Source organism: Homo sapiens, chromosome 7, assembly GCF_000001405.40.
Source record: "Homo sapiens chromosome 7, GRCh38.p14 Primary Assembly".
Lineage (NCBI taxonomy): Eukaryota > Metazoa > Chordata > Mammalia > Primates > Hominidae > Homo > Homo sapiens.
Window position 1 is genome coordinate 63095886 of NC_000007.14, and position 72089 is coordinate 63167974.

At 41.1% G+C, this 72089-nt stretch overlaps 2 pseudogenes; both read right to left on the bottom strand.

Annotated features, from left to right (window-relative positions):
• SAPCD2P4 (suppressor APC domain containing 2 pseudogene 4) lies at positions 17555-18997 on the bottom strand (annotated as a pseudogene).
• SEPTIN14P1 (septin 14 pseudogene 1) lies at positions 29819-59051 on the bottom strand (annotated as a pseudogene).

Genomic DNA, 72089 nt, shown 5'->3' on the forward strand with positions numbered 1-72089 from the left:
CCAGAATCTCTGATTCAGCCATCCAGAGTGGGGCCTCACATCACATTTCTCAGGAATTCTGAGGTGAGGCTGGTGCTCCTAGTTGGGGGACTAGCTTCAAGAAACACTGCTTTTTTTCTTTTTTTTAAGATGAAGTCTTGCTCTGTCACACAAGCTGGAGTGCAACGGCGCAATCTCTGCTCACCGTAATCTCCATCTCCCGGGTTCAAGCGATCCTCCCACCTCAGCCTCCCAAAGTGCTAGGATTACAGGCATGAGCCACCATGCCTGGCCCATGTCCTGAGGTCTTGCCTGCTGTCTGCCAATGGCAAAATAAACAGCATGATGCTGCTAATGCTCAAAGTGGCCCTGGGCAAGGTGGAGAGGGGAGGCCAGGAAAGCGGTGGGGCTCCAGGGGTCGTACTTTCAGGCAGCACTCATTGGCTGTGTGGATGCCCTCATCATTGGAGTTGAGTTTGAAGGCACCCTGGGCCCATTCCTCAGCCACCTGTATCAGGTAGCAGCAATGCCAGGGGTCAGGTGAGCAGGCATCAGCAGCCAAGGGAGCCCCTGCCCACCCTATCCCTGATGACTGACTGTCCCTGTCCAGGAGCTGAGTCCCGGAAGCACACCTTGGGAGGGGGCATCTGGGGCCCAGCACACCTTCACCCATGAGCCATGTGGGCCACAGGAGTCATTAAAGGATGGAGAGAGGCGGTCATCAAGGCACACAGTTAAACAGCACATGAGAATATACTTAGTTTAACGTGAACTAAGGGGTTCACATTGAACCTATTATGATTCTTAGTCACCAACCAATTCATACTCACCTGTTTTCCCAAGCCGATTCTCTTTTTTTTTTTGAGGGGTTACAGGTGTGGGCCACCACACCCCGGCCGCAGCCAGTCTGTTTTCAGAGATGGTCTTTGGGTTAATGAGAATTCTCCCCCTGCTTACTCGCCAGGCAGTGTGGCGTTCTCAATCCAAGGGGGCTGCGCATAGGGAGATGGGATTTGTTTGCTCAGTTTGGACTCAGCGTTTTTTGCACTTCGATTTAATAGACTTATAAAATGTCAAAGGTTTAAGGGAGCTTAGAGTTCTTCTGGCCCACACCTGGCTGATGAGAATTTCTAGGGGAAGTTTTTTTGAAATGCCAGATCTCTGCATTTTGAGATCCTGATTTAGTAACTCCAGGGTTGGAACCTGAGTTTTCTTTTTCTTTTGTAGAGGCAAGGTCTTCCTCTGTTGCCCTGGCTGGAGTGCAGTGGTGCGATCACAGCTCATTGCAGCCTTGAATTCCTAGGCCCAAGCGATCCTCCTGCCGCAGCCTCCCAAGTAGCAGGTACTCCAGGTGTGCACCACTGTGCCTGGCTAATTTTAAATTTTTTTGTGAGTGAAGCTTCCCTTAATCAATGATGGCACCAAACGGAAAGCAGGAGAGACGGAAGCACAGCTCCTAGACACTTAGAAAATTGCATCCGCCTGAGCGGTATCAGCCCTACAAATCAGTGTTAATTTATCTTCTTCTGTAGAGCTTGGCACAGTGGCCTGGATCACCCAGTGATTCATCTAATATCCCTGTGAGTTTGCCCAGCTTGCAGCTTCACAAATTACACTTGCAGCCTCCTTATCAGGCAAGCTAGGAAATTAAATGTAAATGGCTATGGTGTTGCTAAGAAACATGGCTGCATACACAGACACCTGAAGCTGAGACCATCACACGCCCATTAAAGCATCATTTCCCACTGTGGCTAATGAGGTTTGAATCCTTCAAAGGAAACCTGCTGTTCTTTTTTAAGGTCAGAAAGTGGGGTAACTCGGTTATAAGCAAGAGATAGAATTTCCCTTCCTGGATGCTAGGGGAGTGTGTGTTTATGGGTATATATTGGAGCTCTGTGGTCTCATGGCTAAGTGGTGGGGGTGGGGACTCATGGGCTGGCCACTGGTCTGACTGTATTTCCTACACCCCCACACACCATCCTCACAGGGAGGATGACACATGTCATGCCATGAAACACCTGACCAAGCACAGGTCAAAGCTACCAACACATCCCATTTTGTAGTACCTTGCAAATCTTGTATAGCTGTGAGCTATGATTTATTTCATGTAGGTGTATTGTGGTACTTGGGTCCTAGTGGTTACTTTTCATATCATTATTTTTACCAAGCGTTTTCTCTCCTAAATTCAATCAAAAGCTGCACAATTTCTATCCCCTCTACCACTATTTCCATTCAAGGAAGGAAATGCTGGCCAGATTTAGAGAGTGCCCGTTTCATTTCTTTGGAGGGCCATCATTTGCTTGGTTGCATATGTACTTTTCCTTGGTTGGTTCTTTTTAAATTTTTTTTTTTTTTAGCAATCTTCCTGCCTCAGCCTCCCCAGTAACTGAGACTACAGTCACATGCCACCACACCTGGCTAATTTTTAAAATTTTTTGTAGAGACAAGGTCTCTCATTATGTCGCCCAGGCCAGTCTCCAACTCCTGGGCATAAGTTGTCCTCCTGCCTTGGCTTCCCAAAGCATTGGATTACGGGTGTGAACCACCATGCCTGGCTTAAAATTTTTTGTTAAAAACAAACACACACACTGGCCCAGGCCTACACAGGGTCAGGATCATCCGTATCACTGTCTTCCATCGCCACATCTTGCTCTGCTGGAAAGTCTTCATGGGCAATAAAACTCATGGAGCTGTCATCTCCTATGACAATAATTCTGTAATGGACCCTGATGGACCAGCCTGAGGCTGTTTTACAGTTAACTTTTATTTTAAGTAGAGGTACACTCTACAATAATGATAAAAAGGATAGTATAGTATATATATATATATATATATAATATATGTAAACTAGCAACATAGTCATTTATTATCAAGTATTCTGTACTGTACATGCTATACTTTTATACAACTGTGAACATAGGCTTTTTCTTTTTTAACAACAGCATCACCACAAACACACTAGTCATCCATTGCATTGCCACATTATGGTGGCTCCAGCATCACTAGGTGACAGGAATTTTTCAGCTCCATTATAATCTTATAGGACCACCATTCTATGTACATAAATACGTATTGTATGATCCCAATTTTTAAAAATAGGATCATACAATTTTGTACCCTGTTTTTCCATTTAACATTATATTACAAACATTTCCCCATGTCATTATTCTACATCATCACTTTTATTGCTTATAATTCATAATATGGACACATTCTAATTTATTTAACCAATCCTCTGTTATGTGACAATTAGGTTAATTCCATTTTTTTTGCCATTATAGTCATTGCTGTAATGAACATCCTTGAGGTTTCCTCTTTGCAGCAACATTTTTGAAGCACATTTTTAAGTCTTTGATATTGCTACATTCCTTCTGAAAGGCTGTACATATTTCTAACCAGCTGTGATGGATTCTTCTGATTACAATTTAAAATATATTTGTCAGTTTGATATGCAAAGAATGGGCATCTTTATGTTAATTTTAATATCTTGGATCATGGGAGGTTAAACATTCTCCTTGGGGGTAACTGCTAGAAGGGATATCTTGTGCTCTCCTGCTTCCAGATGGGGGAGGTTAAATGTTGTTAGTTATCACTTAGGAAGATGAAATTGAAGCATGCTGCCAGGAAGCTGAGGGCAGTTAAAGTAGTGGCTATTAGCCTTCAGAGCCCAAAGCCAATCTTCCTGAGCATCAGTTTTCAATCTCCGTGAGTGGGCCTCCTAATCTGGGGGTATCTGGCTTGTGCAGGCCTACAGCAGTGCAGACCTGGGAGGAGTATGCAGTGGGACCCAGGAGGCTTGGGGTGTCATCAGGAGGCATGAGGGGCCTGGCTACCTCAAAGATTGACTTTCTACACCTCCAGGCCTTCCCCTTTCCCTTCTCCTCCATCACGAAGATAATCAGGTATCAGCAGCTTCCACTGGGTTCTGTTGCATCTGCTACCTTCCATTAAGGCACAACTAGAGCACTTGGTGCAGGTGGGAGATTTTGAGTGTGAAGTTTGTGGTGAATCTGTTGAGTGGATGGTTTAGTACTGTCAGTGCTGCTGGGCTGCTCTCATTTCTAGGTGGGGAGAGAGGTCAGAGCAGGGACCTTCCAGTGAGAAGGTCCAGGGACGGATCTGATCACAGGAGGACAATATCACAAAGTGTTTTGCCAGTTTCAATAACTCGGTTTATGAGGAGAAAACGGCGTGAGGATGGTCTGGGAAGCAGTGATGTCAGAAGTCAGGGAGGCAACAGGCAGCGTGTGCTCCTCCCTGGACGGCCCCTTCATCATCCAAACTGGCAGGTGCTCTGGGAAGAGTGGCCTCATTCCCTGGAATGTGGGAAAGAGAGTGGAGGTTTAATGTGTAATTTGCAGTCCTTAGAATCCATTATGGGCATGAATAAGCCCAGAGAGGCTGCGGGCAGGAGAATTAAACACGAATGCTCATCGAGACCGAGGCACTGGAGACTGAGAAGAAGTTCAGTTGCCAACATCTTTCACTTTGGGTATTGACTCTGAAGTCACTTGGCCAAAGCCAAATGAAGTCAGTCAATAAAAAGGGCCCTGGAAGGTAATATAATGCCACAAAGATTTCTCACAATGGAAAAAGCAGGTTTGGCACCCGTGAGCTCTAAATTCGTCTGAGTTGGTAAACCTGGACTCTCCACAGCTCTTTGAGAGCTGGAGGCTAAGAAAATCCGAGAATGGGGTTTATGTCAGCCCTCCTTGCTGTGAAGGAACTTGGGTCTTTTGGTGTTGAGTGCACAGTGGAGTCAGAGGGGAGGATGTGGTGGCGGCAGCGGCACACACAATTGACTGCCGTGGAGAGGAGAACTGCTTTTGGAAGAATCTGCAGGCATTTGGTTGAATTTAGCGGTGTGCCTACATTTATTATTAATCATGGTGACTCTGCTTTGTGTTTTTCACAGTGCATTCTTGTAGATCTAACTTGAATTTCATAATATAACATATTTTCCACAAGTTTATTGAATTTTAATTTTTGCCAGTCAGTGTTTGAACAACTGCTCAGCCTCATGGGAGGGGTGGTTTTATAAGCGTGTGGAGGAAGCTAAGTATGTTTACAAGCTGTGGTAGCAAATTTGAGGGGTCAGGCATGGACTCCCCCAGTCCTGACAGGGGCGCTGGGGGGCAATGGTGGGCTGAATATGGCCCAGTGAAAGTCTCACGTGAGACCACAGTAGATGCCATTGTGGAAGCTTAGCTCCCACTCCACCTTGGAGGTGTCAAGGCCTTGTTTTCTATCCCAGGATCTGTGTGTAGTTAGAGCAGGAGACCCTTTTACCTGAGAACTGTTTTCTTTGCTGTGTGATCTTTGGCAGGTTATTTAAGCTCTCCAGCCTTCAGTTCTCACTTGTAAGATGAGATAATAATAATAGCATCAATCTCAAGGAATTGTGTGAAGGTTAATTGAGTTAATAGATTTTTAAAAAGAGAGAACACTCAGTGGGTATTAACTATTATGATGACAAGAGTAGTAATGACCACGCATTTTGGACTTCATAGATGGAGGAAGCCCAGGCTGGTTGGAGAGCTTCCCTGTCTCCCAGCAAGGTTTTAACAAATCTAACAAATCTCCATTCTCTACCTGGGTGGCCTTGCCAGGGACGTGGTGACAAGCATAAAGGGGAGGAGCTATGGTTCTTCAGGAAGGTACTGATGGAAGGATAACCAGTCCTGTGCTTTTATGAAATAGAAAACCAAAATGGGGAACTTGACCTAGAGAATTTCATTAACCTCTTTAACTACATCAAAGGCAGCAGTGAAGCAACTTCTCTTGCGTGATGCCAAGAACTGAAAGAGTGCATGCTGTCCTCCAACTCTTGGCCCTGCCACTTACCAGCTGTATAACCAGGGCCAGTTACTTAACCTCTCTGAGCCTTAGTTTCCTCATCTGTCAATGGGAATGATAGTATTTTATAGGGTTGTTGTGGTTATTAATCAAGTGACATCTGTAGAATGGCTAGCAAGTTATTAAGTTCTTGGAACCATGTGAAGACTCAGTAAAAGCCAATCATTATGCTCATTATTATGTTTATTATAAATGCTCATTTTTTTTGGAGATGAAGTCTTGCTCTTGTCCCCCAGGCTGAAGTGTGATGGTGCAATCTCGGCTCACTGCAACGTCTGCCTCCTGGGTTCAAGCGATTCTCCTGCCTCAGCCTCCTGAGTAGCTGGGATTACAGGCACCTGCCACCATGCACAGCTAATTTTTGTATTTTTAGTAGAGACGGGGTTTCCCTATGTTGGTCAGGCTGGTCTCAAACTCCTGACCTCAGATGATCCGCCTGCCTCAGCCTCCCAAAGTGCTGGGATTACAGGCATGAGGCACTGCACCCAGCCTATAAATGCTCTTATTACGAGTTACCTTACGGCTTATGATTTACAACCGAGGAAGCAGGTTATTTCATGGCAGGACTTGTACTGTGATAGTTCTCTTCCTCGTCATGAAAGATGTCAACAGCACTCATCGGGATTCCCCCACCTTGGCTGGACCTATCCTCTGGCCTTGGTAGTTGCCCATGTGAAAATTGGGAGAAGGTGATGCCCACCTGCTTGCACAAGGGCTGGGTCTAAATCATCCAGTCTCTGTGTGTATCTACAGCCCTAGGAATGGGGACTGGCTCATGGCTCTTATTGCATGATCAGGGATTTTGAGGATATTTGAGGTGCCCAGACTCAAACCTTCCTTGTCATTACCTCCTTCCTAGCTTTTTCCCTCTACCTAACAATTTTTTCTCAGCTTCTCTTGAATGTGTCCCCCTTTTCCATGGCCTCAGTTGCCTCTCGCTCCCTCCCCTGGCTTTGTCCTCTTCTGCACCCTCCCTGCAATTGTTTTTGTCTCTCCAGCCCCAGCTCCTCATTCCTCGGATGACAGGACCCAGACTTTCATATGGGGATGGATAAGTTAGGAATGCATTCAGCTGTAAATAAGTAAGCTGATGCAGAGTGGCTGCAACATAAGGATTTATTTCATTCACATAGCACTAAGTCTGAAGATAGGTGGTTGCCTGCTTTGATTCAGCGTTTCTATCGTCATGCTCACAGCTCCAGGAATCACATCTACACTCAAGGCAGGATGAAGGAAGGGAGGAAGAAACCACAATTTGCATTTGTTTTTTTTTTTAATGAGAAAAGCCAAAGTTTTTCCAGTTGTCCCCAGCATACTTCCTTTGTATCTCATTAGCGAGAGCTGTGTTAAGATTCCATGCCTGCCTTGTAAATCCAGGCTCTGTCATCTGGCACCCAAGGACTTCGTCATCCGGCCTCAATAATGTCTCCCAATTATTCCCCTTGATGAAAACCACTGCTGCAGGATTTACCTTTTTTTTTTTAAACAGTGGCCTTTCACCATCTGTACATCTCTTCATGCTAACCTCTCCGCCTCAAACACTGCTTGGTCCATCTTCACCTTTCAAAACTCTATATATTCAAGACATAACTCAAATGTTGCTTCTTCCAGGAAGCCTTCTTTGATCACCTCAAGTCATAACCCCTGCAGCTCTTGCTGATATTCATGAGACACCGGTCACATTGCCCTGTGGCAGTTGATGTGTCTCTTATCTTTCCAATTAAACCATTAGCTTTGTGCCTTTTCTAGCACCTAGCAGGGTGCCATTCACATTGTGGGGCTCAGGAGACATAGATCGCTGGAAAAATCTGGTTTGGGATGAATTTCTGTCTCAGCCCCTGGAGAGGGTTTTTCTTTTCCTGACCACATTTTATTAAAGCTATTTTTCCTATTAAAATTTTCCCCACAAATGTGTTGAGGTATAATTGATGTAAACTGCACATATTTAAGGTGTCAGTTGGGTGAACTGTGAGATATGTGTACACCCATAAAGCACCCCCACAATCAAGAGTGAACATGTTCTTCACCCTAAGCAGTGCCCATGCCCCTTTGTCATCTCTACCTCCCTTTCCCCAATAAACTCCAAAACAGACCTTCTTGACAGTTGAGTGTGCATTTTCTAAAATCATATGTTGATGGAATTGTATGGTTTGTATTTTTTTGTCTGACTTCTTTCACTCAAGAGAATTACTTTGAGATTCATCTGTTGTTCTGTATATCAAGTTTGTTCTGTTTCACTGCTGAATACTGTTCCCTTGCATGAATATGCCACTATCTATCAGTTCATCTGTGGAGATTTGGGTTGTTTGGGTCCAGTTTTGGGGTTTTACAAATAAAGTTGCTATGAACATTTGTGTATAAGTCATTGTATGAACATATGCTTTCGTTTATCCTGAAAATATCTAGGAGTGGAATGGCTGGATCAAAGGGTAGGCATATATTGAGTTTTTAAACTCTTTTATGTAGTGGTACCATTTTACATTCCCACTGGTTCTAGTTGTACATACTCTCTTGCCACATTTTCATTTCTTCCCCATATATCAAAGTTAATGCTTTTCAAACTCTAAAAAATTTGGGTTTGTTTTTGAGACAGGGTCTTGCTCTATCATCCAGGCTGGAATGCAGTGGCATGATCTCAGTTCACTGCAGCCTCCAACTTCCAGGCTCAAGCGATTCTCCCACCTCAGTCTCCTGAGTAGCTGGGTATACAGGTGTGTGCACCACCATGCCTGTCTAACTTTTGTATTTTTTGGTAGAGATGGGGTTTTGTCATGTTGCCCAGCCTGGTCTCAAACTCCTGGCCTCAAGGGATTTGTCTGCCTTGGCCTCCCAATGTCCTAGGATTACAGGCACGAGCCACCATGCCCCGTCTGTTTCATTTGTTTTGTTTTGTTTTTTAAAGAAGCAGAAACCTTTAAGCATAATAATAATAATAATAAAAGGCCATCCCTAGACCCCTAGTGAGGAAAGTGCATAAGGAGATAGATGCTTTGGCTGAAGGGTTGTAGGAGGCATGTGGCGCCTGAGGCCCTGGGCCACCTCTTCCAACTCTGGAGCCCCAGGAACACATATATGTAGACACCCACTCTAGGTGACAAGCATGAGTCAGATTTGACTTTCACTTAAGTTCTGGGCCACAGCACCTGCCAGCCACGCTGAGAACCTCACCATGACCTCCAAACTGACAAGGCTTGGAGGTGGCCCAGACGCAGCAGGCTGGACTATGAGGTGATATCTGTCGCTGGATAGAATAGGTTTTTCAGGATATAAATACTACCTGTCCACCACCATGACATGTCAGTCAAACTTCCTCCATCTCCAAGACAAATATCAGAAACTGCATGACTCCTGACACCAGGAACAAAGAAACAAATTGGGAACATCATGTGCAAAAAAAGATTTTAATAAAGATTCAGCGGCTCCGTGCATAGATCCTGCCATACTGCTTATTGTGATCTTGACAGTGATGTTGGGCGAGAATGAATAGACTGTGAGGCCATTCATATTCCAGGCACTGATGAGCCCAATGCAGCCTAAATGATGGCTGACTATAGACAGGGACCCTTTCAGGGGCTGCTTTGGGGGACCTCTGGCCTCAGCCTCTTGGCCTCTGCAGGCTCTGCGACCCTGAAGCTGAGGTTTCTCACTGGCCTGCAGGGAGCCTGAAAAAGGCAGATTCCTGGGCCCTCAACCTTCATTTGCCCTCCTGAGCCAGGACCCTGAAGAGCTGCATTTTTACCATGCTCTCTGTGTGTTTCTTCCTCCTCCTCATTCTGCTTTTTTATTATAGAAAACTTTAAACATACACAAAAGTAGACAGGAAAGTAAAATGAACCCTATGCACCCACAGCCGGGCTTCAACAGTTACCCATAGATGGCCAGTCTTGTTGCATCTCTACTCCTACTCACTGTCCCCAGTATTATTTTGAATCAAATCCCAGACATCAAATTATTTCATCCAGAGACAGGTCCCCCTATCTAAAACATAAGGGGATCTTTTTAAAGACATAACCATAATACTATTATCCCCACCTAAAAATGAGCACTGATTTCTTTCTGGTGCATAGTGGAGTGTGAGGACCATGGCCTAAGCTCTCTCAGCCAATGGGGAGGTCACTTCCTCTGGTAGTGGCAGCCGTGCCTGACACGTGTTGCAAGAGGGTGGCATTTTTAAAGGAAGCCGGCAGGAGCTCTACTTCTGGAAATCCAAGCTCATAAGTGAAAAACAGCACCAAGTTGAGCTGACCCCTTGTGTTGCAAAGGGGGCCTTGGGTCCTAGGCAGGACTATTATCTAGAATCTTGCCATCCACACCTTCTATTTGTTTTTAAAGCCAACTTTGCATTTTAACCTAAGGGGTGCAGAGAAGCCACTGTCAAGTTCCCTATGGAGTAGTTCCTGGGGGCTTACCAGTATGACGTCACTCTGGGCAGTCTTTGAATATCCAGTCAGACCCCCTGGATTTGATGTGTGGCTCTGCAGTTTACGCACTGTGCATTAGGAAGCTGGCGCTTGCTGTAATCAGCTGGCAGGGGTGTTTTTTGAGATAGTGACAGTAGACGACATGCTGATAAACAGGCTGGATGCTGGGAGTGTCTGGTGATGCAGGTCACCCATCTTCCCCTGCTTGCCTGTGCCCACTGCCTACCCAGGGGTCCATGCAGATGGTTTTCCAAGCCCTACCTTCATCCCAAGAGCTGGATTCATGGTTTCTTGCAGATGCCAAATAGGAACCAGCTGGGATTCCCAGCACTCAGACCCCCCGAGGCTGGTGGGCAGAGACAGGCCCTGTTGGGGCTCTTGCTCCAGCTGTCCCCCTTGGAGAACCCTCTGCAGTGTGCAGCGAGGCACTCCTGGGCTGACTGTCTTCCAGCCCTTGCTCCTGAAGGCACCATTTCACACACATCCCAGGCCCCTTGGAACTGAGATGGCCGTGGCCGCGGCCTTGGCCGACCAGGTGTCCCTTGATTCCAGTGAGGAGCAGGGACATAGGAAAAGGAGCTTTGCTGGTGGAGGAGGCTGCACAAAGGAGCAGTGGGATGCCAAGGTCTCCTATTGCTGTCCATCCTCAGGGCTGAAGGCTGCTCAGTAGGAAGCAGCCAGGAAGGTGGGCTCATAGGAGCTGCACCCAGTACAGTGGGGCCAAAGTCTTAAAGGCTCCCCAATAACAGGGCCTCTTCCTCTAGCAGGGGCCACAGTGCGTGCGGATTGCTAGACAGTGGACAAAGGATGGGTTGTATCTTTGAAGGCCTAGGAGTCAAAGCTACTCTGCCTCCTTCAGCTGCTGGGGGTTGGGGGGCTGAGGAGTGTTCCACAAGGGCCCACTCTCTCCAGGAGCTGCTGCCTACTGGCTGGATAGACACAGCTTGGCTCGCTCATGCCCAGCGAGACAGAAAGAGTTAAGCTGCTGAACCTGAAGGCAAGGGAATGCTGGTTGTGCTGCTGCGTGTGGGAACCAAACTAAGCAGCCGAGACAGGGCAGACAGTGTAAGAAAGCTGGTGATGAGAGCTGCTGCTGAATAAAATCATCTTTTACCTTCCTACAGCCCCCTAAGTGTTCTTTCTGCTCATCCACCCACTGCCTTCAGACCTCAACATGACATTTGGCATAGTCATGAACCTGACAGGGGGAAACAGTCTTGGCTTTGGAGTCAGGAGGTCCTGGGTTCTACTCCCTGCAACGGGGAATCAGTTGGTACAACCATAATAGGGGGAAGTTTGATGGCATTTTTTAAAATCATAAACACATCAGTGTATCCTTTGACCTAGCAATTCCACCTGTGCAAAAGGGCAGGTGTACAAGGAAGTTCATTGCAGTGTATTTGTAACCACAGAAGACTGGCAACATCTCAATGCCTATCTATAGTGGGCAAGTTTAATAACCTGTGGTTATTTCATACAATAACCTCTTAAAAAGAATGAGGCAGTTCCATGCATTCATTGCTACAAAACAATTGTCAGTGATATTAGAGGGAAGATCTACTTCTGGAAATCCATGCTCATAAGAGAAAAATAGCACTAAGTTGGGCTGACCATTTGTGTTGCAAAAGGGGACTTGGGTCCTAAGTAGGGCCATTATCTAGAATCTTGTCATCCAGGCCATTTATTTGTTTACTTATTTAGCGATGGAGTCTCCCTCTGTGGCCCAGATTGGAGTGCAGTGGCACCATTTCTGCTCACTGCAACCTCCGTCTCCCAGGTTCAAGCGATTCTCCTGTCTCAGTCTCCCTAGTAGTGGGGATTATAGGCACCACCATGATTGGCTAATTTTTGTATTTTTAGTAGAGACTATGTTTCACCATGTTAGCCAGGCTGGTCTCGAACTCCTGACCTCAAGTGATCCACTCACCTCGACCTCTCAAAAGTGCTGGGATTACAGGTGTGAGCCACCATGCCTGGCCAATATTTTTTTTAAGTGCTCTCCTCAAGCTAATGTCTAGATTCAATAGAATGTCAATCAAAATTCCCAATTTTGGGGGAACTTGACAAGCTGATTATAATTTATATGAAAATGTAAAGGCCCAAGAATAGCAAAGACTTTCCTAAGAATACATTCTTTCTTACCAGATATCAGAACTTATAACAAAAATTATAGTAATTAATCTAATGTAGTGCTGGTGAAAGCATAAACAAGTAGACACAGGGCATAGAATAGAGTTTGGAAACAGACTCTCATGCATATGTGGACACTTTAAGACAAAAGGAGCAGAGCACAACACTGGGGAGAGGAGTTCTTTTCGAGAAATTGGTGCTGAATCAATTGGATGCTCATTTGAAAAAAAAAATTAAGCTAGACTCCTACGTCACACCACATGCAAATCAACTGCAGGCTGGGCACAGTGGCTCACACCCGTAATCCCAGCACCTTGGGAGGCCAAGGCAGGTGGATCACTTGAGGTCACGAGTTCAAGACCAGCCTGGCAAACATGGTAACCCTGTGTCTACCAAAAAATATAAAAATTAGCCGGGTGTGGTGGTGCTCGCCTGTAATCCCAGCTATTCGGCAGGCTCAGGTGGGAGAATAGCTTGAACCAGGGAGGCAGAGGTTGCAGTGAGCTAAGATCGTGCCACTGTACTCTAGCCTGGGTGACAGAGTGAGACTCTGCTTCAAAAATAATAATAATAATAATAATAATAATAATAATAATAATAATAACTGCAAATAGACCATAGTCCTGAATATGAAAAGGTAATAACAATAAATCTTTTAGAATTGCTCTGTTCATGTATGACTATTGAGCACTTGAGATGTGCTATTAAGTGTAAAATTTGCACTGGATTTTAAGCACTTAGTAGAAAAAAACTTAAAATATCTGTATTTTAACATTAAAATTTTGAAATAATAATTTGGATACACTGAGTTAAACATTACTAAAATTAGTTTTATCTAATTATTTTTGTTCTGTTAATGTGGATACTAGATAATTTTAAATTGCATGTGTGGCTTCCTATTTTTATTGAAAAGCACTAATCTAGAAGGTAATAGAGACATATACCTTCAGGACATCAAATTAGGAAGAGGTCTGTTAAATTGTATTTCAAAAGTTTGAATCAGGCAGGGCGAGGTGGCTCATGCCTGTAATTCCAGCACTTTGGGAGGCTAAGGCAGGCAGATCACCTGAGGTCGGGAGTTCAAGATCAGCCTGACCAACACAGAGAAACCCTGTCTCTACCAAAAATACAAAATTAGCCAGATGTGGTGGTGCATGCCTGTAATCCCAGCTACTTGGGAGGCTGAGGCAGGAGAATCGCTTGAACCCAGGAGGCGGAGGTTGCAGTGAGCCAAGATCGTGCCATTGCACTCCAGCCTGGGCAACTAGAGCAAAACTCCATCTCAAAAAAAAAAAAAAAAAAAAAAAGGCATGAATCAAAACGGAAAAGACTAAGAGATTAATATTTGACCACACTGATATTTTGCTGTCAAAAAGACATAATTAAAAGACTAAAAAGCCACAGAGAAGAAAATACATTTGCAGCACCTACAACTCTCAAAGGACTTATGTCAATAATATATAAACTCCAGCAAATTGATAAAGAAAAGACAACCCAGTAGAAACAAAGGAAAACATTTGGAATGGATGCTTCACAAAAGAGAATTGTTAAATGACCAGTAAACATAAAAAAGTGTTCAGCTTCATTAATAAGTCAGAAAATATATATTAAAACCATAATGAAATACCCCTACAAACCCACCAGAATTACTATAATTAAAACAGTCAACAAGATTGTGGAGCAACAAGAATATATATTTATTCTTGTTTTTAGATGTCTCTCTCTATATATAAATGTGCACCCAGAGACATCTAAAAACAATGGTCATGAGAGCATTATTTGGAATAGCCCAGGTTGAAACCACCCAATGTCCATTAGCAGTTGAAGGGCTAAATAAATGGTGGTATATCACAGAAGGGCACAGTACATAGTAATGAAAAAAAAAGAAACCACAGCTATATATGACAGCATAAATGAATTTCACAAGCAAAGTGTTGAGCAAAAGAAGCTGAATAAAAAAGCATGCAAACTACATAATTCCGTTTATATAGGGTAAAAACAAAAACAAACACAAACTCAGCTAAGGGGATCTACAGTGTTAGGAGTCAGGATGAGGGTTCCCTTTGAGGAGGAAAGAGAAGACAGTGTTTGGGAAGGGCCATGGGCGGATTCTGGGGTGCTGTCAATGTTCTGTTTCTTGACTTGTGTGTTACAAATGTATATTTTGGGCTGGGTGCAGTGGCTGACGCCTGTGATCTCAGCACTTTGGGAGGCCGAGGCAGGTGGATCACCTCAGGTTAGGAGTTTGAAACCAGCCTGGCCAGCATGGTGAAACCCAGTCTCTACTAAAAATACAAAAAAATTAGCCAGGCATGGTCGCAGGCACCTGTAATCCCAGCTACTCGGGAGGCTGAGGCAGGAGAATCGCTTGAACCCCAGGGGGCAGAGGTTACAGTGAGCCAAGATCACACCACTGCACTCCAGCCTGGGCAACAAGAGCAAAACTCTATCTCAAAAAAAAAAAAGTGTATTTTGTGATGAATTCGTGTGATATATATATTTTTGAGGAGAGCGTCGTTCTGTGATGAACAATAAAAAGGTTTTGTTTTGTTTTTATTTTGTATTATTTCAAAATATTTTTTAAAATTTAATATCTAAATATGCTATTTAAATATTCAAAATTTCTGATGATGGTTTCACTTTTCCATCATGACATTTTTGCGGTTAAATCAGTTAATTTCTTTGGGAGGCCAAGGCCGGCAGATCATCTGAGGTCAGGAGTTCGAGACCAGCCTGACCAATATGGTGAAACCCTGACTCTACTAAAAAGACTAAATAGGCCAGGTGCGGTGGCTCACGCCTGTAATCCCAGCACTCTGGGAGGCCGAGGCGGGCGAATCACGAGGTCAGGAGTTCCAGACCATCCTGGCTGACATGGTGAAACCCCATCTCTACTAAAAATACAAAAAAGTTAGCCAGGTGTGGTGGTGGGCACCTGTAGTCCCAGCTACTCCGGAGGCTGAGGCAGGAGAATGGTGTGAACCCAGACGCGGAGCTTGCAGTGAGCCGAGATCGCGCCACTGCACTCAAGCCTGGGAGACAGAGCGAGACTCAGTCTCAAAAAATAAAAATAAAAATAAAGACAAAATATTAGCCAGGCATAGTGGCGCATGCCTGTAATCCCAGCTACTTGGGAGGCTTGAGACAGGAGAATCACTTGAACTCAGGAAGCGGAGGTTGCAGTAAGCCGACATAGAGCCATTGCACTCCAGCCTGGGCAACAAGAGTGAAACTCCATCTCAAAAAAAAAATTCAATTAATGTGATTAAATCAATCAATTTTTGTGGTTGGGTCGGTTCTGTGATTGAGTCATTTTGTGCTTAGATCAAGCCCAGCCCTGACAGCCTTTAAGAGTGCCAATAAGTATATACACATGTAATTTTTGTTTTTTTGAGACAGAGTCTTGCTCCATCACCCAGGCTGGAGTGCAGTTGCGCAATCTCGGCTCACTGCAAGCTCCATCTCCTGGGTTCACGCCATTCTCCCGCCTCAGCCTCCTGAGTAGCTGGGACTACAGGTTCCCACCACCACACCCAGCTATTTTTTTTTTTTTTTTTTGTATTTTTTAGTAGACACAGGGTTTCACCGTGTTAACCAGGAAGGTCTTGATCTCCTGACCTCGTGATCTGCCCACCTCAGCCTCCCAAAGTGCTGGGATTACAGGTGGGACCCACCACGCCCAGCCATATACGTGTAATTTCTTTTATATAATTTCAACTTTTATTTTAGATTCAGACAGTACATGTGCAGGTTTCTTACATATCATGTGATGCTGAGGTTTGGGGTACAAATGATCCCATCACCCAGATCATGAGCATAGTACCCAATCGTTAGTTTTTCTGCCCTTGCCTTCCCTCTCTCTTCCCTCTGCCCCATCTAGTAGCATCTTGTGTCTGCTATTCCCATCTTTATGTCCATATGTACCCAATGTATGTCCATATATCCCACTTGTAAGTAAGAACATGCAACATTTGGTTTTCTGTTTCTATGTTAATTCTGTTAGGATGATGGCCTCTAGCTGCATCCATGTTGCTGCAAAAGACATGTTCTTTTTTATGGCTGTGTAGTATTTTACAGTATATATGTACCACATTTTCTTTATCCAGTCTACCATTGATGGGTATCTAACTTGACTCCATGTCAAGATCACACCACTGCACTCCAGCCTGGGCAACAAGAGGTCCCTGCGCCCCACACACAATGACCCCGCATCAGGGTCCCTGCGCCCCACACACACTGACCCTGGATCGGGGACCCTGGGCTGCAGAACCCATCCATGATGTTTCTGTGCCCCTGGCTCTGGTGGCATTGGGACCCTCCAGGCTGGGCTGAGCAGGGCCCCCCCACCAGTGTGTTCCAGCGGGAGTGGACCTGGATTGGGGGGCAGGGATTGACACCCAAGGGGACCTGCCCCAGCCTCCTCCTGTACTGTAGGGGTTCTCGTTTTCCTTGGCTGAGGGAAGTGGCCTCTCCCTGCTGAAACTTGGGGTCGGGCTGGGTGTGAGAGGAAACGGGGGTGAGCAGGACCCCAAACCTTGGGAATCCTGAGTGTGTGTTTGGGGGGGTTGGGGGGCAGGCCTATGATGTGCCTGGGAGCTGTCTGGGGGCCCTCCTGGGGAGCCAGGCTCACACACTGTTGTGTGGGACTCAACGTGGGGCAGTGTCCTGGCCAGGATGAGGAAAGCCATCACCCCGGGGTTTGCGGGAGATACATGCAGGCTAAGATCTCGCCCACCCGGCTCCCCGATCCACTGCAGCCAGAGTCCCTCAGCCTTGGCCAGGACCTGAAGTCCGAGCGCCATCCCTGGGTCTACCCGGCCAGGCGGGCACCCCCCGCTTACAGGTCATCCCCACCCCCTCCATCTGCTTCCGTTAGAGTGACAGCTACCTTGTCCTGGTGCCCTGGTTGAGGGGGGAAGCTGCCCTTGGACCCGCATCGGAGCCGCGCAGCGCCTTCTGTTGGCAGTTGTTGGAAGTGCAGCCTGGCGTGAGCAGTGCCTTTCCCTGTAGATGGGACCCAGGGCAGCACAGCTGGAAATGGGGGATGGTAACTTGTGGAGGTGATCCCCACTGTCCACTGACAGCGGCAGTAGTAGCTGCGGACTATGCAGACTCAAGACAGCCCCAGCCCATGTCAGCACCAGGAGCTAAAACGGAGTCAAGGGTTTGGTGTGGGGACCAGCCGGGGGCAGGCCTGGGGAGCCCATTTGGCAATGCGGGCAGGAAGGCGCCCACTCTGGGACTGTCTGGGCCTGCCGGGGGTCTCCAGCCAGAGAAGGTGGGTGTGATGGGGCGCCCAACCTCGAAGGGCTGAGTGCCAGGCCGGCCCTGGGGGCCCGCGCTGCCCACACGGACTAGATGAAGTCCAGAGGCGCCCACGTCCCACTGGCTCAGGGCGCGGGCCTCAAACAGCTGCTTAATGAGTGCTGACTTCTCCTGCTCCAGCTGCGTGATGCGCTCACTCTTCTCTGTCACCTCCTGGGTGAGGAGTCGGTTCTGCTCATTCAGCATGAGGATGGTCTGCTGCTGCCGGCCCAGGGACGAAGTGGACGTGCGGGCAGGACCGGGTGGGGGGCGGAGGAGGACTTGGACAGGGCCTGGCTGGCACAGGCCGCAGCCAGCAGCTCCCTCAGGCACCAGGCCACCTCCTGTACCTTGGGCAGTAGCCGCCCCAGTGGGCGGGGGCTCCCGCAGCCCCATAGTCGGTGCTGGTGCTCCTGCACTCATTGCAGCTGCTGCTGGTACCAGCCGCGGCCCCGCGCCGTCATCTCCAAAGCCTGCAACTGCACAGCCTTCTCTGCTCCAGCTTCTTTATCTGCTTCAGCAGGCCGCAGTCCATACCGCTGGTGATGGTGTGACTCCGACGTTCCCCTGGGGCACTGGAGGCCCGCCAGGCATCCCCTGAGTCCGCCTCCCTGGCCCTGGGCCCTGCAGGCCACTGCACCTGCGTCTGCACTCCGGCTCGGTTCCAGCGCGGTGCTCTGGGACAGCTCCGGCTCCACGGGGCAGGGCGCCGCCTCGGCCCGGGAGCACAGCTGCTCCGGGCTGCGGGCCGCGCCGCTGGGACGGCCAGATGGCCGCGCACGCCCAGGGGCTGGGGCTTCCTCTCCAGGACCGTCCGCGGCTCTTCAGCGGGCGCTAACACCAGGCGCTGCCGCGGCGGCGGCGGCGGCGGCGGCGGCGGCTGGTCCCTGGTCCCGGCCAGGGCGCATGTGGGGTCCCAGGGGCCGCCATCGGGCTCAGCAGCGTGGTGCGCAAGCCGGCCACGAAGCGCTCGAAGGTCAAGTAGCCGCTGGCCTGGGCCACCTGGCACAAGCCCTCCAGCACCCCGCGTGGCTGCTCCCACGTGTTGGCGCCCTGCCAGCGAGACTGGATCTCGTGCAGGTGCCTGCAGCCGCACCGCCTGTTGTCCAGATGTGGAACAGGGTGTGCAGGCTCTGCAGCAAGGCGCGCGGCAGCCCCTCAGTGCTGGGCGCGGGCGCAGGCACGGGGGTAGGCACGCGGCCCCGCTCGGCCACGGCGGCCATGGCCACAGGTGCCCGGGCTCGGTCCCCTCCTCCACCCGCGTGTGTTCCCGGGCGGCCCCATGGAGGGGCCGGCCCAGAGCGCTCCCAGATTTTTTAAAGCTGAAAAAAATTCATTTATCTCTAAATTTGCCATACAAGTAGTGTTAAAGTCCTTCAGGTTGAAATAAATGAACTTTAGGCAGTAACTATATAAGTAAATAAGCAAGCTATATGAATATATAAAGCTCTTTGGTAAAGGTGAATACTTAAACATAAAAACAGTATTATTATAATTTTGGTTTGTAACTCCGCTTTTTATTTTCTACAGAATTTAAAAGACAAATGCATAAAATATAATTATAAATCTGGTAGGTGGTATACAATGAATAAAGATAATTTGTTAGGTGGTATACAATGAATAAAGATATAATTTGTTACATCAATAACGTAAAAAGAGTAGAGCTATATAGCAGTAGAATTTTGGTATGTGATAAGCTGATATAAATTCAAATTAGAATGTTATAACTCTGGGATGTTGTATGTAATTCTCATAGTGACCAAAAACGAAATATACATCGAATATAAACAAAAGAAAATGAGAATAAAAACAAAACGTGTCACTACAAAAAAAAAACCTAAAGATAAAAGAAGTAAATAATTGAGAAAATTGACTGTCAAAAATCAGTAACTTTGACTTATTAAAACTTTCCATGCTACATAAATCTGAAAACTCTATTTCACATAAAACTGGAGCTGAAAGAGACAAATATTTACTTATACAGTTAAAAGTTACATAGGAAACAAACACTAATTTTTTTTAGAAAAAAATGTGAAAAGAGTAAAAGTATGCCTTATACTATCATATAATTTCATGTTTTATAGCTCTGGGAAAATAGAAAATAAAATGTTCTCTTAGCATGAATCCTTCTGTGCCCCAAAAAAGCCCTATGGATTATACCATTATTACCTAAGAAGTCTATTCTCAAATGCAGCAGAGTGATAATTTTTACAAGGTAGATATTATTTTTAGATATGGAATAATATTGGTGATTTCAATTTTAATAACACTGGATTAAGATGAAATAATGAGAAGATAAAGGTCCCTCAGCAACATGACTCACAAACATTTTCAAAAGCAGTAAGAATTTACATTAATTATCTTTTTAAAGTCAATAATCTACATTTTTAATGTATGCATATAGCATAGCTAATGTACTATTGCTGGGTCCATTTATTCAATGAATAATTGCCGCTATGTATCAGACATTGTTCTAGGCCTAGGAATGGATACATAAGTGAACAAAGCAAAGATTCTGGTTCTTGTAGAGTTTCCATTAAAAGACCATTTAGTAAAATTTTCTTTCCCCCAAGTTTTAAAATCCGTAAGATCAGTTAACAACACGTATAAAAGTCATTGTGGGCCGGGCACGGTGGCTCACTCATACCAGGTGTGGTGACTCATAGTGCTCTGTCACTCAGGCTGGAGTGCAGTGGCACAATCTCTGCTCACTGCAACCTTTGCCTTCTGGGTACAAGTGATTCTCCTGCGTCAGCTTTCCAAGTAGCAGTGACTACAGATGCACACCACCACACCCAGCTAATTTTTGTATTCTTAGTACAGATGGGGTTTTGCCATGTTGTCCAGGCTGGTCTGGAACTCCTGACCTCAAGTGATCCCCCCACCTCAGCTCCCAAAGTGCTGGGATTACAGATGTGAGCCACCACACCCAGCCTTATTTTCTACAACTTTGATAACTTTAGCATATACCCCAAATCTGTAAGACATAATATTATCATTCAAATGCAACTCATGGCTTCTCATTGTACTCTGACTTTCTCTAGCTTTTGAATTCTTGATTCTAATACCAGTTTTAAATCTGACACAAAAGCATGGGAGTTCTAATCAAAATCCAACCTTTTATCATAATAAAAACTATCAAGAAATTATTAGTAGAATTTAAGAAGGAAAATAAGCCTATTAACGTAATATTTTATGCCTATGGTTCCCCAACAAAGCCTCCAGCTTCTATTTAAATACGAAATGTAAAAGTCACTACTGGATCCACAAACAGGTCTATGGTAAAGAAATTTCTCCACCTAAACAGCTCCTTTTACATGATGTTACATGTTTCTATTGTTTTTTTCATTTTGGCAAATATTGATTGAATGTCATCTTTGTGTTTGTCTATGTCCTAAGTGCTGGGATACAGAATCTGAAAAGATGGACACAGCACCTGCGTTCAGGGAGTTCACACTTTTTTTTTTTTTTGAGACAGAGTCTTGCTCTGTCAACCAGGCTGGAGTGCAGTGGCGTGATCTCTGCTCACTGCAAGCTCCACCTCCTGGGTTCACGTCATTCTCCTGCCTCAGCCTCTCAAGTAGCTGGGATTACAGCTGCCAGCCACCGTGCCTGGCTAATTTTTGTATTTTTAGTAGAGACAGGGTTTCACCATGTTGGTCAGGCTGATCTTGAACTCCTGACCTCAGGTGGTCCACCTGCCTCAGCCTCCTAAAGTGCTGGGATTACAGGCATGAGCCATCACACCCCACTAGGTGTTCATGCTTTAATTGGGGAAAATATACAATAAGCAAGTGAATTTTTAAAATGAGAACCACAATCAGAGTTAAATGCTACAAAGACAATCTCACAGGAAGATGGGATGTAGAATATAAGGCTCTCAAACAGAATAATAAGAGAAACTAATATTTCTTATGATCTTTGTCTTTGTATTAGTGCTCAACTGAGTCTGCCGTGCTTCAGAAGCAGCCTTCATTTTATAAAATCTATTATTTCTCCTTCCAGTTTTTTCTCTTCCTCAAGCTTCCTTATCTCCTGCTGTTGAATCATTTTGAGATGCTCGAACTTGTCCTGCAGCTGTGAAACCAATGTGCAGTTGTGACACCAAAGCACGATGTGGCTGAACACCCAAAAGAATAGGCTTTTTTCTGATTATCGAACACACCCAAATCATCACAGTAGAGCATGATCTTAATAACAATCTGAAAAACTCAGGAGTTAAACACTCAGATATGGAATTTTTCTTTTCTTTCGTTTTTCCTTTTTTAAGATGAAGTCTCACTCTGTTGCCCAGGCTGGAGTGCAATGGCATGATCTCAGCTCACTGCAACCTCTATCTCCTGGTTCAAGTGATTCTCCTGCCTCAGCCTCCTGAGTAGCTGGGACTACAGGCATGCACCACCACGCCCAGCTAATTTTTGTATTTTTAGTAGAGACAGGGTTTCACCATGTTGGCCAGTCTGATCTCGAACTCCTGATCTCAGGTGATCCTTCCACTGTGGCCTCCCAAAAACTCTTTTTTTTTTTTAATATAGAGACAAGGTCTCACTATGTTGCCCAGGCCAGTCTCAAACTCCCAAGCTCAAGTGATCCTCCCACCTCAGCTTTCCGAAGTGCTGGGACTAACTGGATGCAGTGGCTCATGCTTGTAATCTCAGCACTTTGGGAGACCAAGGCGGGAGGATACAGATACAAAATTAGCCAGGCGTGGTGATGCATGCCTGTAATCCCAGCTACTTGGGAGGCTGAGGCAGGAGAATCACTTGAACCCAGGAGGCAGAGGTTCTGGTGAGCCAAGATTGCACCACTGCACTACAGCCTGGGCAACAAGAGCGAAACTCTATCTCAAAAAAAAATTGCATATCTTGACACAAATGAAGATAAAAAACAACATATCAATAGTTACGAGATACAGCAAAAGCAGTTTAAGTTCACTCTCAATAAATGCCTACATTAAGAAAAAAGAAAAAGATCAAATAATGTAATTTCACACCTCAAGGAAAGAGAAAAAGAAAAACCAAGTGCAAAGTCAGTAAAAGCAAGAAAATAGTAAAAATTGGGCTAGGCGCGGTGGCTCACACCTGTAATCCCAGCACTTTGGGAGGCCAAGGTGGGCGGATCACCTAAGGTCAGGAGTTCGAGACCAGACTGACCAACATGGAGAAACCCTGTCTCTACTAAAAACACAAAATAAGCCGGGCGTGGTGGTGCATGCCTGTAATCTCAGCTACTTGAGAGGCTGAGGCACGAGAATTGCTTGAACCCGTGAGGCAGAGTTTGTGGTGAGCAGAGATCGTGCCATTGCATTCCAGCCTGGGCAACAAGAGTGAAACGCTGTCTCAAAAAAAAAAGCAAAAATCATAGCAGAAATAAGTAAGCTATACAACAAAAATAAGAGAAACAACAGCAAAAAAATTAGTGAACTAAATCTGTTTTTAAAAGATAAACAACCCTTAGAAAAACTAAGAAAAAAGAGAAAACTCAAACAAATAAAATCAGAAATGAAAGGTGATACATTACTGCTGATACCAAAGAAATACAAATGATGAGACTACTATGAAAAATTATAAGCCAATAAAATTTGATAACCTAACAAAGAAATTGGATAAACTTTGTTAATAAACTCCTATAACCACATAATCTACAAAGATTGCATCATGAAGAAACTGAAAATCTGAAAAGACTACTAATAGGTAAGGAGATTTAATCAGTAACAAAAAATGCTACCAAAGAAAAGGTAGTACTAGGTGACTTTTCTGGGGAAGGCTACAAAACATTTAAAATTGAAATAGTAGGCCAGGTGCAGTGGCTCATGCTTGTAATCCCAGCAGTTTAGGAGGCTGAAGCAGGCAGATCACTTGAGCTCAGGAGTTCAAGACCAGCCTGGACAACATAGTGAGACCCCATCTCTACTAAAAGTACAAAAAAAATCCAGGCAGGGTGGTGCATGCCTGTGGTCCCAGCTACTCAAGAAGCTGAAGTGGGAGGATCACTTGGGCCTGAGAAATGGAGGTTGCAACAAGCTGAGATAGCACCACTTCACTCCAGCCTGGGTGACAGAGTGAAATCTTGTCTTAAATAAATAAATAATATGGAAATAGTACAAAAATACATCCCAAACTCTTCCAAAGAATTGGAGAGTACGCTTCTTCTTTTTCTTCTTATTTTTGTTTTTTTTGAGATGAAATCTCGCTCTGTTTCTAAGGCTGGAGTGCAGTGCAGTGGTGTGATCTCGGCTCACTGCAACTTTCACCTCCTGGGTTCAAGTGATTCTCCTGTCTCAGCCTCCTGAGTAGCTAGGATGACAAGTGTGCACCACCACGCCTGGCTAACTTTTGTATTTTTAGTAGAGATGGGGTTTCATCATGTTGGCCAGGCTGGTCTTGAACTCCTGACCTGAGGTGATCTGCCTGCCTTGGCCTCCCAAAGTGCTGGGATTACAGGCATGAGCCACCATGTCCGGCCAGGATAATACACTTCTAAATGCATTTGAAGAAGACATTATTACTCTGATACTACAGCCAGAAGAGGACACTATGAGAAAAAAAAAATATAGGCCAACATTTGTGATAAGCAAACTAGCAAATCCTCAGCAAAATACTAGCAAACTGAATTAGATCGCACATTAAATACCAGATAGTCCAAGTGGAATTTATTCTTGTAATGCAAGGATGATTCAACTACACAAATCAATAAATGTGACCACATGCAGAAAAACAAAATTAGATCTTTATCTCAAACCATATGCAAATCTCAACTCAAAATGGATGAAAGACTTAACTGCTGTAAGATCTAAAGCTGTACAACTACTTTAAAAACTTAGGGATAAGTTCCTTAACTTGGTCCGAGCAATGATTTTTTGGATACAAACTCCAAAGCATAGACAACATAAGCAAAAACGGACAAATAAAATTATATCAAACTAAAAAGCTCCTGCACAGCCAAAAAAAAAATCAACAGAGTAAAGAAAAGAACCATGAAATGTGAGAAAATATTTGCGAACCATACATCTGATAAGGGGTTAATGCCCAAAATATACAAGAACTCAAACAATTCAATAGTATGAAAACAACCTCATTCCAAAAATGGGCAATGACCCTGTAATTTTTTTTTACTTTTTTTTCTTTTTTTTGAGATGGAGTCTCACTCTGTCACCCAAGCTGGAGTGCAGTGGTGTGATCTGGGCTCACCGTAACTTCCACCTCCCCGGTTCAAGCGATTCTCCTGCCTCAGCCTCCTGAATAGCTGGGACTACAGGTTTGTGCCACCACATCTGGCTAATTTTTGTATGTTTAATAGAGACAGGGTTTCACCATGTTGGTCAGGCTGGTCTTGAACTCCTGACCTCAAATGATCTGCCCACCTCCTGACCTCAAATGATCCGCCCACCTCAGCCTCCCAAAGTGTTGGAATTACAGGCATGAGCCACTGCGCCTGGCTGAATCTGAACATTTTTTAAAAGAAGACATAAAGTCCTTGCCCATGCCTATGTCCTGAATGGTAATGCCTAGGTTTTCTTCAAGGGTTTTTATGGTTTTTGGTCTAACGTTTAAGTCATTAATCCATCTTGAATTGATTTTTGTATAAGGTGTAAGGAAGGGATCCAGTTTCAGCTTTCTACATATGGCTAGCCAGTTTTCCCAGCACCATTTATTAAATAGGGAATCCTTTCCCCATTGCTTGTTTTTCTCAGGTTTGTCAAAGATCAGATAGTTGTAGATATGCGGCATTATTTCTGAGGGCTCTGTTCTGTTCCATTGATCTATATCTCTGTAGTGTGATGCCTCCAGCTTTGTTCTTTTGGCTTAGGATTGACTTGGCAATGCGGGCTCTTTTTTGTTTCCATATGAACTTTAAAGTACTATTTTCCAATTCTGTGAAGAAAGTCATTGTTAGCTTGGTGGGGATGGCATTGAATCTGTAAATTACCTTGGGCAGTATGGCCATCTTCACGATATTGATTCTTCCTACCGATGAGCGTGGAATGTTCTTCCATTTGTTTGTATCCTCTTTTATTTCATTGAGCAGCAGTTTGTAGTTCTCCTTGAAGAGGTCCTTCACATCCCTTGTAAGTTGGATTCCTAGGTATTTTATTCTCTTTGAAGCAATTGTGCATGGGAGTTCACTCATGATTTGGCTCTCTTTTTGTCTGTTGTTGGTGTATAAGAATGCTTGTGATTTTTGTACATTGATTTTGTATCCTGAGACTTTGCTGAAGTTGCTTATCAGCTTAAGGAGATTTTGGGCTGAGACAATGGGGTTTTCTAGATATACGATCATGTCATCTGCAAACACCAAAAGCAATGGCAACAAAAGCCAAATTGACAAATGGGATCTAATTAAACTAAAGAGCTTCTGCACAGCAAAAGAAACTACCATCAGAATGAACAGGCAACCTACAAAATGGGAGAAAATTTTTGCAACCTACTCATCTAACAAAGGGCTAATATCCAGAATCTACAATGAACTCAAACAAATTTACAAGAAAAAAACAAACAACCCCATCAAAAAGTGGGCGAAGGACATGAACAGACACTTCTCAAAAGAAGACATTTATGCAGCCAAAAAACACATGAAAAAATGCTCATCATCACTGGCCATCAGAGAAATGCAAATCAAAACCACAATGAGATACCATCTCACACCAGTTAGAATGGCAATCATTAAAAAGTCAGGAAACAACAGGTGCTGGAGAGGATGTGGAGAAATAGGAACACTTTTACACTGTTGGTGGGACTGTAAACTAGTTCAACCATTGTGGAAGTCAGTGTGGCGATTCCTCAGGGATCTAGAACTAGAAATACCATTTGACCCAGCCATCCCATTACTGGGTATATACCCAAAGGACTATAAATCATGCTGCTATAAAGACACATGCACACGTATGTTTATTGCGGCACTATTCACAATAGCAAAGACTTGGAACCAACCCAAATGTCCAACAATGATAGACTGGATTAAGAAAATGTGGCACATATACACCATGGAATACTACGCAGCCATAAAAAATGATGAGTTCATGTCTTTGTAGGGACATGGATGAAATTGGAAATCATCATTCTCAGTAAACTATCGCAAGAACAAAAAACCAAACACCGCATATTCTCACTCATAGGTGGGAATTGAATAATGAGAACACATGGACACGGGAAGGGGAACATCACACTCTGGGGACTGTTGTGGGGTGTGGGGGGGAGGGATGGCGATGGGAGATATACCTAATGCTAGACGACGAGTTGGTGGGGGCAGCGCACCAGCATGGCACATGTGTACATATGTAACTAACCTGCACATTGTGCACATGTACCCTAAAAAAGTATAATAATAATAAATAAATAAATAAGACATAAAAGGCAAATAGGGACATGAAAAAATATTCAACCTCATTAATCATCAGAGAGATGCTAATTTAAACCACAATTAGATGGCACTTCATATCTGTTAGAATGGCTATTACCAAAAAAAAGAAAGATAAGTGTTTACAATAATGATTTTATAAAATGTTGATGAAAATGTAAATCAGTACAGCTATTATGAAAAACAATATGGGAGTTCATTAAACAATTGAAAATAGAATAACCATATGGTTCAGCAACCCCACTAATAGTTACATATTCAAAGGAAATAAAATCAGTATGTCAAAGAGATATCCACACTTTCATGTTTATTGCAGCATTAATTAACAGTAATCAAGATATGTAATCAATCCTAAGGGACCACATAGTTGAGATATCAAAAAGAAACTAATCCCCAGAAAGAAAGAAAAAAAAGAAGCAGACGTACAGGAATAAGGTTCATAACTAAGGGAAGTGAGGTGGGAGAGAAAGAGAAAATTTAAATGGTTGCTTTGGTTTCTGCTCACTTTCTAGTTTCAGTTTAAGTCTTCATGAGATTCAGCTATGCCTCTTGTTCTTGGATGCCATGACATACCCCTGTATACATCCAGACTTTTCCTTTGTACCTAAGCTAATGGATTTTTTTTTTTTTTTTGAGAAGGAGTCTCACTCTTGCCCAGGCTGGAGTGCAGTGGCACGATCTTGGCTCACTGCAACCTCCACCTCCCAGTTTCAAGCAATTCTCCTGCCTCAGCCTCCCAAGTAGCTGGAATTAAAAGCATGCACCACGAGGCCTGGCTAATTTATGTATTTTTAGTTGAGGCGAGGTTTCATCATGTTGGCCAGGCTGGTCTCAAACTCCTGACCTTAGGTGATCTGCCTGCCTCCGTCTCCCAAAGTGCCGGAATTATAGGTTTGAGCCAGCACACCCGGCCAAAACTTTTATTACTTATAATTCAACTGTCTTTGAGTGAGACATCTGGCCTATAGCGCCTAATTACCAATTTATTTTTATGAAAAAGGAAGTTCATGTTCCAATTTACCTAACAACACTAAATGTTCTTAAACTAAAGCCACCTACACTTGAGAGAAAGAAATTATGGTTTCAAAAATGTCTTCACCAAAAATGTATTTGTGGCAATTAAAACTATATTAATAGCCTTCTTTTCCATTTTATTAGAAATGGCATGGAATAAAATAATTTACCAACTTAAAATTTTCTCATTAATCAAGGCCAGCATTAGTCAACATTTGCTTATTTATAAAAGTGAAGACAATTTTCTAGTGCATTAATAGCATTAGACAGTACAAGACTCTTCTCAAAAGTAAATAGCTTGGGTTTGTCACAAATTAAACTTTGTGCATGAAAATTTAAATTATAAATAAAATAAATAAATTTTTATAAAATGATCTTAAGGGTTATTTAAATGGAAAATTATCTAAGTTCTCTTGAAAAAACACTACAGACTATACTTTTGTAAAGGCTATATTCCAATCTACATGGTAAAAAGTTACTTTTTGAAAAACAGCAAGTATCCTCCAAAAACTAAACTCTTGAGATTAAACCCCCAAATTAATTGGGCACCTAAAAATTAGTGCAAATTATATCCAACTTCAGTACTGACTTCTTTTTTGGCTTCTTTAAATGTTGCTTCTTTCTCCTTGACTCGCTGCATAAATCTCTGTTTCAACTCTTCTTCTTGCCTCTGACATTGATCATAGAACTCTTGTCTTTTGGCTTCAGAGATTTCTTGAAAACTAAAGAGAAATGTTTTCTTAGTCTTATATTAAAATGAGGTAGGAGAATCGCTTGAACCTGGGATGAGGAGGTTGCAGTGAGCCAAAATTGTGCCACTGCACTCCAGCCTGGGAGACTGAGCAAGACTCCATCTCAAAAAAAAAATAATGCTAGTATAAACATGTAAAAAATATGTATTGTATGTAACGTCCTATATAAGGAAATCTGCCAACATTCTCTCATGTTTAGCAGCACAAAATGGAAATTTCCATATCATAAGATGTAAAAACCAAGGCATAATACTTAAGATCAGAGTATATAGAGAGTATATGTAAAGAATACTAGAATTTTCCAACACTTGTATGAGTGAATTCTTATCCCCACCACTTTCCAGCATATCATACTTCTTCACATCTTTTGACAATAAAATTCAGGGAAACCTCTAATGTATGGGACAATTTTCAAAAATAGTCTAAAATAAAGCAAAGAGTCTTTCAAAATATTATTCATTTAAGATAGTCAAATTTTTAGTGTCTGCAGAGAACAACAAATGATATAACTGGATTATATACACTACAGTGCCATATTTTTGCAGCACGAGTCCTACTTGTGTTTTTTTTTTTTTGAGGCAGAGTCTTGCTTTGTTGCCCAGGCTGGAGTGCAGTGGCATGATCTTGGCTCACTGCAACCTCCGCTGACCAGGTTCAAGTGATTCTCCTGCCTCAGCCTCCAAAGTAACTGGGATTACAGGCGCCCGCCACCATGCCCGGATAATTTTTTTTGTATTTTTAGTAGGGACAGGGTTTTACCATGTTGGCCAGGCTGATCTTAAACTCCTGACCTCAGGTGATCTGCCTGCCTCGGCCTCCCAAAGTGCTGGGATTACAGGCAGGAGCCACCGCACCCAGCTGTATTCTTCTTCAAGTTAGAGAAGTACACCTGCTCTCAAACTTTTCTCATTTAACTTCCAGGACACTGCACTACAGCTTTTCAGCTGGTTCCTCCATCAAACTCTTCTTAATATCTTTTGTCAAACTTTACTAATATTTTTCTACCTTTTTCTTTATCTTTTTTTTATTTTGAGATGAAGTCTAGCTCTGTCACCCAAGCTGGAGTGCAGTGATGCAATCTCGGCTCACTGCAAACTCCACCTCCTGGGTTCAAGTGATTCTCCAGCCTCAGACTCCCGAGTAGCTGGGATTACAGGCGCACACCACCATGCCCAGCTAATTTTTGTATTTTTAGTAGAGACGGGGTTTCACCATGTTAGCTAAGCTGGTCTTGAACTCCTGACCTCAGATGATCCGCACGCCTCGGCCTCCCAAATTGTTGGGGTTACAGGCATGAGCCACTGTGCCCAGCCTATCCTGTCTTTCATATAATAAATATACCTTTCATATAAATACAAAAAATAGAATACTAGGTTTTTTCTTTGATACACATTTCAGCTTATATACATATTGTATACACATATTTCAGCATAAAAATGAGATCTCACATTGTGTTTTTCCTACTAACTATCTCTATCTTCATCAAAAGATGATAAAAACACCTAACATTCAAGATGTTTTCTTTAGGATGGTTCAAGATGGGAGAAGTATAATTATTCTCATGCCCAAATTATTGTACCTTGTGTTTGTAGGGGACTCCTAAATTATCCATTTGGTTGTGTTAGCAATATTTTACTCACCTAACTGGCTGGTTCCCACATCTGCAAAGCCCATTTTCTGCAGTTTTTGGTACCTATAACATTCATAGTGCTGAGTGTGGGTTTTTTCTTTTAGATTTTCCATATTGGTACAAAGAAGCGTATCTCAGAGCTTAATGAAGTCACAGTGATTTTCATTTTCCACTAGTAAAAAAATAATAATGAATCAACCACACTCATTATCAATCCCTGACAATCATGAATGAATGAAATCATGAAATAATGAATGAATACATGAGTAAAAAACACATTTAAAACAACACACAACTGAACAATTTGATTAATAGCTATAATTCTTTAAACCATGTAAGTGTGGTTGTACTACACATACCAACTATAGGCAGAGATTATTTATAGGTTAGCAAATTTGCTTTAAAGTTATTACCTGAAGAATAAGCAGGAAAGAGTGAAATATTTTATATGTATATATGCTACAGGTTTTGGTTAACAATTGTGTTGTATGTTATAAACTACCTCTGGGTATTTTGGAGTGCTAACAGAATATGTAATATAACATCACTAGTGTAAATAATTTTATCAAAGTAAATTCTGCTAGCAAAAAGGCCTTACAATTATACATACTTTAGTTGGAAAGATATTCCATGCAATTAGAAACTAAAAGAGGGAGCACAGAGAGCTATATTCCCATCACAGAAGATAGACTTTAAGTCGAAAACTGTAAAGTGATATGAAGAAGGTCATATAATGATGAAGAGGTCAGTTCATTAAAAAAAATTGTAAATATATATGGACCCAATATCAGAGCTTCTAAATATATAAGGCAAATATTAACAGACCTGAGGGGGAGATAGACTATATTACAATAATAGTAAGAAACTTACATACCCTACTTTCAGAACTGGATAGATTATCCAGCCAGAAAATCAGTAAAAAAAAAATGTGAGATTTAAACTACACTTTAGACCAAACAGACCTAATGGACATATGTGGAATATTTCATCTGACAGCAATGTAATACACATACTTCTCAAACAAACCCAAGACATTCTTCAGGACAGATTATATGTTAGGCCACAAAATAAGTCTTAATATATTTTAAAAGACTGAAATAAAAATGTGAGTGCAGATGTCTTTTGACAGATCAATTTCATTCCACTAGGGTACATACCCAGAAGTGGTACTGCTGGATCATACAGTAATACTATTTTTAGTTTTTGAGGGAACGTTTATATTATTTCCCAAAATGGCTGTACCAACTTAAATTCCCACCAATGATGTTTAAGAATTCCCTTTTCTCTTGGGAATGTATATAAACTGCTGGTGGGAATATAAATTAGTTCAGCCATTATGAAAAGTAGTTTGATAATTTCTTTCTTTCTTTTTTTTTTTTTTTGAGACAGAGTTTCACTCTTGTCACCCAGGCTGGAGTGTAGTGGTACGATCTCAGCTCACTGCAACCTCTGTCCTCCTCTTGGGTTCAAGCGATTCTCCTGCCTCAGCTTCTCGAGTAGCTGGGATTACAGATATCCACCACCACGCCCAGCTAATTTTTGTATTTTTAGTAGAGACGGAGTTTCACCATGTTGACTAGGCTGGTTTCAAACTCCTGATCTCAGGTGACCCGCCCTTTTCAGCCTCCCAAAGTGCTGGGATTACAGGCATGAGCCACCGTGCCCAGCCTGACAATTTCTTAATGAAGTTAAAACAGAACTACCATTTGACCCAGCAATCCCATTACTGGGTTTATACCCAAAGGAATATATATTGTTCTACCATAAAGACATAGGCATGTGTATCACAGCACTATTCACAATAACAAAGACATAGAATCAACCTAAATGCCCATCAGTGGTAGACTGGATAGAGAAAACATACATATACACCATGGAATACTGCACAGCCATAAAAAAAAAGAACAAGATCGTGTCCTTTGCAGCAACATGAATGAAGCTGAAGCCATTATCCTAAGTGATGTAATGCAGGAACAGAAAACCAAATATCACATACTCTCTTTTATAAGTGGGAGATAAATATTGAGAACACATGAACACAAACAGAGGAACAACAGACACTGAGGCCTCCTTGAGGGTGGGAGGAGAGTGAGGATAGAAAAACTACTATGTTTTTCCTTTTTTTTTTTTTTTTTTTTTTTAGTATACGTGCTGCCGAAGCGAGCATTTTTTTTTTGTTTTTGAGATGGAGTCTCGCTCTGTTGCCGAGGCTGGAGTGCAATGGCACAATCTCGGCTCACTGTAAACTTGTAACCTCCGCCTCCCAGGTTCAAGAAATTCTCCTTCCTCAGTCTCTTAAGTAGCTGGGATTACAGGCGCACGCCACCATGCCCGGCTAATTTTTGTATTTTTTAGTAGAGATGGGGTTTTGCCATGTTGGTTAGGCTCAGGTGATCCACACGCCTCGGCCTGCCAAAGTACTGGGATTACAGACTCGAGCCACTGCGTCCAGCCAGTACTATGCTTATTATGTGTGATGAAGTAATCTGTACACCAAACTCCCATGACATGGAATTTGCCTACATAACAAACTTGCACATGTACCCCTGAACATAAATACAAATTTTTTTAAAAAAGAATTCTCTTTTCTCCATATGCTTGCCAGCACTTGTTATCGTTTGTCTTTTTGATAATAGTCATTCTAACAGACATGAGATGATACTTCATCATGTGTTTAATTCACATTTTCCTGATGATTAGAGATGCTATTTTTTTCATATTTCTTTTGGCCATTTGTGTTTCTTCTTTTGAGAAATGCCTATTCAGATCCTTTGCCCATTTTTCCTTGTGTTGTTTTCTTGCTATTGAGTTGTTAGAGTCACAGCAAAAGTATTGTATATTTTGGACATTAACCCCTTATCAGATGTATAATTTGAAAATATTTTTGCCAATCTCTGGGTTATATCTTCATGCTATTAATTGTTTCCTTTTGTTTTGTTGCTGGTGCTTTTGAAGTTCTTTTTTCAATTTTATTTTATTTGAGGCAGAGTCTCGCTCTGTCACCCAGGCTGGAGTTCAGCGGCATGATCTCAGCTCACTGCAACCTCTGCCTCTCAGATTCAAGCGATTCTCCTGCCTCAGCCTCCAGAGTAGCTGGGATTACCGGCACCCACCACCACACCGAGCTAATTTTTGTATTTTTAGTAGACGGGGTTTCACCATGTTGGTCAGGCTGGTCTGAAACTCCTGACCTTAGGTGATCCACCTGCCTCAGCCTCCCAAAGTGCTGAGATTACAGGCGTGAGTCACTGCACCCTGCCAGCTTTTGGAGTTCTATTCAAGAAATAATTGTCATGACCAATGTCATGGAGGTTTTCCCCTATGTTTTGTTCTAATAGCTTTACAATTTTAAGTATTGAGTTTAAGACTTTTATGCATTTTGAGTTGATTTTTGTGCATGCTGTGAGATAAGAGTCCAATTTTATTCTTCTGTGTGTGAATATCCAGTTTTATCAATACTATTTATTGAAGAGACCATACTGTGCCCAGTATATGTTCTTGGCACCTTGGTCAAAAATCAATTGACTATACTTAAGTTTATTTATGGGCGTTCTATCCTGTTATGTTGATTAATGTGTCTGTTTTTATGCCAGTGCCATGCTGTTTGGATTACAATTGCTTTATAATATATCTTGAAATCAAGGAGTACAATACTTTCAGCTGTGCTGTTTTCTGCCAAAATTGTTTTGACTATGCAGGGTTTCTTCTAGTTTTGTATAATTTTAGGATTTTTTTCTACTTCTGTGAAAAATGGCTTAGGAATTTTGATAGGAATGGTATTAAATCTGTAGAGCACTTGTGTAGTATGGACATTTTAACAATATTATTTCTTCTAATCATGAACATGGGGTAACTTTCTATTTATTTGTGTCTTCTCCAATTTTTTTTAAACACAAAACCAGCATGTATTGAAAGCAGGTATCAGCTCTGATTACAACAAATCAGCTTAGAGATACCATTACTCAGAAGAAAAATATATACAAAATATATATGTGTGTGTGTGTGTGTGTATAATATATACAATATACACAAAAATCTCAAAGAAAGGAGAACAAAAGAACTTAAAATAATTAAACTTGAAAGGTACTGTATTACTAAAATGGTCTTGTTGTAAAGTAATAACAAATACCACAATGAGCCCTACTTGAGAAAACCATGTGCCCTCAAGCCTGGGGGTGAGGACTCTAGTTCTCAAATTCTTAGAACACAGCACAGGATTCTCTGGGGCAGAGAGGCTGGCTGCAGCATGAGGGCCTCACTGTTGACTCCATTTAACAAAGTCCATGCCCCAGACACAGGCTAAACACAGGGAATGAGGCCACCAGGCAAATCACACCTGCCCCTGCCCCCATGAGCCCCATAAAAGAGAAGTGGTTTCTGAAATCTACAGACTTGGCAGGGACCACTGGGCCATAGATAGCTTAGAGAGAATTATTTTGTGATCAGTCACATAAAAACCCTAGAATCTAAGCCCTACAATTCCCTTATCCAAATTCCCACTGACTAGGGAGGTAGAAGAGTAAGACGTGGAAGCTGTCACCAAACCAGTATTTGGTCTTCTGTAAACAGGGATAAACATAAAACACTGTTTCAGCCAGGCACAGAGGCTCATGCCTGTAATCCTGGCACTACAGAAGGCCGAGACAGGTGGATCACTTAAGGTCAGAAGTTCAAGAACAGCCTGGCCAACATGGTGAAACATCGTCTCTAGTAAAAATACAAAAATTCACCAGGCGTAGTGGCACGTGCCTGTAATCCCAGCTACTTGGGAGGCTGAAGCAGGAGAATTTCTTGAATCTGGGAGACGGAAGTTGCAGTGAGCCAAGATCATGCCATTGCACTCCAGCCTGGGTGACACAGCAAGACTCTATTTCAAAAAAAAACCCAAAGAACAAAAAAACAAACACTGTTTCACAAGTGGGCTTCAAAGAACTACTGGACACAGCAGGTGAAAGATCCCAAAGTCCCATTGAGCACCTCCCACAGGAGGAGGAGGAGGAAAAGGAGGGGGAGGGGGAGGAGAGATGAGTGCCAGAGGGGAGATGTGCTTGTTCCCTGCTGAGGTTACTGCTGGGAACAGTGTACTGCTGGGAACTCTGTCTCAAAACAAACAAAAAAAACAAAACAAAAAAAAAAAAAAAAGAAAGAGGAACTGTGTTTTTTGCCATTACTTTTAATGCCATAACTTCTAATAGCAAAAACTGCAACTATTTTTGCACCAACCTAATAGTAAGTATACAGATACACATGGAATGTTATAACAAGCTTATTGTAGTGGGTAAAGCACTCATATCTGTAGTAGAAATACTAAAATGTAAACCTATCAAAAATGATAACTACAACTTTTCAAGACATAGACAGTATAAGATAGAAATAGAAAATTTTTAAACGTTAAAAAAGTGGAGGGATGAAGTTAAAGTGTAAAGTTTTTATTAGTTTTTTGCTCATTCATTAGTTTCTTTGTTCATTTATGCAATCAGTGATAAGTTGTCATCAGTTTAAAATAATGGGTTATAAGGTGCTATATGCAAGCCTCACGGTAATCTCAAAAAAAAATACAATAGATACACAAAAAATAGAAAGCAAGAAATTAAAGTATACCATCAGAGAAAATCACCTGGACTAAAAGGAAGACAAGAAGGTAGGAAAGAAAGAAGACAAGACCACAAAGTCACCAGAAAACAAATAACAAAATGATAAGAGTAAGTCCTTACTTATCAATAATAACCTTGAATGTGAGTAAATGGACTAAACTCTCCAATCAAGAAACACAGAGTGATTAGCTGGGCATGGTGGTGGGCATCTATAATCCCAGCTACTCGGGAGGCTGAGGCAGGAGAATCGCTTGAACCCTAGAGGTGGAGGTTGCAGTGAGCCGAGATTGTGCCATTGCACTCCAGCCTGGGTGACAGAGCAAGACTCTGTCTCAAAAAAAAACCAAAAACCAAAAAACAACAACAAAAAAAACAAGACCCAATGATCCGTTGCCTACAAGAACACACTTAAAAAGACACAAATAGACTGAAAATAAAGGGATGGGAAAAGATAATTCCATGCAAATGGAAACAAAAACAGAACACGAAAATGTATACTTATATAAGATAAAATACATTTCAAGACAAAAACTGTAAAAACAGACAAGGAAGGTTCATTACTTATGAATAAAGGGATCAATTCAGCAAGAGGCCATAACAACTATAAATATGTACGTACCCAACATTGGAGCACTTAGATATATAAAGGAAATATTATTAGAGCTAAAGAAAAAGAAAGATTCCAATACAATAATAGCTGGAGACTTCAACACTCCACTTTCGGCATTGGACAGATCATCCAGACAGAAAATCAGCAAAAAAATCCTGACTTAATCTGCAGTATGGACCAAATGAACCTAAAAGATAGTTACAGGACATTTCATCCAATGGCTACAGAATGCGCATTCTTCTCCTCTGCATGTAGCATATTCTCAAGGATAGAGCATATGTTAGGCCACAAAACAAGTCTTAAACAATGCAAAATATGAAATCATCAAGTATTATCCCTGACTACAATGGAATAAAAGTGTAGATCAATAACAAGAGGAACTTTGGAAACTACACAAACACATGGAAATTAAGCAATATGTTCCTGAATGACCAGTGGGTCAATGAGGAAATAAAGAAGGTAATTTTAAAATTTATTGAAACAAATGAAAATGGAAATATAACATACCAAAACCTATGGGACACAGCAAAAGCAGTACCAAGAACAAAGTTTATAGCAATAAGTGCCTACATCAAAAAAAGTAGAAAAACATCAAATAAACAATCTAACAATGCATCTTAAAGAACTAGAAAAGCAAGAGCAAACTAAACCCAAAATTAGTATAAGAAATAATAAAAATCAGAGCAGAAAGAAATGAAATTAAAATGAAAAAAATACCAGAGATCAATGAAATGAAAAGTTTATTTTTTGAAAATATAAACAAAATCTGCAAACCTTTAGCCAGACTGAGAAAGAAAAAGAGTAGATCCAAATAAATAAAATCAGAGATGAAAAAGGAGACATAATGGCCAGGTGCAGTGGCTCATGCCTGTAATCCCAGCACTTTGGGAGGCTGAGGCAGGAGGATTGCTTGAGCCAGGAGTTTGAGACCATCCTGGGCAACATAGTGAGACCCCATCTCTAAAAATAAAAAAAGAGAAAGAAAGAAAAAGGAGACATTACAACTGAGGCTGCAGAAATCCAAAGGCTCATTAGAGGCCACTGTGAGCCACTATATGCCAATAAATTTAAAAACATAGAAGAAATTGATGAATTCCTAGACATATACATACTATCAAGATTGAACCATGAAGAAATTGTAAACCTGAAGGACAAGTAACAAGTAATGAGACCAAAATCATAATAAGAAGTCTCCCAGCAAAGACAAGTCCAGGATCTGATGGCTTCACTGCTGAATTTCAGCAAACATTTAAAGAACCAATACTAATTCTACTCAAACTATTCTAAAACATATAGGAGAAGGGAATAAATCAGATCTCATTCAACAAGGCCAGTATTACCCTGATACCAAAACCATAGAAAGACACATCAAAACAAGAAAACTCCAGGCCAATATCTCTGAGGAACATTGATGAAAAACCCCTCAAAAAATACTAGCAAACTGAATTCAACAACACATTAAAAATCCTTCACCACAACTAAGTGGGATTTATCCCAGGGATGCAAAGATGCTTCAGCACACACAAATCAATCAATATGGTACATCATATCAGTATGGTATCATAATGAAGGACAAAAACCATATGATCATTTCAATTGATGCTGAAAGGGCATTTGATAAAATTCAATATCCCTTCATCATAAAAAAATTCAAAAAACTGTGGATAGAAGCAACATACCTCAACATAATAAAAGCCATGTATGGCAGACTCTCAGCTAGTATCATACTGAATGGGAAAAAACTTAAAGCTTTTCCTCTAAGATCTGGAAAATGACAAGGATGCCCACTTTCACCACTGTTATTCAACTGGAAGTCCTAGCTAGAGCAATAAGACCAGAGAAAGATATAAGGGGGTTCCAAATTGGAAAGGAAGAAGTCAAATTATCCTTGTTTGCAGATGATATGATCTCCTATGCAGAAAAACCTAAAGACTCCACCAAAATAAAACTATTAGAACTGATAAACAAAATTAATAAAGTTACAACATACAAAATCAACCTACAAAAATCAGTAGCATTATTATATGCCAACAGTGAAAAATCTGAAAAAAACTAATCCAATTTACAATAGCTATAAATAAAATAAAATACCTAGAAATAAACATGACCAAAGAAATGAAAAATCCCTACAATGAAAACTATAAATACTGATGTAAGAAATTGAAAAGGATGCAAAATAATGAGAACATAGTTCATGTTCATGGATTGGAAGAATCAATAATATTGTTAAAATGTCCATACTACCCAAAGCAATCTATAATAGATTCAATGCAATACCTGTCAAAATATCAGTGACATTCTTCAAAGAAAAAGAAAAAACAATCCTAAGATGTATATGGAACCAAAAAAATACTTAAAGCAATTCTGGGCAAAAATAACAACACTGGAGGAATCGCATTACCTGACTTCAAATTATACTACAAAGCCATTAGTGAAACAGCATGGTACCAGCATAAAAACAGACACACAGACCAATGGAACAGAATAGAGAACCCAGGAATAAATCCATACAGCCACAGAGAACTCATTTTCAACAAAGGTGCCAAGCACATACACTGGGGAAAGGATAAGCTCTTCAATAAATGGTGTTGGGAAAACTGGATATCCATATGCAGAAGAAATAAACTATTATCTTTCACCACATACAAAAATCAAATCAAAATGGATTAAAGACTTAAATGTAAGACCTCAAACTATGAAACTACTATAAAAAACATTGGGGAAACTCTTCAGGATGTTTATTGAGTAATACCCCACAAGCACAGGCAATCAAAGCAAAAATAGACAAATGGGATCATCTCAAATTAAAAACCTTCTGCAAAACAAAGGAAACAATCAACAAAGTGAAGAGACAACCTACACAATGAGAAAATATTTACAAACTATTTATCTGACAAGAGATTAATAACCAGAATATATTTAAGTAACTCAAACAACTCAATAGGAAAAAATCTAATAATCCAATTTAAAATGGGCAAAAGATCTGAATAGACATTTCTCCAAAGAAGACATAAAAATGTCTTCTTTTGTCTTATTGATAATAGCCGTTTTAACATGTGTGAAGTAACTGCTCATTGTGGGTGTTTTAAAATGCCGAACAAGCAAATGAAAAGGTACTCAACATCACTGATTACCAGAGAAAGGCAAATAAAAACTACAATGAGGTATCATCTCACCCCAGTTAAAAAAGCTTTTATCCAAAAGACAGGCAATAACAAATGCTGGTGAAGGTGTGGAGAAAAAGGAATCCTTGTACACTGTTGGCAGGAATGTCAATCAGTACAGTCTTTACGGAAAAAAGTATGGAGTTTCCTCAAAAAAACTAAAAATAGAACTACCATATGATCCAGCAATCCCACTAGTGGGTATATACCCAGAAAAAAGGAAAGTAGTATATTAAAGAGATAGCTCCACTCCCATGTTTGTTACAGCAGTATTCACAATAGCCAAAATTTGAAAGCAACCTAAGTATCCATCACCAGATGAATGAATAAAGTAAATGTGGTACATATACATGATAGAGTACTGTTCAGCCTTAAAAAATAATGAGATCCCGTCATTTGCAACAACATGAATGGAACCGAGGATATTATGTTAAGTGAAATAAGACACGGGAAGACAAATTTCACATGTTCTCACTCATTTGTGGAGCTAAAAATTAAAACAATTGAACCCATGGGGATAAAGAGAGGAATGTTTATTACCAGAAACTAGGAAAGGACTGGGGAGGAAGAGACGTGGGGATGGTTGATGGTACAAGTAAATAGTTACATAGAATGAATAAGATCTAGTATTTGATAGCACAGAAGGTGACTACAGTCAACAATAATTTATTGTACATTTTAGAATAACTAAAAGAGTATACTTGGATTGTTTGTGACACAAAGAAAGGATAAATGCTTGAGTTGATGGGTACTCTATTTACCCTGATGTGATTACTACACACTGAATGCCAGTATCAAATATCTCATGTGCCCTATAAATACTTACACCTACTATGTATCCATAAAAATTAAAAATTAAAAAACAAAGGCCTGGTGTGGTGGCTCATGCCTGTAATCCTAGCAGTTTGGGAGGCTGAGGCAGGCATATCACCTGCGGTCAGGAGTTTGAGACTAGTCTGCCTAACATGCCAAAACCCCATCTCTACTAAAAATACAAAAAAAAAATTACCTGGGTATGGTGGCATGTGCCTGTAATCCCAGCTACTAGGGAGGCTGAGGAAGGAGAATTGCTTGAACCCAGGAGGCAGAGGTTGCAGTGAGCCGAGATCACACTATTGCACTCCAGCTTGGGCAACAAGAGCTAAACTCCATCTCAAAAAAAGAAAAAAATTAAAACACAATAAGCTGTTACTTCACCCATGCTAAAATGACTATTATCAATAAGACAAACAAGTGCTGGTAAGGATGTGGAAAAAAGGGAACCCTTGTACACTGTTGGTGGCAATGTAAATTAGGACAGCCATTATGAAAAACAGTATGGAGCTTCTTCAAAAAATTAAAAATAAAACAACTACCATATGATCCAGCAATCACACTACTGGATATATATACCTCCCCAAAATGAAGTCAGTATGTCAGAGAGATACCTACACTACCATTACTCACAAGAGCCAAGATATGGAAGCAATCTAAGTGTCCATGAATGGATGCATGAAGAAAAAATGTGTGGTATATATATGCAATGGAATACTATTCAGCCTTACAAATCAGGAAATCCTATCATTTGCAGCAACATAGATGGAACTAGAGGACTTTACACTAAGTGAATATGCCAAGCACAGAAAGACAAATAGTAAATGATCTCACTAACATATCAAATTTTTAAAAGTTAAACTTATAGAAACAGAGAGTAGAATGCTGGTTACATGAGTTAGGTAGAGGGTATAGTAGGAGAGATGTTAGTCAAAGGATACAAACTTTTAGTTAGATAAGAACAAGTTAAAGAGATCTATTGCACAACATAGTGACTGTGTTAATAACAATATTTTATACTCTTGAAAATTGCTAAGATAGATGTTAAGCTTTCATCACAAAAATAATTGAGATAACACATGTTAATTATATCAATTTAGCCATTCCACAATGTATATGTATTTCAAAACATCATGTTGTACATGATAAGTACATACAATTTTATTTGTCAATTAAGATTAATTAATGAAAAATAATTTGTATGGCTCTCTCCTGTGTTTATCATGTCCAGAAGATTGATAATATATGGTTTATTGTGATTAATACTATGACCAAATTTTATACATCAACATATAGTACAGATATATATTTTATAACACATACTAATATATAATACAACATAATATATATTAAAACATTAAGTTTATATATTAAAACATTAAGTTAAACAAAAGTTTAACAAATTTTAAAATTTTTAATATGTCATTTTTTGAAAAACATCATTTGGGGCTGGGCATGGTGGCTCATGCCTATAATCCCAGCACTTTTAGAGGCCAAGGCAAGTGGATCACCTGAGGTCGGGAGTTTGAGATCAGCCTAATATGGTGAAACCCTGTCTCTACTAAAAATACAAAAATTAGCCAGGTGTGGTGGCAGGCACATGTAATCCCAGCTACTCAGAAGGCTGAGGCAGGAGAATCACTTGAACCTGGGAGGCGGAGGTTGCGGCGAGCCAAGATCGTGGCACTTGCACTCCAGCCTGGGTGACAAGAGAAAAATCTGTCTCAAAAAACAAACAAAAAAACCAAAAATATCATTTGGAAACCAGTACAAGTAGAAATCTTCCATTCCCCAATAATTAGTACCATAACTATATGAACAAGATAATAAATTACTGCTTACTACACTATTCTAACTCATTATGATGCTAAATAATAATATAAATGTCAAAGGTATAATCTTTAGCCAAAGGTAAATTGTACTTTGTTTTAAAAAGTTTATCACTCTTTTTTCTAGTGACCAGTTTAAAATGGTTTCTACATTAGCTAGCAATGAGTTTATGCAACACATCTACACACTAGTATTTTTGCTTCCATTTTGTTTAAAGTGCTTTCCAGCATTCTCAATGTCATAATTTATACAAAGACAGATAATATGCACGTGGCACATTGGGAGCATTGGGATAAACAAAGAGGTTCTTCCCAGCCTCTGGAGATTTTGGCTTAAAGCAGCGTTCAGCAGACTTCTATGAGAATGAGTCATTGTCACAGTAAGCATTAATTTACATAAAACAGAGTTTGCATTCCTCATTAGTAATTGTTAACTTACAGATTAGCAAGAGTTACCAATATTAGCTCAATTTAAAATGTTACTTTGAGACTACAAATGATACACATATATTTAACTTAATCATTCCAGAGTCTGCCCTCCTTCATATTTACCTTGCAAAACTCCCCAAGGGTAGTAACAGCCTCTGACCACCCTTTTTCCAACTTTCACTTCAACCATACTCCCTACCACAGCAAACGGTAACAGTCCCTAGAAAACAAGAATGATATGAATTGAATTCTCTAGCACCAATAAAGCTTACTATATTACTCTCACTCCTGTTATAAAAATGACAGCGATGACAATATTGTAATAAATTTAATTAGGGATCTACCCTGTGTCTCATTTTAAGACTTGACAGTATGCGCTAATTGGTTTCTGTCAGCATCAGTCTCAGGCTGTGCACACAATTGGAAACTGTCTACTAAGCAGAGCCTAAAGCAAGGTATCCTGCTGTAGGAAACACAAAGAAAAAGGATTTTTAGTAGACATCATTTTTCTCACACTATCTTTACCCTGAACCATCTTCACCCTGAACCATCTTTACCCTGAATGTTGAAGAAATAACATGCAAGTAACTTTTAACTCTGGTATAAAAGTTAAAAGACAAAATATTAAAAATCACTACCACTATTATAATAATTGATGGATACAATATAAAATGTATTAATAAGCAATACTCTATATGTCTCAATAAATTATGTTTATTTTTTGAGACAGAGTCTGACCCTGTCACCCAGGCTGGAGTGCAGTGGCATGAGCTTGGCTCACTGCAACCTCCACCTTCCAGGTTTGAGTGATTCTCTTGCCTCAGCCTCCGGAGTAGCTAGGATTACAGGCGCCCGCCACCACAACTAGCTAATTTTTGTATTGTTTAGTAGAGATCGAGTTTCATCATGTTGGCCAGGTTGGTCTTGAACTCCTGACCTCAGGTGATCCGCCCACCTTGGCCTCCCAAAGTGCTGGGATTACAGGTGTGAGCCACATGCCCAGCCAAAAGAATTTTTTAAATTTTACAGTACTTAGCATTTAAATTCAGAAATCTATTTAGTGTTTGAGGTATCTTAAAATAAAGGTGGTGTAAATCATAGGAAAAGAGAAATGGAAGAAATGGAATTAACAGTTAGTTACAGTTACCTGTTACATTCTAGACTCCGTGTGTCAGATCCTGACACTTACACTTCAAGAAAAAAAAACCCTTAATAGAGATGTCATTGATCCCATAGCATAGATAAGTTAACAGTCTCAGGGAAGATGAGTGAATTGTTCAGGATCTTTTGGCTTTTAAGCAGAGAAGCTAGGATGGAAATCTAAATCTATATATATATACTTTCAAAATTTATCATCTTTTGGCTGGGCATGATGTCTCATGCCTATAATCCCAGCACTTTGGGAGGCCAAGGTGGGTGGATCACCTGAGGTCAGGAGTTCAAGACCAGCCTTGCCAACATGATGAAACCCCATCTCTACTAAAAATACAGAAATTAGTTGGGCGTGGTGGTGGGCACCTGTAATCCCAGCTACTCAGGAGGCTGAGGCAGGAGAATTGCTTGAATCCAGGAGGCAGAGGTTGCAGTGAGCTAAGATTGCACCATTGCACTCCAGCCTGAGCAACAAGAGTGAGACTCCATCTCAAAAAAAAATCATCTTTCAAATTTTAAGCTAATATTTTAGGCATTTACTAGCATAAAATATTTACACAAATAAAGAGTTTAGTCATCTTTACTACTGCCCTGATTCTAAAACCAGAGACAATACAGCATTCTGCATCCAAGCCCCATCTACTGTTTTTGAGGCTAAGTCCTTGGCAAGTGCATTTGAGAGTTGGAGGCTCCCTTTTACCACTCAAGACCTACTTGTGAAATAGGGGCCCTTCCTTGTATGCAGAAAACAGAGAAGATGGGGGCCCTGACCAACCTTGCCTAGTTCATGAGGCAGTGGCTCATTGTGTGGGGAAGCAATCCAAAGAACCTCAGACTGCTGCTCCTCCACAATGAGCTCTCAGTTGCCAGAAGTGCCTGAAGCTTCAGGGTCGGGGGGTAACCTGCCATTGTTTCCACCCACAATTCCAGAACCCTGTCTCAGAGATTTTGGCTTGGAGAGGAAACAGGCCAAGAAACAGAGAAAACCCATCCAAAAATTTAAATGTAATCCCAAGGGACCTGAATAGCCAAAAAAATATTGAAAGACCAAAGTTAGAGATCTCACACTTCTAGAATTCAAAACACATTACAAAGGTACAGTAATCAAAATAGTTTGGGAGTAGCATAAAGACAGACATGTAGACCAATGGAATCAAATACAGAGTCCAGGGTTAAACCTCCCTTACCTATTCTTCTGTTGATGGACATTTGGGTTGCTTCCATCTCTCAGCTACTGTGAATAATAATGTGATTTATATGCTTTACAAATATCTAAGTAAGTCTCTACTTTCGATTCTTTCAGATATATACCCAGAAAGAGGATTGTTAGATCATATGGTAATTTTATTTTCAATTTTGGAGAAACCACCTGTATTAGTCTATTTTCATGCTGCTGATCAAGATATACCTGAGACTGGGAAGAAAAAGAGGTTTCATTGGACTTACAGTTCCACGTGGCTGGGGAGGCCTTAAAAGCGTCATGGGAGGTGAATGGCACTTCTTACATGGCAGCGGCAAGAGAAAATTGGAAGAAGCAAAAGCAGAAACCCCTGATACATACATCAGATCTCATGAGACTTATTCACTATCATGAGAATAGCACGGGAAAGACCTGCCCCCCACGTTTTAATTATCTTCCACTGGGTCCCTCCAAAAATACGTGGGAATTCTGGGAGATACAATTCAAGTTGAGATTTGGGTGCAGACACAGCCAAACCATATCACCACCTTACTGTTTTTCATAGTGGTTCTAGATGAGAAAAACTGTAAAACACTATTGAAAAAATCAGGGACAGGCCTGGTGCGGTGGCTCATGCCTGTAATCCTAGCACTTTGGGAGGCTGAGGCAGGTGGATCACCTGAGGTCTGGAGTTCAAAACCAGCCTGGCCAACATGGCGAAACACCATCTCTACTAAAAATACAAAAAAAAAAAAAGGAAACCCTCAGGGACTATCTAAATAAATGGAAAGACATTCCATGTACATGGATAGAAAGACTCAATATTGTCAAGATGACAATTTTCCATAACTTAACCTATGGATTCACCACAATCCCAGTCAAAATTTCACCAAATTATTTTGTGAATAACAAATAATAAATAATATGTAATAACAAACAAATAATAACAAACTAACTCCAAAATTTATATGAAAAGGCAAAAGAACTAGAATAGCCAACACAATACTGAAGAACAACAATTTACTACAAAGCCATAGTAATTAAAACAGCATGGCATGGACAAAATAACAGACAAACAGATCAATGGAACAGAGTAGAGAGCCCAGAAATATGCCTACACAAATAGAGTCAATTGATATTTGACAAAGAAGCAATGGGAATTCAATGGAGAAAAGATATTCTTTTCAACAAATGGTGCTGGAACAGGATATTCACATGCAAAAATAAGAATCTATAAACAGACCTTACGTATTTCACAAAATTAACTCAAATTGGATCATAGACCTAAATGTATAGCATAAAATGATAAAATTCTTACAAGATAATGTAGAGTCCCAATTAGGGAAGGGGAGTCAGGCTTGTGGGAGCAGAGGAAAGAAAAAAAAAAAGCAGATAAGCTACAAGTATGCCTTTCTTCATAATCCAGAACACACAGCCCTCCTGCACAAATAACTCACAATCTTCCTGTGTCTAGGTATCAGTAGACCCTTGGCTGATACAAAAAGTTGCAAGTTAAGTCACTGCCACTGATAGTGGCAGGAGGTGGACAAATGCCTAGGCAGATAGGGGCAAGTTCCCAGGGAAATCCCACCTCCAAGCCAAAGACAGTTTAAAGCCTGAAAGCCAAGCTACAAGTCAAATCCATGGACTGGATTGAGAACCTGTCTTCCTGCTTGGTGCACTTTCCTCAGACTGATCCCCACCCTTCAGCTGTTTTACATATACCTATGCTTCCTAATTTTTTTTTTTTTTACATAGTTGTGCCCACCTTTGGGTGGTGCCTTTGTTTTAACCTTTTTGCATACTCACAAACCAATCAGCACGCACTCCCCTATTCTGAGTCCACAAAAGCCCTGGGCTTAGCCACACAAGGAGAGAAACCACCCCCAGGTCCCCTCTCCACTGAAAGCTGTTCCATCACTCAATAAAATTCCTCTCTGCTTTCCTCATCCTTCAATTGTCAGGGTATCCTCATTCTTCTTGGATGTGGGAAAAAAGCTCATGAATCGCCGATCTCAGGTAGAAGCTATAACACAGGCAGGCTAGGGCATGATAGCCCAGCCGGAGGCTGAGCCACTGTGCAAGCCAGACTGGGCCAAGTGGACGGGGAGCCTCCTGTGTGGCAGGTAGCATGCCCAAGCAAGGCCCAGGTGGGGATGTCACTGGCCAGACGTCCCTGGCTGAGAATGACTGAGGAATCCTGCATCACAACCTTGGCATTATCAGCACCATACAAAGCCCTCTTCAGCATACAGCCTAAGAACTATCCTATACAATCTCCAGCAATCCTTTGTTGGTTTGCAGTCAGCTTCTTTCTTGCAAGCTGCCCATTGCCTCCCTAGCAATGTATGTTTCTACTTTCTTTAATAAATCTACCTTCCTTACCTACAACAAGGTAAATTCTTTCTTTCTTTCTTTCTTTTTTTTTTAAGAGAAAATCTCACTCTGTCACCCAGGCTGGAGTGCAGTTGTGCAATCTTGGCTCATTGCAACCTCTGCCTCAACAAGGTAAATTCTTTTATGCCTGTGCCACCAGTCCAGGTAGTCATCACTACCTCACAACAGATAACATAAAAGGAAATATAGGAGACTTTGGGTTTAGCAATGACTTCATTGATGTAACACTGAAAACATGATCGATGAATAGAAAGAATAGATGAGTTGGACTTCATTAAAACTAAAACTTCTGGGCTGGGTGTGGTGGCTCATGCCTGTAATCCCAGCACTTTGGGAGGCTGAGGCAGGTGGATCACGAGGTTAGGAGTTCGAGACCAGCCTGGCCAACATAGTGAAACCTCGTCTCTATTAAAAATACAAAAATTAGCCAGGCATGGTGATGGGCACCTGTAATTCCAGCTACTCAGGAGGCTGAGGCAGAAGAATTGCTTGAACCTGGGAGGGGGAGGTTGCAGTGAGCCAAGATCACACCATTGCACTCCAGCCTGGGCGACAGAATGAGACTCCATCTCAGAAAAAAACAAAACAAAACACTAAAACTTCTGGTAGTCAAAGACACTGTTAAAGATAACAAGATAAGCCGCAGACTGAGAGAAAATCTCTGTAAAACACACACTTGATAAAGGACTGATGTCCAAAATATACAAAGAACTCTTAGAACTCAACAACAAGAAAATGAACAACCCGATTAAAAATGGGCACAAGATCCAAATAGCCACCTCAACAAAAAAGATATTCAGATAACAAATTAAGATGTAAAAAAGGTCCCAGCTACTCGGAGAGGCTGAGGCAGGAGAATGGCGTGAACCCGGGAGGCAGAGCTTGAAGTGAGCCGAGATCGAGCCACTGCACTCCAGCCTGGGTGACAGAGTGAGACTCTGTCTCAAAAAAAAAAAATACTGGTGGACAGTGGTGAATAATAGTTTTATATTCCTTTAAAAAATAAGAAAATGGTTGAACTAGTTTACAGTCCCACCAACAGTGTAAAAGTGTTCCTGTTTCTCCACATCCTCTCCAGCACCTGTTGTTTCCTGACTTTTTAATGATTGCCATTCTAACTGGTGTGAGATGGTATCTCATGTGGTTTTGATTTGCATTTCTCTGATGGCCAGTGATGGTGAGCATTTTTTCATGTACAAAAAAACAAACACCGCATATTCTCACTCATAGGTGGGAATTGAACAATGAGAACACATGGACACAGCAGGGGAACATCACAGTCTGGGGACTGTTGTGGGGTGGGGGGTGGGGGGAGGGGGGAGGGATAGCATTGGGAGATATGCCTAATGCTAGATGACGAGTTAGTGGGTGCAGCACACCAGCATGGCACATGTATACGTATGTAACTAACCTGCACATTGTGCACATGTACCCTAAAACTTAAAGTGTAATAATAATTAATTAATTAAAAAAATAAGAAAATGGATAAATTCCTGGAAACATAAAACCTCTTAAGACTGAACCAGGAAAAAATAGATACCCAAAATAAACCAATAACAAGCAATAAAATTGACTGAGTAATAACGTAATTTCAAACAAAAAAAAAAAAAAAACAAGAACAGATGGGTTTACAGCCAAATTTTGCCAGAAGTACAACGAAGAGCTGGTATCAATCTTACTGAAACTGTTCCAAAAATTTATGGAATTTTTGGATTGGAAGATAAATATCATTACAAAGACCTTACTAACCAAAGCAATCTACAGATTCAACACAATTCCTATCAAATTACCAACATCATTTTTCATAGGACTAGAAAAAGCGATCCTAAATATCATATGAAACCAAAAAAGCATCTAAATAGCCAAAGTAATCCTAAGCAAAAAGAACCAAGTCAGGGGCATCATGTGTCTGACTTCAAATTATACTATAGTGCTAATGCTATATACTAAATAAAACAGTATGGCATTGGTACAAAAATAGATAGATTAATGGAACGGAATAGAGAGTTCATTGTTAGGAAGGATACAGCTAAAAAAAGGACAAAAAATTGTGAAAGAAAAGAGAATAAAGAACCAGTAATAAAGCCACATGCCTACAACCAAGTGATCTTTGACAAAGTTGGCAAAAATAAACCATGGGGAAAGGGCATTCTATTCAATCAATGGTGCTGGGAAAATTGGCTACCCATAGGCAAAAGAATGAAACTGAATCCCCATCTCTTATCATACACAAACTTTAACTCAAGATGCATTAACGACTTAAATGAAAGACCAGAAGCTATAAAAATCCTAGAAGAAAATTTAGGAAAAACTCTTCTAGATATTGGCCTAGACAAATAATTCATAAATTAGACCTGAAAAGCAAATGCAACAAAACCAAATATACACAAATGGGACTTAAACTAAAGAGCACAGCAAAAGAAATAATCAACAGAGTAAACAGATAACCTACACAATAGGAACAAAATATTTGCATCTGACAAAGGACTAATATCCAGAATCTACAAAGAACACAAACAACTCAACATCAACAAAGAATAAATAACCCCATTAAAAAGACTGCAAAGGATATAAACAGACATTTCTCAAAAGAAGACATACAAGTGGCCACCAAACATATGAAAAATTGCTCAACATCACCAATCATCAGAGAAATGCAAATTAAAACCACAATAAAGGCCGGGCACAGTGACTCATACCTGTAGTCCCGGCACTTTGGGAGGCCAAGGTGAGTGGATCACCTGAGGTCAGGAGCTCAAGACCAGCCTGACCAATATGGTTAAACCCCATCTCTACTAAAAATACAAAAATTAGTTGGGCGTGATGGTGGGTGCCTGTAATCCCAGCTACTTGGGAAGCTGAGGCAGGAGAATCCCTTGAACCCAGGAGGTGGAGGTTGCAGTGAGCCAAGATCACACCACTGAACTCCAGCCTGAGTGACAGAGTGAGACTCTGACTCAAACACACACACACACACACACACACACACACACACACACACAATAAGATATCATCTTACATAGTCAGAATGGCTATTATTACAAACACAACAGATGTTGGTGTGGATGCAGAGAATAATGAATGCTTATTCACTGCTGGTGGGACTATAAATTTGCACAACCTCTATGAAAAACAATATAGAGATTTCTCAAAGCACTAAAAATAGAGCTACCATTTGACACAGTGATTATACTACTAGGCATCTACCTGAAAGAAAATATTATATAAAAAAGTCACTTTCACTCATATGTGTATTACATTCCTACTCATAATAGTAAAGTCATGGAATTAACCTAAATGTCCATTAACAGTGGACTGGATTTTTTAAATGTGGTATATATATACCATGGAATACCACACAGCCATTAAAAAAAATGAAATCATGCTCTGTGCAGTAACATGGATGGAGCTGGGGGCCATTATCCTAAGTGAAAATAACTCAGAAACAGAAAATCAAATACCACATGTTCTCACTTATAAGCAGGAGCTAAACAATGAGTACACAAGGACATAAAGATGGAAACAGTAGATAGTGAGACTCCAAAAGGGAGAGATTGGGAGGGGGCTGATGGTCAAAAAATTATCTATTAATAGTGAGATGTGATCACACCACTGCACACCAGCCAGGGCAACAGAGCAAGACTGTATCTCAAAAAAAAAAAAAAAAAGATCTGTTGGGTAAAATGTTTTACTATCTCAGGGATAGGTACACTAGACACCAAACCTCACCATTATGCAATATATCTATTTGATAAATGTGCACATACACCCTCTGAATCCAAAATAAAAAAACAAAGGAAGTTTATAGTAGCAAACACTTACATCCTTTTTAAAAAGATCTTGCCCACAAGTGGTGGCTCACACCTGTAATCCCAGCATTTTGGGAGGCTGAGGCAGGCGGATTGGCTGAGGTCAGGAGTTTGAGACCAGGCTGGCTAACATGGTGAAATCCCATCTCTACTAAAAATACAAAAAAAATTAGCAGGGTATGGTGGCGCACACCTGTAGTCGCAGCTACTCGGGAGGCTGACAGAGGAGAATCACTCTAACCTGGGAGGCGGAGGTTGCAGTGAGCCAAGATTGCACCACTGCACTCCAGCCTGGTGACAGAGGGAGACTTCATCTCAAAAAAAAGATCTCAAATAAACAACCTAACTTTACACATCAAAAAAAAACCTTAAACCAAAAATTAGTAGAAGGAAAGAAATAACAAAGATTGAGCATAAATAAATGAAATAGAGAATAAAAATTTTTTTTTAATCAGCCGGGCACAGTGGCTCACACCTGTAATCCCAGTGGATCTCTTGAAGTCAGGAGTTTGAGACCAGCCTGGTCAACATGGTGAAACCCTGTCTGTACTAAAAATACAAAAATTAGCCAGGCGTGGGGGCATGCTCCTGTAATCCCAGCTACTTGCAAGGCTGAGGCAGGAGAATCGCTTGAACCCTGGAGATGGATATGCAGTGAGCCAAGATCGTGCCACTGCACTCCAGCCTAGGCAACAGAGTGAGACTCTGTCTCAAAAAAAAAATTAATCAATGAAGCTAAGAGTTGATATGGAAAAATAAATCAAAATCAAAGCCATTACCTAGACTAAGAACAAAAAGAGAGAATATGTTAATAAAATAAGAAATGAAAGAGAAGACATTACAATTTATTACAGAAGTTTATTTCTTACAGAAATAAACAGAATTATAAGGGACTACTATGAACAATTATACACTAACCAATTTGACAACTTAGAAGAAATGGTGAAATTACTAGAAATACATAACCTACCAACACTGAATGGAGAATAGAGAGCTTAAAGAGACCGATAACAAATAGAGAATCTAAAGAAGTAATTTTCCAAAACTCCAAAACATAGCCTAGGACCAGATTACTTCATGAGTGAATTCTATCAAACTTTAAAAGAAAATTTAATATAAAACATCCTCAAATTCTTTGAAAAAATAGAAAAAGGAGGTAACACCTTCAGAGTCATTCTATGAGGCAAGCATCCCCCTGATATCCAAGAAAGAAAATATACTTCCAAGAAGAAAATTATAAGCCAATATCCTTGAGGAACACGGTGTATGAATTAAATCTAAATAAATCTGTTTACAAAGAATCAATTCTCAAAAGAAGTTTTTCAAAATAAAAAAATTAAAAAATTTTCACACTGGATTCTGGATAAAAACTCATTTATAGCCTCTTTGTCAGATATTGTTACTGAAACTTACATTAATTGAGGAGTTCGCTTGAGCAGCAGTTTCTTCATCTGCTGGGAGCTGATATATCTGGAGGCCACTGCTAATCAATTCACTCATTATCTTACTCTTTTTTTTTTTTAATGTTTTTTTTTTTTATTATACTCTAAGTTTTAGGGTACATGTGCACATTGTGCAGGTTAGTTACATATGTATACATGTGCCATGCTGGTGCGCTGCACCCACTAACGTGTCATCTAGCATTAGGTATATCTCCCAATGCTATCCCTCCCCCCTCCCCCGACCCCACCACAGTCCCCAGAGTGTGATATTCCCCTTCCTGTGTCCATGTGATCTCGTTGTTCAATTCCCACCTATGAGTGAGAATATGCGGTGTTTGGTTTTTTGTTCTTGCGATAGTTTACTGAGAATGATGGTTTCCAATTTCATCCATGTCCCTACAAAGGACATGAACTCATCATTTTTTATGGCTGCATAGTATTCCATGGTGTATATGTGCCACATTTTCTTAATCCAGTCTATCATTGTTGGACATTTGGGTTGGTTCCAAGTCTTTGCTATTGTGAATAGTGCTGCAATAAACATACGTGTGCATGTGTCTTTATAGCAGCATGATTTATAGTCCTTTGGGTATATACCCAGTAATGGGATGGCTGGGTCAAATGGTATTTCTAGTTCTAGATCCCTGAGGAATCGCCACACTGACTTCCACAATGGTTGAACTGGTTTACAGTCCCACCAACAGTGTAAAAGTGTTCCTATTTCTCCACATCCTCTCCAGCACCTGTTGTTTCCTGACTTTTTAATGATTGCCATTCTAACTGGTGTGAGATGATATCTCATAGTGGTTTTGATTTGCATTTCTCTGATGGCCAGTGATGATGAGCATTTCTTCATGTGTTTTTTGGCTGCATAAATGTCTTCTTTTGAGAAGTGTCTGTTCATGTCCTTCGCCCACTTTTTGATGGGGTGGTTTGTTTTTTTCTTGTAAATTTGTTTGAGTTCATTGTAGATTCTGGATATTAGCCCTTTGTCAGATGAGTAGGTTGCGAAAATTTTCTCCCATGTTGTAGGTTGCCTGTTCACTCTGATGGTAGTTTCTTTTGCTGTGCAGAAGCTCTTTAGTTTAATTAGATCCCATTTGTCAATTTTGGCTTTTGTTGCCATTGCTTTTGGTGTTTTGGACATGAAGTCCTTGCCCACGCCTATGTCCTGAATGGTAATGCCTAGGTTTTCTTCTAGGGTTTTTATGGTTTTACGTCTAACGTTTAAATCTTTAATCCATCTTGAATTGATTTTTGTATAAGGTGTAAGGAAGGGATCCAGTTTCAGCTTTCTACATATGGCTAGCCAGTTTTCCCAGCACCATTTATTAAATAGGGAATCCTTTCCCCATTGCTTGTTTTTCTCAGGTTTGTCAAAGATCAGATAGTTGTAGATATGTGGCATTATTTCTGAGGGCTCTGTTCTGTTCCATTGATCTATATCTCTGTTTTGGTACCAGTACCATGCTGTTTTGGTTACTGTAGCCTTGTAGCATAGTTTGAAGTCAGGTAGTGTGATGCCTCCAGCTTTGTTCTTTTGGCTTAGGATTGACTTGGCGATGCGGGCTCTTTTTTGGTTCCATATGAACTTTAAAGTAGTTTTTTCCAATTCTGTGAAGAAAGTCATTGGTAGCTTGATGGGGATGGCATTGAATCTGTAGATTACCTTGGGCAGTATGGCCATTTTCACGATATTGATTCTTCCTACCCATGAGCATGGAATGTTCTTCCATTTGTTTGTGTCCTCTTTTATTTCCTTGAGCAGCAGTTTGTAGTTCTCCTTGAAGAGGTCCTTCACATCCCTTGTAAGTTGGATTCCTAGGTATTTTATTCTCTTTGAGGCAATTGTGAATGGGAGTTCACTCATGATTTGGCTCTCTGTTTGTCTGTTGTTGGTGTATAAGAATGCTTGTGATTTTTGTACATTGATTTTGTATCCTGAGACTTTGCTGAAGTTGCTTATCAGCTTAAGGAGATTTTGGGCTGAGACGATGGGGTTTTCTAGATATACAATCATGTCTGCAAACAGGGACAATTTGACTTCCTCTTTTCCTAATTGAATACCCTTTATTTCCTTCTCCTGCCTGATTGCCCTGGCCAGAACTTCCAACACTATGTTGAATAGGAGCGGTGAGAGAGGGCATCCCTGTCTTGTGCCAGTTTTCAAAGGGAATGCTTCCAGTTTTTGCCCATTCAGTATGATATTGGCTGTGGGTTTGTCATAGATAGCTCTTATTATTTTGAAATACGTCCCATCAATACCTAATTTATTGAGAGTTTTTAGCATGAAGGGTTGTTGAATTTTGTCAAAGGCTTTTTCTGCATCTATTGAGATAATCATGTGGTTTTTGTCTTTGGCTCTGTTTATATGCTGGATTACATTTATTGATTTGCGTATATTGAACCAGCCTTGCATCCCAGGGATGAAGCCCACTTGATCATGGTGGATAAGCTTTTTGATGTGCTGCTGGATTCGGTTTGCCAGTATTTTATTGAGGATTTTTGCATCAATGTTCATCAAGGATATTGGTCTAAAATTCTCTTTTTTGGTTGTGTCTCTGCCCGGCTTTGGTATCAGAATGATGCTGGCCTCATAAAATGAGTTAGGGAGGATTCCCTCTTTTTCTATTGATTGGAATAGTTTCAGAAGGAATGGTACCAGTTCCTCCTTGTACCTCTGGTAGAATTCGGCTGTGAATCCATCTGGTCCTGGACTCTTTTTGGTTGGTAAACTATTGATTATTGCCACAATTTCAGAGCCTGTTATTGGTCTGTTCAGAGATTCAACTTCTTCCTGGTTTAGTCTTGGGAGAGTGTATGTGTCGAGGAATGTATCCATTTCTTCTAGATTTTCTAGTTTATTTGCGTAGAGGTGTTTGCAGTATTCTCTGATGGTAGTTTGTATTTCTGTGGGATCGGTGGTGATATCCCCTTTATCATTTTTTATTGTGTCTATTTGATTCTTCTCTCTTTTTTTCTTTATTAGTCTTGCTAGCGGTCTATCAATTTTGTTGATCCTTTCAAAAAACCAGCTCCTGGATTCATTGATTTTTTGAAGGGTTTTTTGTGTCTCTATTTCCTTCAGTTCTGCTCTGATTTTAGTTATTTCTTGCCTTCTGCCAGCTTTTGAATGTGTTTGCTCTTGCTTTTCTAGTTCTTTTAATTGTGATGTTAGGGTGTCAATTTTGGATCTTTCCTGCTTTCTCTTGTAGGCGTTTAGTGCTATAAATTTCCCTCTACACACTGCTTTGAATGCATCCCAGAGATTCTGGTATGTGGTGTCTTTGTTCTCGTTGGTTTCAAAGAACATCTTTATTTCTGCCTTCATTTCGTTATGTACCCAGTAGTCATTCAGGAGCAGGTTGTTCAGTTTCCATGTAGTTGAGCGGCTTTGAGTGAGATTCTTAATCCTGAGTTCTAGTTTGATTGCACTGTGGTCTGAGAGATAGTTTGTTATAATTTCTGTTCTTTTACATTTGCTGAGGAGAGCTTTACTTCCAACTATGTGGTCAATTTTGGAATAGGTGTGGTGTGGTGCTGAAAAAAATGTATATTCTGTTGATTTGGGGTGGAGAGTTCTGTAGATGTCTATTAGGTCTGCTTGGTGCAGAGCTGAGTTCAATTCCTGGGTATCCTTGTTGACTTTCTGTCTCGTTGATCTGTCTAATGTTGACAGTGGGGTGTTAAAGTCTCCCATTATTAATGTGTGGGAGTCTAAGTCTCTTTGTAGGTCACTCAGGACTTGCTTTATGAATCTGGGTGCTCCTGTATTGGGTGCATAAATATTTAGGATAGTTAGCTCCTCTTGTTGAATTGATCCCTTTACCATTATGTAATGGCCTTCTTTGTCTCTTTTGATCTTTGTTGGTTTAAAGTCTGTTTTATCAGAGACTAGGATTGCAACCCCTGCCTTTTTTTGTTTTCCATTGGCTTGGTAGATCTTCCTCCATCCTTTTATTTTGAGCCTATGTGTGTCTCTGCACATGAGATGGGTTTCCTGAATACAGCACACTGATGGGTCTTGACTCTTTATCCAACTTGCCAGTCTGTGTCTTTTAATTGCAGAATTTAGTCCATTTATATTTAAAGTTAATATTGTTATGTGTGAATTTGATCCTGTCATTATGATGTTAGCTGGTGATTTTGCTCATTAGTTGATGCAGTTTCTTCCTAGACTCGATGGTCTTTACATTTTGGCATGATTTTGCAGCGGCTGGTACCGGTTGTTCCTTTCCATGTTTAGCGCTTCCTTCAGGAGCTCTTTTAGGGCAGGCCTGGTGGTGACAAAATCTCTCAGCATTTGCTTGTCTGTAAAGTATTTTATTTCTCCTTCACTTATGAAGCTTAGTTTGGCTGGATATGAAATTCTGGGTTGAAAATTCTTTTCTTTAAGAATGTTGAATATTGGCCCCCACTCTCTTCTGGCTTGTAGGGTTTCTGCCGAGAGATCCGCTGTTAGTCTGATGGGCTTTCCTTTGAGGGTAACCCGACCTTTCTCTCTGGCTGCCCCTAACATTTTTTCCTTCATTTCAACTTTGGTGAATCTGACAATTATGTGTCTTGGAGTTGCTCTTCTCGAGGAGTATCTTTGTGGCGTTCTCTGTATTTCCTGAATCTGAACATTGGCCTGCCTTGCTAGATTGGGGAAGTTCTCCTGGATAATATCCTGCAGAGTGTTTTCCAACTTGGTTCCATTCTCCACATCACTTTCAGGTACACCAATCAGACGTAGATTTGGTCTTTTCACATAGTCCCATATTTCTTGGAGGCTTTGCTCATTTCTTTTTATTCTTTTTTCTCTAAACTTCCCTTCTCGCTTCATTTCATTCATTTCATCTTCCATTGCTGATACCCTTTCTTCCAGTTGATCGCATCGGCTCCTGAGGCTTCTGCATTCTTCACGTAGTTCTCGAGCCTTGGTTTTCAGCTCCATCAGCTCCTTTAAGCACTTCTCTGTATTGGTTATTCTAGTTATACATTCTTCTAAATTTTTTTCAAAGTTTTCAACTTCTTTGCCTTTGGTTTGAATGTCCTCCCGTAGCTCAGAGTAATTTGATCGTCTGAAGCCTTCTTCTCTCAGCTCGTCAAAATCATTCTCCATCCAGCTTTGTTCCGTTGCTGGTGAGGAACTGCGTTCCTTTGGAGGAGGAGAGGCGCTCTGCGTTTTAGAGTTTCCAGGTTTTCTGTTCTGTTTTTTCCCCATCTTTGTGGTTTTATCTACTTTTGGTCTTTGATGATGGTGATGTACAGATGGGTTTTCGGTGTAGATGTCCTTTCTGGTTGTTAGTTTTCCTTCTAACAGACAGGACCCTCAGCTGCAGGTCTGTTGGAATACCCTGCCGTGTGAGGTGTCAGTGTGCCCCTGCTGGGGGGTGCCTCCCAGTTAGGCTGCTCGGGGGTCAGGGTTCAGGGACCCACTTGAGGAGGCAGTCTGCCCGTTCTCAGATCTCCAGCTGCGTGCTGGGAGAACCACTGCTCTCTTCAAAGCTGTCAGACAGGGACACTTAAGTCTGCAGAGGTTACTGCTGTCTTTTTGTTTGTCTGTGCCCTGCCCCCAGAGGTGGAGCCTAGAGAGGCAGGCAGGCCTCCTTGAGTTGTGGTGGGCTCCACCCAGTTCGAGCTTCCTGGCTGCTTTGTTTACCTAAGCAAGCCTGGGCAATGGCGGGCGCCCCTCCCCCAGCCTCGTTGCCGCCTTGCAGTTTGATCTCAGACTGCTGTGCTAGCAATCAGCGAGATTCCGTGGGCGTAGGACCCTCTGAGCCAGGTGTGGGATATAGTCTCGTGGTGCGCCGTTTCTTAAGCCGGTCTGAAAAGCGCAATATTCGGGTGGGAGTGACCCGATTTTCCAGGTGCGTCTGTCACCCCTTTCTTTGACTCGGAAAGGGAACTCCCTGACCCCTTGCGCTTCCCAGGTGAGGCAATGCCTCGCCCTGCTTCGGCTCGCGCACGGTGCGCGCACACACTGGCCTGCGCCCACTGTCTGGCACTCCCTAGTGAGATGAACCCGGTACCTCAGATGGAAATGCAGAAATCACCCGTCTTCTGCGTCGCTCACGCTGGGAGCTGTAGACCGGAGCTGTTCCTATTCGGCCATCTTGGCTCCTCCCCCCATCTTACTCTTAAAAGTCTGTAAATCATTTTTAGAAATTGTGTCTGCTTTGGCAATCAGCGGTATAATGTTCACCTATTAAGACAAAAGACAAAATCTCAGCATCAAGGATTCCTTGTTCATCCTATAGTTTTTATAGTAAAGCCTTCACAAACTCTGACAACAAATTGTGAAACTAGATAATCACTGGCTGTCATGCCTTTCTTAAAAATTATTTTCCAAAGTTATCAATACTTTTGAAGATTCATCTTCTATCTAAATTCAGGTTTACAAGTCTCAACCTTGTTGCTCTTTTAAAAATCCCTTACACCTCTACACATATGGAGTTAGTAAAATGTAAATAGTAGGACAATGTAAATTATTTATTTTCAACTTTCTTATTAAGCTGAGTGATTAAAGACAAATTGAATGACATTTCATCAAAATTATGGAAGAGATTTTGTCTTTCTACTTTTTCCATCACTTTTTCCATCAATTAATCTTAATTAATGTCCCATTTTCACACACTCTTGCCCCACCTAGATGTGTTTGCAGATAGATTTGATTTTGTTTTCCAAAGGCCACCTAAAAAGAATTTTTTTTTTTTGAGACGGAGTCTTGCTCTGTCACCCAGGCTGGAGTGCAATGGCATGATCTTGGCTCACTGCAACATCCACCTTCCAGGTTTAAGCGAGTCTCTGCCTCAGCCTCCCGAGTAGCTGAGATTACAGGGGCATGCCACCACACCCTGTTGATTTTTGTATTTTTAGTAGAGATGGGGTTTCTCCATGTTGGCCAGGCTGGTCTCGAACCCCTGACCTCAGGTGATCTGCCCACCTCGGCCTCCCAAAGTGCTGGGATTATGGGTATGAGCCACCGCACCCAGCCTGATTACCACAGTCTAAAGGCTGTGTGTGTGTGTATGTGTGTATGTGTGTGTAAGAGCACTTTGCAAACAAATATACTCATTCTTTTGTAAAAAGATGTAATTTCCACATTGGAAGTTGAATAGTTGCATATTTGAGGTTGAATTTTTACCCACAACATTTTTTCCTAGTGCTTCAACATGATCACTGCTGTGTTTTGCATTTGCACTTAAATAAACTTTTTAGAAAATAACAATATACAAAATTATAAAATGTTTTATTACTGTTAAAACATCTTATTAAATTATAGCTCCACAAAATCAGTATCTGTAATACAGTACAAATATATAAATATAAATTTTAGGCAGACTGCTTTTGTTTTAGATTGCTCAAAGCATATTTTTCAAAAAATCCATGGACAAGCCAGGCACAGTGGCTCACGCCTGTAACCCAGCACTTTGGCAGCCCGAGGCGGGTGGATCACCTGAGGTCAGGAGTTTGAGACGAGCTTCGCCAACGTGGTGAAGCCCTGTCTCTACTAAAAATGCAAAAATTAGCTGGGCATGGTAGTGGGCACCTGTAGTCCCAGCTACTCAGGAGGTTGAGGCAGGAGAATCACTTAAACCCGGGAGGCGGAGGTTGCAGTGAGCCAAGTTCATGCCATTGCACTCCAGCCTGGGCAACAAGAGCAAAACTCCATCTAAAAAAAAAACATTAGCCAGGTGTGTTGGCAGCACCTGTAGCCCCAGCTGCTCAGGTGGCTAGGGTGGGAGGATCACTTCAGCCCAGGAAGTTGAGGCTGCAGTGAGCCGTGATCTGACAAAAAACAAAAACAAAGAAACAAAAAACAAACAAAAACAAAAACTCCATAACCTGACCTCCTCGCTATGAACAAAGCTAGATAGGACATCTCTTTTCTCCCACTGTCCATCACGAGGACTGCCACAGCACTCTGTAAGCTCCCTCATAAAGGCTTTGGACTGATCACCCTGGCATTTTAGTAGTTCGCCCTGTGGAATTCAGCCCTATCTCCGGACCATTTGGGGTACTCCTTTGTGGGAATTCCCCTGCACCACTTTTGGGGCAGCTCTAGCCAGCCTTGAATTTGACATGACATAACACAGTGATGGTAAATCATTAACATAAAGAAATGGAAACTTTTGGCTGGGCACGGTGGCTCAGGCCTGTAATCCCAACACTGGGAGGCTGAGGCGGGTGGATCACCTGAGGTCATGAGTTCGAGACCAGCCTGGCCAACAGGGTGGAACCCCATCTCTACTAAAAATACAAAAATTAGCCAGGCATGGTGGTAGGTGCCTGTAATCCTAGCTACTTGGGAGACTGAGGGAGGAGAATCCCTTGAACCCGGGAGGTGGAGGTGGCAATGAGCCAAGATGGTGCCACTGCACTTCAGCCTGGGCCACAGAGTGAGACTTTGTCTTGAAAAAAAAAAGAGAGAGAGAGAGAGAAAGAAAGAAAGAAATGGAAACTTTCTATGTCAATAATTCCTCAGGTGTTCAGATTTAAGAGGAAAGGCATTCATTGCAAGGAGAACAGACCAACTTGAAAAAGAAGACAAGCAGGGCATGGTGGCTCACACCTGCAATCCCAGCACTTTGGGAGGCTGAGACCAGCAGATTGCTTGAGCCCAGGAGTTTCAGACCCATCTGGACAATATGGCAAGACCCCTCTCTCTCCAAAAAATTAAAAATTAGCCAGGCGTGCAGGCACACGCCTGTGGTCCCAGCTACTTGAGGCTGAGGTGGGAGAACTCCTTGAGCCTGGACGATCAAGGCTGCCATGAGCCTGGTTCATGTCACTGCACTCCTGCCTGGGCAACAGAGTGAGATCTTGTCTCAAAGAAAGAGAAAAGAAAAAGACAGTAGCCATATACTCTTGCCTATCCCTTTATATAATGGTTTTGTGAAAATTAGAGATTTTATATTCTGGAAAATGGTTTGATGATAACAGATGAACATGAAATTAAAAGTGTGTATCCCAGTTGAGTGTGGTGGCTCATGCCTGTAATCCCAGCACTTTGGGAGGCTGAAGTGGGCAGGTCACCTGAGTTCAGGAGCTCGAGATCAGCATGAACAACATGGAGAAACCCTGTCTCTACTAAAAGTAAAAATAAAAAAGTAGCCGGGTGTGGTGGTGCAAGCCTGTGTCCCAGCTTCTTGGGAGGCTGAGGCAGGCCAGGCGTGGCGGCACAAGCCTGTAATCCCAGCTACTTGGGAGGCTGAGGCAGGAGAATCGCTTGAACCTGGGAGGTGGAGGTTGCAGTGGGCCGAGACTGTGCCACTGCACTCCAGCCTGATCAACAGAGTGAGACTCCATCTCGAAAAAAAAAAAAGTCCTATGCAGTATGAATCCACGTTATATGTATTATACAATATGTAATAAATATTATATATGCATATATAATATAGTACATGGTACGTATACTCTATCATTTACATATATGTGTATAAATATTTATATATCTATACAACCACATAAAAGGATAAACATTATATCCTGTCATATAAAGAATAAACATTTATCCACATAAAAGGATAAACATAATACCAAGTAGTATTGAACTCTTAATACGTTCCTTAATATACTCACATACTCTCCTACTCTATGTTCTATATGCCATTTAAGTCTTAAATTTATTTTATACAAAATCATATACGCAAAAGTGTGGATCTAACATGTGTACAATGCAGACAATAAAAATAAATAGGGCCAGGCATAGTGGCTCATGTGTGTAATCCTAGCACTTTGGGAGGCCAAAGCAGGAGGATAACTTTAGGTCAGGAGTTTAAGACTAGCCTGGGCAACATAGGGAGATACCATCTTTATCAAAAATAAAATAAAGGCCAAGCGTGGTGGCTCATGCCTGTAATCCCAGAACTTTGGGAGGCCAAGGCAGGCGGATCACCCGAGGTCGGGAGTTCGAGACTAGCCTGACCAACATGGAGAAACCCCATCTCTACTAAAAAATACAAAATTAGCCGGGCATGGTGGCACATGCCTGTAATCCCAGCTACTAGGGGGGCTGAGGCAGGAGACTTGCTTGAACCCAGAAGGCAGAGGTTGCAGTGAGCCAAGATCGCGCCATTGCACTCCAGCCTGGGCAACAAGAGTGAAACTGCGTCTCAAAAAAATAAAAATAAAAATAAAATAAAATAAAATAAAATAAAAAGTTAGCAGGCTAGGTGCCGTGGCTCAGGCCTGTAATCCCAGAATTTTGGGAGACTGAGGCAGGTGGATCACCTGAGGCAGGAGTTCGAAACCAGCCTGGCCAACATGGTGAAACCCCCTCTCTGCTAAAAATACAAAAATTAGCCAGGCATATTGGCACATGTCTGCAATCCCAGCTACTCAGCAGGCTGAGGCAGGAGAATGGCTTGAACCTGGGAGGCAGAGATTGCAGTGAGCCAAGATTATGCCACTGTACTCCAACCTGGGTGACAAGAGTGAAACTCCACCTCACAAAAACAAACAAACGAAAAACATTAGCCAGGCATGGTGACACATGCCTGTGGTCCCAGCTGCCATGGGGGCTGAGGTAAGAGGATTGCTTGAGCCTGGGAGGTCAAGGCTGCAGTCAGCTATGATTGTGCATCACTACGCTCCAGCCTGGGTGACAGAGTGAGACACTGTCTAAAAAAAAAAAAAGAAAAGAAAAGAAAAATTAAAATAAAAAGAACTTTCATGTACCCATTTCTCAGCTTTGGCTAGAACACAAACAAGACCTTTATGCTTTCCTTGATTGCAGGTCACCATACCCGCTTGGAAGTCTCTGCTATACTGAAATTTGCATTAACTCTCTTGCTTATGTTTATTCATTTTCTATGGTGGTTACTAAAACACGTAACATAAGGGCTATCCTCTTAAATTTGTAAGTGTACATTACAATATTTTTAACTATAAGCACAGTGTTGCACAGCAGACCTCTGGAACTTTTCAATCTTGCATAATTTAAACTTTATACTCATTGAACAGCAACTTCATTTTCCTCCACCCACCCCCAGCCCCTGGTAACCAGCATTCTACTTTCTACTTCAATGGGTTTGGCAACCTTAGATACCTCGGATTGGTGGAATTAGGCTATGTTTGTTTTTTCTGACTGGCTCATTCATTCACTTTGCATAATGTCCTCAAGGTTCATGCACGTCATTGCAAATGACAGGATTTCTCTCTTTTTATAAGGCTAATTAATATTCCATTTATGTATATGCCATATTTTCTCTATCCATTTATCAGTCGTTGGACATTTACATTACTTCCATGTATTGGCTATTGCAAATAATGCTTCCAAGGACGTGGGAATAAAAATATCTCTTCAGCATCCTGATTTCAATTTTTTGGAATAAATACTCAGAATCTGGGTTGCTGGATCTTATGACATGTTTTTTGAGACAGGATCTCATTCTGTTGGCTGAGTGCAGTTGTGTGATTATGGCTAACTGTGGCCTTGAATGTCTGGGCTCAAGCAATCCTTCTGCCTCAGCCTTCCCAGTAGTTGAGACTACAGGCATGTGCCACCATGCCTGGCTAATTTTTTTTTTTTTTTTTGGAGAGATTGGGTCTTGTTCTATTGCCCAGGCTGGTCTGGAACTCCTAGCCTCAAGTGTCTTTCTGCCTTGGCCTCCCAAATGCTAGGATTACAGGTGTGAAGCATTGCACCCATCCAAGAATTCTTGGATCATGAAATCAACCTAATTTATTTGAGATGTGTGGCCACTTTTAATACATTGCTGGTATCAATTTGCTATTATTTTGATTAATCTTTTTGCATCTATGCAAGTTCCTCATTTGATTCTTGCATGGTGTTGCATCAAGTTTATGCTAGATTCATAAAATAAATTGTAGAGTGCTGCTCTTTTTCCTTGTCCCTAAAATAGTTTGGATAATATTAGAATTATTTCTTTCTTGAATATTTTTAAACTTCGTGAATAAAACTTTCTCAGCTTAGTGCTATCTTTGTGAAAGTTCTTAAACTGTAATTTTCATTTTGTAAAAAGTTATTGGTTCATTTTGATTTTCTATTATTTCTAAAATATGTACGTTTCAAGTTTTCTCTTAGGTATTTGCTCATTTCACTAAGTTTTAATCCATTACTTTTTTCAAAAAAAGTTTTTACATTTTATTTGTGCTCTTCTTCTGGGACTCTAAGAACACAGATGTTAGAACTTTTGTTATTATTCCATGGGTCTCTGACACTGTCTTAATTTTTTTAAATTATTATTTTTGTTTATTCTCTTCTGTTCAGATTAATTTCTCATTATCTTTTTCCACGATCATCAATTTTTCTTTGTCTTCTTTATCTTGCTCCTGAGCCCCTTCAGTAATTTTTAGAGAATTTTGGTAGTTGCATAAAATTTTGATTCCATTCTTTTAAAATACCTTCTATTTTTCTGGTGAAACTTTCTCAATTTCATTCTATTTCAACAGTGTTCAATCTTACTTCTTGAAGTATAGTTATAACAGCTGCTCCAAAGTCTTTGATAATCCCACCTTCTGTGTCAACTTGGTATTCGTGTCTGTTGGTTGTCTTTTTAGCTTTGTGAGATGTTCAGATTTTTCTAATTATAAAAAATTAGAGGCCAGGTGTGTTGGCTCACACCTTTTATCCCAGCACTTTGGGAGGCCGAGGCAGGTGGATCACCTGAGGTAAGGAGTTTGAGACCAGCCTGGCCAATGCGGTGAAACCCCATCTCTTCTAAAAATACAAAAAATTAGCAAGGCCTGGTGGTGGAGGCCTGTAATCCCAGCTACTTGAGAGGCTGAAGCAGGAGAATTGCTTGAACCCAGGAGGCAGAGGGTTTAGTCAGCCAAGATTACACCACTGCACTGCAGCCTGGGCAACAAGAGTGACACTCCATCTCAAAAAAAAAAAATTAGAAATTTTAAAAGTTTTCTAATTTTCTAATTCTTAATGTGTTGAGTAATTTTTTATTGTATTCTGGACATCTTACACACTATGCTCTGTGAATCTGAGTCTTGATAAAATGCTATAGAGTTTTTTTTTATTTAACAGGTAGTAACCTTGCTAGAGTCAGCCACAAATTCCTACCGACCTTCTGTTTGCATTGGTTCATTCTAGTGCCAATTCTGTTTACAAGGCCCTTATAAGAGGTATTGAGATGTGTCCCACTGGTGCACCACCTAAGGGCCAGTTTGGGATTATGGGATTATGGGATCTGGGTAGAGTTCTAACCCATCCTTCAGTTCTCAAAAACTACAGTTTAGCATCAGATTTTATATATATATATATATATATATATATATATATATATATATATATATATATATATATATATTTTCTATCTATATATATAATAATAAATATATTCTATCTATATATAATAATATATATATTCAGTTTTCCCCTCCAATTTTAATACTTTCAAATTCTAGTGGTTCATTGAGATCTTTTTCAAATCTTCCTGATTATCTGTACATTCTCTTGTTTATCATTTTCAATCCACTTTTATTATTTTGATATATTCATTTTTATAGCGTTGCTCATAATCCTAGTATCTATAGTCTTTGTAGATCTGACTTTATACTTTGTTGTTTCTGTTGGCCGTTGTTCATAGTGACTTGTTTTCTTCAGAGATGTGTTTGTTTATTCCGGGTTCCAAGAGAATATACCTATGTGAGTTTGCTTTAACCTAACATTTTGAGTTGAAGTTTTCCAGGACATATATGTGGTATGAATTCTGGCCCAACTTTTCATTATATATTTGTCATCAGGGATTCTCAGAGGCTATGTTCTTTTTTCAGTCATTCAACACAGACCTAAGAAAAAAACCAATGAATTTGTCAACATTCATCTCTAGAGAACAGGATTTTCATTTAATGTATCCAGTGAGGGTTTCATTGCTCTAGGCCCCCTTCTCTATGACGAGGCTTCTGACCTGTCCTTCTGTTATGTTGGGACTTCAGACTTTGTTTACATTTTTGTGTGTATGTTTCTCTAACACCCATGATAGACAAACAGTCATCCTCAGGGAAAAAGCCAGCTTCAAAAACTGCTTATCATTCTTGTATCAATCTTTATTATTTTTTTTAATTTTTTTTTTTGAGACGGAGTCTCACTCTGTCACCCAGGCTGGAGTGCGGTGGTGCAACCTCAGCTGACTGCAACCTCCACTTCCCCGGTTCAAGTGATTCTTCTGCCTCAGCCTCCTGAGTAGCTGGGATTACAGGTGCATGCCACCATGTCCAGCTAATTTTTGCATTTTTAGTAGAGACGGGGTTTCATCACGTTGGTCAGGATGGTCATGAACTCCTGACCTCATGATCCACCTGCTTTGGCCTCCCAAAGTGCTGGGATTACAGGCATGAGCCACTGTGCCCAGCATCATTCTTTATTATTGTTTTTCACTTCCAACTTCTATTTAAGCTCAGCATACTTAAAATATGCTTTAGATATGTTGTTGAGCATTTTTAGGTGTTCTATATTAGGAGGTGCTTGTGTGTGTGTGTGTGTGTGTGTGTGTGTGTGCGCGCGCGCGCGCATGCTTGGTCTGATATATAGCTTTAAGTAAAAGTTTGTTCATAATTTTTTCCTAAATTCACTATAAAATAATGCTAATAAGCACACCAAATATCAGCAGTGGTTTAATTTTGAAAGTACTTATGAGTTATTTTTTCTTTAAGTTCTTTTAAATTTTCAGAAATTTAAAGAGGATCATTTGTTATTTTTATAATTAGAAAAAAGTTATGAAAGAAACATTATCACAAGGAATTACATGGTGTAAAGGCAGCAAAACAGGAAGTTAGCAATAAATAAAAGAATGAGATGAGAGAATTCTTCAAAAGAAGGAAATTGTTGAGCTGATTATAAAACTAGTACTCGAATTCTGTTAAGTACACAATGAAATTTCCAATAAATTACATCGCAAAGAAGTATATGTTAATTTTTTTTGTTAAAAGTAATTTGAAGTGTACTTCCCATACTTGTCCTGAATATAACCTTGACTAAATCTGACTTCATATAATTTTTGCAAAACTTAAATGAGATAATAGTTGAAAAATGCTAGCTCAGATGAAACACCCAGTTTTGAAAATTTTAGTAGCATTATATTATGGCAATAAGACTTAAGTAATGAAATGATAAAGCTTCTGGTTATTAAGCTGCTGATTGTATCAGAGTCAAATGGCATATACTTGTGTTTGAAATTCAGGTGCAGACTTTCAATATAAGAGAGTTCACTTTCCTATATTCCAGTAAACAGTATCCTAATCACCATCAATAGCATTTGTCAAGCACATGATATGGGTGTCAGTGTTTGCTAAGAGAGGGAAAGGTTATATAAGGAAGTATTTACCCTTGAATTTCAAATAATTGTTATGGGGATATGAAAACATAGACAATTCCCTTATGCAGCTCAGAATTTATTAGAGGCCAAACAATATAGACACAAGTGAAAAACAGAGTTGAGCTACATAATCTTTAAATATCTTGTAACTAGGCCAGGCGCGGTGGCTCACGCCTGTCATCCCAGCACTTCGGGAGGCCAAGGCGGGCGGATCACAAGGTCAGGAGATCGAGATCATCCTGGCTAACACAGTGAAACCCTGTCTCTACTAAAAATACAAAAAATTAGCCGGGCGTGGTGGCGGGTACCTGTAATCCCAGCTACTCAGGAAACTGAGGCAGGAGAATCACTTGAACCTGGGAGGTGGAGGTTGCAGTGAGCCGAGATCGCGCCACTGCACTCCAGCCTGGGTGACAAAGTGAGACTCCATCTCCAAAAAACAAACAAAAAGAATGAGAGAGAAAGCAGTTTCAGGGTTAATATGGCTAGGAAGCAGTCATCAGAGAGCTTAAAGTATTCTGTAGCAGTAGTTCTCAAACTTTATCACCTGTAAGGCTTGTTAAACCACAGATTGCACGGTTTTAGTCTCAGCATTCCTAATCTAGAAGGGCATGGGCAGGGTATAAGAATTTACATTCTAGGGCCGGGCACAGTGGCTCATGCCTGTAATCCCAGCACTTTGGGAGGCTTAGGTGGGTGGATTACTTAAGGTCAGGAGTTCAAGACCAGCCTGGCCAACACAGTGAAACCCCATCTCTACTTAAAATAAAATAAAATAAAAAGCTGGGTGTGGTAGCACGTGCCTGTAATCCCAGCTACTCGGGAAGCTGAGGCATGAGAATTACTTGAACCTGGGAGGGGAGGTTGCAGTGAGCCAAGACTGCACCACTGCTCTCAAACCTGGGTGACAGAGCAAGACTCTGTAAAAAAAAAAAAAATAGGTTTTACATTTTAACAGGTTTCCAAGTGATGCTGATGCTGATATTTCTGGTTCTGGGGCTGCACTTTGAGAACCTCTGCTCTTTAAAAAAAAAAAAAAAAAAAAAAAAAGGATGCCCTTTTGTGTAAATGGGTCTCTACCCTCACACCAATAGTCCCAGAACCATATCCAGAACGAGCTTATCTAGAACTAACTACCTATTGCAATTTGAAAACAAAGATCCCTACTCTCACTTCAAATAAATTAATCACATGTTACTCTTATTGGGTGATGGGGAGAGTAAGGAAGAGGAGAGTCCAGGACATAATTTGGGAGATGGAGTAATAGAGCCCAGGGAAGTCAAGAGACTTGTTCAAGCTCCACAGCTCATGGCCAATAGATAGTCTGTCAAATTTTCACTATATAAAATTGGCACAAAATGTGCCAAATCTGCATTTAGAACATTCGTTTCTGATTGCCATAGAGAAGACAGAACTAAATTCCAAGTAGAAATGATACTTAAGAGATCTAAATGCCAAAGGAACATTGGCGGTTTTTTTTGTTTTTGTTTTTGTTTTTTTTTTTGAGACGGAGTCTCGGTCTGTCGCCCAGGCTGGAGTGCAGTGGCGCGATCTCGGCTCACTGCAAGCTCCGCCTCCTGGGTTTACACCATTCTCCTGCCTCAGCCTCCCGAGTAGCTGGGACCACAGGCGCCCGCCACGACGCCCAGCTAATTTTTTGTATTTTTTAGTAGAGACGGAGTTTCACCGTGTTAGCCAGGATGGTCTCGATCTCCTGACCTTGTGATCCACCCACCTCGGCCTCCCAAAGTGCTGGGATTACAGGCGTGAGCCACCACGCCTGGCCTTTTTTTTTTTATTTTTTATTTTTTACATTATTGTTTTTCTGAAAGCAAGATATACTACTGAGCAATGGAGAAAAAAATTAGAAACAATAAAAGTGTTTATGATAATGGGAGAGAAACCCATTAAGAATTTTATTGGATAAGGATGACAAAATTAACTTTCCCTGTTTTCATTTTAGAATCACTGAACATTTGTGTTTCCATAATAAAAATAGCAATGAAAAGAAAATTGGACACAGCATTACCCTTTTCTCTCTGTGGGGTGGAGGAGGATGATTTGTCCTTCCTTGAAAGATGAGGAAGGCCTACCATGGGTTTAATTAAGGAGGACGTTGTATGCAGAAAAAGAGCAAGGCTTAAGGTATCACCCTGCAACTGAGTTCCCCATGTTGCATAGTAGTTATGCGCTTGGGCTCTGCACTTGGACTCTGCACTTGGACTATGTGATTTTGAATATTGCCATGGGGGCCCTCCATTTCAGAGCCCCTGTACCACCTCATCAACTCTTTCTCACGGTTGGAATAGCTCTGACTTTCTCTTTGCCTACTCTTTTAAATGAGTTTAAATGGTACGTGTGATTAGATTGTGCCCACCTGGGGAAACCTCCCTTTTGCTTAATTCAAAGTCAACTGTCTAGTGCAATAATTTGGTAGGGTGCCATCACAAAATACCAGAAACTGGGTGGTTTAAACAACAGAAATGTATCATCTCAGCAGTTCTGGAGGCTGAAAGTCTGAAATAGAGGCATCTGGTGGGTTGGAACCTTCTGAAGACTGTGAGGGAGAATCCATTCCATGCCTCTCTCCTAGGTTCTCCCAGCCTTATGCACTGACTTGTAGACAGCCTTCTCCCTGTGTCTTTACATTGTCTTCCCCTTACTAGTATCTGTCTGTATACAAATTTCTCCCCCTTTTAAAAATCAGGACATAAGTCATAATGGATTAGGGCCCACCCTAGTGACTTACCCCATCTTCCTATCTTAACTTGAACATCTGTCAAGACCCTATTTCTTTTCTTTTTCTTTCCTCCTTTTTTTTTTTTTGAGACAGAGTCTTAATCTGTCACCCAAGCTGGAGCACAATGGTGCCATCATGGCTCACAGCAGAAGTTCCAGGGTTCAAGTGATTCTCCTGCCTCAGCCTCCCGAGTAGCAGGGATTACAGGTGTGTGCCTAATTTTTGTATTTTTAGTAGAGAGAGGATTTTACCACGTTGGTCAGGCTGGTCTCGAACTCCTGACCTCAAGTGATCCACCTGCCTCGGCCTCCCAAAGTGCTGGTATTACAGACATGAGCCATTGTGCCCAGCCCATATTTCTAAATAAGGTCACATTCACAGGGACTGGGAGTTAGGAACTCAGCATCCTTTAAAACCCATAAGAATTAGTAACCTGAATTAATCTGCAAAATAAATGAGGAAACAGAGGCCAAAGAGGATAAACCACTATCAGATAGACTAGAACCCAGGCACGAGGGCTCGTTACTTCAGCCCTTCATCCTCTGCGTGTGTTCACAATCTCCATTTAAATATATATGTTGTATTAAGGACTACAGTAGTAATTTGGAGTTTGGGAAAATTTCATATCCTGCTTTGATGGACTGGAAGATGAGACGTGCTTTACGCAGAGCCTCTTCATCAATAGGTGAGTGGCTATGAAATGGGGGTAGGAACCCATAGGGAAGAAACTAGATGATCTGCTGAAAATGAGAAGAAAAATGAGCTACTGGACCTGCCAGCTGGCACCACTGCTCAAGTGGATTATGAACTGAATATAGAAAATATTAGGGAACAAAGAGTTACATGAATGTTCACAGCTGCTCTCCTCAAGTGCGTGACCTCTTCCCAAACACATTTTCTGAACGAATCACTCTCAGCAGGAAAGTGGTCTCTCTACTAGGAATAACAAACAAGACAGTCTCTACAGCTACTTGGGCAAAGAAGAGCTTTTCCATGGAGGGGTCTGCTCTTACCTATGTTTTGCAGAATGCTCTGCAGAGAAATACTCACTTTGTTCATGACTTGTCTAATTCCTGGAAAACATCAGCACTGTAATTTAGGATTAGAATCTGTTGAAAAGATGTGCCAGCATTAAAAAAAATTAAGAAACAATGCTGTGAACTTCAGACTTTCTGAGAAAGTCAGAATTATCTGGAATAATTTGGCCCA